The sequence below is a fragment of the Camellia sinensis genome, chromosome 6, assembly GCF_055761805.1.
Source record: "Camellia sinensis isolate YWXY chromosome 6, ASM5576180v1, whole genome shotgun sequence".
Classification (NCBI taxonomy): Eukaryota; Viridiplantae; Streptophyta; class Magnoliopsida; order Ericales; family Theaceae; genus Camellia; species Camellia sinensis.
Window position 1 is genome coordinate 202,297,786 of NC_138966.1, and position 57,626 is coordinate 202,355,411.

The 57,626-nt window shown below is 36.1% G+C and overlaps 3 protein-coding genes and 1 long non-coding RNA gene across 9 annotated transcripts; 1 reads left to right on the top strand and 3 right to left on the bottom strand.

Annotated features, from left to right (window-relative positions):
• Nucleotides 1-4,770: 4,770 nt before the first annotated feature.
• LOC114281959 (ferritin-like catalase Nec2) lies at nucleotides 4,771-6,690 on the bottom strand. The gene is made up of 3 exons (XM_028224555.2): nucleotides 6,349-6,690; nucleotides 6,013-6,238; nucleotides 4,771-5,347 (listed from the first exon to the last, which is right to left on the bottom strand). The coding sequence occupies exons 1-3, from the start codon at nucleotides 6,657-6,659 to the stop codon at nucleotides 4,964-4,966; spliced, it is 921 nt and encodes a 306-aa protein (XP_028080356.2). The 5' UTR covers nucleotides 6,660-6,690; the 3' UTR covers nucleotides 4,771-4,963.
• Nucleotides 6,691-12,605: 5,915 nt separating this feature from the next.
• LOC114281965 (Pentatricopeptide repeat (PPR) superfamily protein) lies at nucleotides 12,606-16,127 on the top strand. 5 transcript variants are annotated; one of them, XM_028224570.2, is made up of 4 exons: nucleotides 12,606-12,798; nucleotides 13,209-15,381; nucleotides 15,599-15,678; nucleotides 15,781-16,127. In XM_028224570.2, the coding sequence occupies exon 2, from the start codon at nucleotides 13,226-13,228 to the stop codon at nucleotides 15,212-15,214; it is 1,989 nt and encodes a 662-aa protein (XP_028080371.2). In that variant the 5' UTR covers nucleotides 12,606-12,798; nucleotides 13,209-13,225; the 3' UTR covers nucleotides 15,215-15,381; nucleotides 15,599-15,678; nucleotides 15,781-16,127. The 5 variants fall into 5 exon arrangements, 4 of the variants coding, with proteins under 4 accessions (XP_028080371.2, XP_028080388.2, XP_028080392.2 ...); XM_028224587.2 differs by having other exon boundaries at nucleotides 12,655-12,798; nucleotides 15,785-16,127; XM_028224591.2 differs by having other exon boundaries at nucleotides 12,655-12,798; nucleotides 15,812-16,127.
• Nucleotides 16,128-16,935: 808 nt separating this feature from the next.
• LOC114281985 (uncharacterized) lies at nucleotides 16,936-23,552 on the bottom strand. Of its 2 annotated transcripts, XM_028224605.2 has the most exons (10): nucleotides 23,345-23,552; nucleotides 21,228-22,047; nucleotides 20,901-21,030; nucleotides 20,359-20,807; nucleotides 20,083-20,163; nucleotides 19,882-19,980; nucleotides 18,527-18,685; nucleotides 18,269-18,355; nucleotides 18,086-18,154; nucleotides 16,936-17,551 (listed from the first exon to the last, which is right to left on the bottom strand). In XM_028224605.2, exons 2-10 carry the CDS (start codon nucleotides 21,936-21,938, stop codon nucleotides 17,255-17,257), a joined length of 2,082 nt encoding a protein of 693 aa, XP_028080406.2. In that variant the 5' UTR covers nucleotides 21,939-22,047; nucleotides 23,345-23,552; the 3' UTR covers nucleotides 16,936-17,254. The 2 variants fall into 2 exon arrangements, with proteins under 2 accessions (XP_028080406.2, XP_082732001.1); XM_082875875.1 differs by lacking the exon at nucleotides 23,345-23,552 and having other exon boundaries at nucleotides 21,228-22,074.
• Nucleotides 23,553-31,053: 7,501 nt separating this feature from the next.
• Nucleotides 31,054-41,805, bottom strand: LOC145793163 (uncharacterized). Its single transcript, XR_014333819.1, has 3 exons — nucleotides 41,403-41,805; nucleotides 41,170-41,251; nucleotides 31,054-31,350 (listed from the first exon to the last, which is right to left on the bottom strand). It is a non-coding gene; the product is annotated as an uncharacterized LOC145793163 (long non-coding RNA).
• Between the last annotated feature and the right edge of the window lie 15,821 nt (nucleotides 41,806-57,626).

A 57,626-nucleotide genomic window follows, 5' to 3' on the forward strand; every position in this document is an offset into this window, starting at 1 on the left:
GCCCAATTTACCCCCAATGATGATCATGTTCAACGATGTACATAGGAAATTTTTTTTTTTTTTTTAAACTATTGGTTTTTGTGTTATTATTAATGTTGGTATATTTTTTGGAGTTGGCTTTACAGAATTGAGGACAAAACAATATGTAAGACAAAAGAAATTAAGAGTAATCCTAATATGACAGATTTACTAACAATTTGTAAAATCAAAACATCAAAACAAAGAGATTTAGTAACAGTTTAAAAAATCATAATATCAAAACAAAGAGAAAGGGTATGAAGATAGCTTTTGAAGAGATGCGTACATCTTGAGAACGAGAATATTGAGAATGGTGAAATCCACAATGCACAACTGTTGCAAACAAGATCTGAAGTCTTTGTTTTCAGTGTTTTGATGACGAAAAATAGGAGAGGGGGAGTCTATTTATAGAGGACTTCATGAGTATTATAAACTGTTCACTACTTGTATTTAAATCCAAAACCTTTTAGATTTTATAATCCTTGAAAAAGTAGGAGAAGGAGTCTATTTATATAGGGCTTCATGAGTATTATAAATGGTTTAGTATTTGTGTTTAAATCTAAAGCTTTTTAGGTTTTATAATCCTTTAAAAAATTGGAATTCCACTAATGTATGTAAACTCAATTATTATTACTTAAAAGCCTCCATCACCAAACAGGAAGAGGATACGTCTTGGGTCACACATACCTGTGTGATTTGAAATTGTAATTGGAAAAATAGATTTTTAAAATATTAAGTTAGAATAAGAATAATAATAACAACAAATTATATTATGTTCTACTTATAAGTATTTAAATATGAATGAAATTTCTATAATACAAGTTTAACAGCTAAAATAATTTTATAAATTTTAAAGGTAGAATAAAAATAATAATGAACAGAAAATTATATTATATTGCGTCCACACCTAATTGGTGGTGCCTGTTGTAAACTTTTTCTTTTTCTTTTTTTAATTTTGATTAACGAAAGTAAACAAATGATTTAAATTGAAAATACATTAAAAGATTATAATTTAAATCAACAAAATTTTTATAATTACTCCAAATATTTATATGCTTATTATACATTAATGAAGAAAACTTGAAAATTTAGAGAGGTCTGTTAACTATGTAAGAGCTCATGGGAATAGAATTTCATAACTAGTTGAAGAGAACAAGAAGATCATTGCATGAGTGTAACATTCTGCTCTCATGTAGTGAAAAAGGAATGACGAAATGGCAAAAGAGCCTTCTTTGAGTGCTTTGAGGAAAACATTTGCCACCTCAGCTGTTCGCTTGATCTCCTTCTTCCGCTCTTCTATTGACCTCATGGCAAGTTTATCACAGCCAACGCTACAACACCTTTCCGACCACTCTTTCTGAGCCTCATTCCTGGAACGTGTTATAGTTTGTTCATGAAATAGATGGACTAGGCACACAGGGTGTGACCAATGATAAAGACAGAATGTGCAAAGCAGAAAGCATAATGCATGGACAGCTATAAAAGCAGAAAGCATAAGAAGCAAACAAAAATTAAAAGTACAGTGCGTACCTCCCAGGCTCTCCAATAACCTCCAACCTTGTTTCCCTTGATGCGGGAACTAGAGCTCTCTATCAACACGTATGGATTTTGGGCACAACTAAAGAGTATACCTAACACCACAGATTCGGTGTTCTACTCATGGTTGCATTCAGGATGGACCTTGTGAGTCACCGTAATACCAGTGTAAAGTTTGTGTTGTAACTCGAAATAAATGTCTTAGAAATTGAATTGATTTAACTTTTAACTTGAAAGCCATGTATGGTTTAGGTGTTTATCTAATTGTGTTGAGTCTTACTTACCAAAATCTTATCCAACACACTTCCTCCCTCTCTTGCATTACACATACACTATCCATACATTTCCTACACCAAAAACTCACTACAACAAAAAACACAAACGGCGACTAAAAAAAAAAATTCGTCGCTGAAAGTGCATCAAATGGCGACTAAAATGAAATTAGTCGCCGAAAAGCAAGGTTTTAGCGACTAAAAGAGTATAGTCGCCGAAAAGCAGGATTTTAGCGACTAAAATGAAGTTTAGTCGCCGAATATATGGTTTTTAGCGACTAAACTTTGTTTCGTAGCCAAAAGTCACGGTTTTTAGCGACTAAAATAATTTAGTAGCGAAAAGGTAGGGTTTTGGCGACTAAAAACAGGTTTAGTCGCTGATTATAGCAGTTTTGCCGACTAAAAGCAATTTAGTCGCTGAAAGTGGGGGTTTTGCCGACGAAAATCCATTTTAGTCGCCCAAAGTAGTGGTTTTGGCGACGAAATTTCTGTTTAGTCGCCAAAAGTGCTGATTTTTAATTGAGAACTTGTTTTTTTAGCGACAAATAAATAATTAGTAGCCCAAAATAATACAATTAGCGACTAAAAAATGGTTTTAGTCGCCCAAAATAATACAATTTTTTTTTATTAAATAATTTATTTTTTGACAAAAATTATATTGAATTAAAAAATTTATATTTATAAATATTATTTTGTATTAATTGCGCTTAATATAGTATATAAATAATATATATTGCATATATGATCATGTGGTGATGTACTGGCATAGTGGAGGGAGTGTTGTGCAAAGGGTTTGGCATGTGCAAAGGGACGTCGCAAGTTCGAAACCTGTTGGGAGCAGCGGAGACGAAATTTTTTTTTTTCTGAAAATACTTTCAGCGACTAAAGTGAATGGTCGCCAAAGGTATTAATAATAAAATAAAAATGAACTATTGGCAACTAAAAGTTTAGTCGGCAAAGGTATAATTTCCAATGCAGAAATTGACTATTGGCGACGAAATATTTAGTCGCTGAAGACATATATATTGGCGACTAACAGTGTTTTAGTCGCCAAAGGCATTCGCGACCGTTTATTGGTGACAACACGGGCGACTAAACTTTTTTGTCGGGAAAAGTGAAATTTTGACATTTGGCGACTAAAATCGGACCTTTGGCGACTAAAAATTTAGTCGCCAAAGGTGTTTTTTCTTGTAGTGACTTGAGGCCTCTTGCTGAAATTTTTGACCCTAAATTTCAGCTCTTGAAAGTGTTTACCTTGTGATTTGCTTAACTAAGAGTATCTTCTCTTCAAGAGGTATAACATTTGCCATAATTAAAACAAAATCATAAATTCAGGATTAAAATAGAGCCAATTAAAATTACAAATATCAAAATGACACTAAGACCAAAATATAGAGACTACTGTCGCAATTTTTCAAAAAAAAAATGCGCATTTACATGTTGGTCTAGTTAAACAAAATTATTTACCCATAAGTTTTAGTTATCAATATTCTTAAAATATCATCTCTTCACATTCTTCATCCCCATTATTATTAATGGGATAATTTTACCCCTGCCCAACTATGACCTTCGTGTTAGGATTAGGCACACTCAGAAATCAATCACAAGCAATAACATATAAGATTTATATGGTTCAGTAATTGCCTACGTTCACAGAGATAGATTTTCACTATAGAATTCCCAAAGGAAGTTTACAATACTCACACCTCACTTCCTCTCTGTAGCCTCACTTACTCTCTTAAATTGCATACACTTTGTTATTGTTGTTATCTCATCCATTCCTCCTCGCCTCAATTTATACATTAAAAAAAAAAGGAAAATAAAGTCGAGAAATAGTGGCAACTACACCCCTTCTTTCGGTGGACATTTATAAGAAGAAAAAAATGAGCTAGTCTTTCAGCAGCCCTATTCTACTCCTTGACTTGGAGCCAACTTTTAGATTTATGTTGCCGACGAGATCAGTGTTTCGCACAGCGCGTTTAACGTGACAGCGCATCTTTTATTATGAATTACGGGTTGGTTTGGGAAGTGAGTTGGTTTTTAATTTTTTGACTTTTTTAGTTATTTTAGTTTAGGATTAAAAAGTTTGATTTGAAAAGAATTTTAGACTTTTTTGACTTTTTTATAAAAAAAAAAATATATAATGATTATGAATTAGATGTGATATTTTATTTTATTAAATTTTTACCTATTTTATTTTATTTTTTTACTAAAATAACTAAAAAAAACTCCAACTTTGACTTTCGAAACAAAACTTACAGGGCCACAAAAAACAATTCCCCGTGCTGTACTCCTTTCTCCTCCGCCATGTGTCCACATCCGGGCCCACTCATTTATTAAATAAAATTAATAAAAAATTGCAAATCAGGATTTTCATAAAATATTTACAAATTTATAAAATATATATATATTTTTTAATTATTATAATTGACAAAGTTTACCATCAATTTTTTTTTTTTTAATTTTTTACTGAATTGCAATTTCTCCTAAAATTAAAGGGTCCTTGATCATGAATTTAATTGTCACAAATTACTTCAAAAATAAAAATAATTAATTATAATTTAATTTAATTTAAATTAAATTAAGAGAATTAATATAATAAAAAGTATATCAACTCCCTAAAATAATCGAACAACTCCACATTTTCAAGCACTCATCATCAACAGCACCCTTGATATGGGGTTGATTTATTAAGTTCTTACTTTAACTGCTTAAATTTGCTTATTATTTTTGAAAAATAAGAAAGATAAATTGCAAGACTTGTCTTCATGTCTAATTCTGATCCAGATTTTCTACTTTTTTTTTTTTTTTTTTTTGGTTCAAGTCTACTACTAATGTTGGAACCAACCATTAAGGTAAGGTAACCATCGATGGTCAATATGAATCTTATATAATAAAGATATATTAAATAAAATATAGGTATAAACTGGAAAGAGACTTAAAATCTTGTAAGATGTTTCTTTATTTAATTTTTTTTGCACGTAAAGATGAAACAACCATGCATGCATATATGTATTTAAATTTGTGTAGACTAGCCATTATTAGCCAAGGTGAAAAGTAGTAAAAACACACCAAAGTAAGCTAGCTAGCTTATTCATGAACACCAATACTTGGCAATATTCATCAGTGAAATTAAATTAAGCACCATGGATTCGCAGATATGATTTGGCAATTCGACCATCAGCTCCTCTAGGGTAGAAGCCACCTGGGACACGCTCATCTCCGGTACCATACACGATCCGAAGTATCTCCTCGGGAGTTCTGGCGTAGGAAAGAGAGTTTTGGTCAGCGGAGAGGACGTTGCCGGAAATCTTTCCTTCAGCTCCGTCAGCTTGCGGAACTATGAGCCCTTCGTCTTTCAGGCCGTCGCGTGCTAGCCTATCCCTCAGCTTTGAGATGCGATCGGTGAATTCAGCGACAGTGATCCCATACGGGTACACCTTCTCCTGCACCCGGCTGTAGAGTAGTGTTCGGATAACTGCATCTTGGCCTGCCTCCACCCCCAAAAGCCCTGCCACTAGCTGCATGCATAATACATAAACGTATTAGTATCAGTCATGGCCTAATAATGTCGTTGGGAGTGTGAAGGAATACGTATCGAGATTGAATGACCCCAACTCAACTCCTTTGTTATTAATTTGTACAGTTTTTTTTTTTTTTATTATTGGAATATAAATTATTGGCATGAGTAAGCATAATTATAAGACGAAAAATCATAATCATACAAAATAATCACTATATAAAATCTTTGACAACAATAATGGTGATGATTTTTTTAAAAAAATACGAGTCACCTTTGATAAATATTTTGCTTTAAAATGATAAAATCAAAATTTGTCGTATTATCATTCTTTATTAATTTTATGTACACTTAATATTGGATTATAGTCTAATAAGTAACTGTTTGAACCAATTATTAACTTATTTTATAGAATACTACCCAACTTAACTTTAGAAGATTTGAATTTATCAAGGATTGGATGTCGGGATTGTGAATTTTTTAAAATTATCTACCTCGTTGAGCTAGTTGTGAACCGATTATATCTGTTGTGAATTAGCTAAGGAGTCAATCGATACACATGTGATTTTCATTTTAACAGATACACGAGGATGTATCCATATTAAAAGGACAAAAATCAATATATATCGACCGATATTTGGATTAATATGAAATTGGCACATATACCCTTTTGGCAGTGGCACTTTGTAGGTTTGGATTAGCTCCAACATATCCAGTGAGTCCAACATAAGGAATAACATAGGAGGCAATTAGGAAGTTGAGCCCATTATCATAAGGATTGAAAGGTGGCACCAAGCGTCTTCCAAATACAGTGTTCATCGTTTCTGCAAATACCCCTGCACTTATATTCAGTAGTGGTCTCGGAAATCCCTTCACAATGCTCTTAATTGCCCTGCAAATATATTCAAAAGTGGATCATCAGCACCCTTTGTAAAATTTTCCAGGAAAACTACTTGGGAAAAAATAAAATAAAATAAAATCGAAAGAAAGAAAATCATGAACCTCAAGTGCCCAACTTCCTGCAACCCAAATTGAAGGATGACATCCTTCAAGAAAGGTTCTAGTTTGGCCTGTCTGCCGCCAATGGGCCGTGGACCGCCAGCGGCTAGGCTCGGAGCGATGCTATCCAAGCCACGTCCCAAGGCACCATTTAAGAAGAACTCTGTTTCCAAGTACTCTAAATTTAGTGCGAGCTCAATAGCATCTCGGTCAGAGTCAGGGATGAATTCAGAACAGTAAGAGGTAGGAAGGATGAGGAGAAGGATCACTGATACGACAGCGACAGTGGTGGTGGTAGAAAGAGGCAATGCCATGTCTTATGTTTGTTTTTGTGAGGATGTTTGTTTCATGTTGTTCCATTATATATATCAACACTTCTACGACGGACCATGAAAACATGCCGAATAATTTTTAATTTAGTGGGGCTCAACTTCACTTAAAAAGTATAAAAAATTAAAAAAAGTTTGGTGACGGTAAATTCGTTGTGACAAATTTTTTCATATATATTTAAAAGGATTGAATTTTTTTTTTTTTTTTGAAGTCTATAATTCGGACAAATTTAAGTGAGATTTTTTATATTAAATTTTTATATTATAGTTTTTGTTTAAAATTTGATTTTTATTTTTTTACAATACATAAAATTATTAATTAAATTTTTATATTTATATTTTGTTAATGTATGTACATATATGATTGATTTTAGCACCTCACTCTTTTAATTTTGTTACATACATATATATTTTTTATAAATTTTTAAAAGTACGTCATTTCTATTAAAAAATTAAGGCCATGTGTGCTTTGAGGATTATTTAACTCATTTTTTTGTAGATTGGTATCAAATTAACAAAATTAAAATATAACTGATATTTTAAAAAAAATTAATGTAATTAATCTAAAAAATACTTGAAGAAAGAAAAAATTAGTTAGCCGTGATACTTAACTTTATGTTGTAGTCCATGTGTGATGGACCAACTAAATCCATGGACCATGATATAAATTAATAAGGTTATAATTGACTACCCAGCCTAAAACCTACATAGCTGCATATGGTATTTACTACCTAGCCCCCTTTTTTGGGTGTTAAAATAATTAAGAAATTAAAAAATTATTAAAAAAATAAACATTTAAGTAATTTAAGATTTTCGACACAACTAAAAAAAATTATTTCCAAATACACATGTATACTAATGACTTTTATACTTTTTTTTCAATTATTATTTGATTGACTAGAGTGAAATAAAATAAAATAATTATTCTTTAGTTTTTCAATACAATGACAAATGATAATTTTATTTATAATATATATTTTTCATCATTTTTCAGTTAACCAAAAATAAGTACAATTATTACGATAGAATGCCCGTTCAATTACATTTTATTCAAGTAAACCAGATAATGCGTTAATCTATTATGATAGGGTAAATTATATCTATTGGTCTTTCGTATTTGAGCAAGACTTACTTTAGTTATTATAGTTTCAATTTGACCCTTCTAATTTTACACATTATAAATACTAATGACAAGTATAGCAATTCCGGTATTCCCTTTACTGTTCTATTGCATTCCGGATTCAGTTCCGTGGAGTTAGTAGTTGTGTCTATCTTGTTGTCGTCCTTTAATTCCATTTGTTTGAGTTTTAGGATGTGTTGGGCTTGGTTGTTACAGGTTGGTAGAGCTTTGGCTCCCATTGCTGTTGTCCAGTTTTTGAGTGGTCCGCTCAAGCGGGTCATTTTACGCTCGAGCGGGGTTTACACCCTTCCAGCATTTCGAGTCCCTGCAAAACTTCTGCAGGTGTGTTTTCTACGCTCGAGCGGGTTTCTTGCGCTCGAGCGGGTTGCGCTCGAGCGGGCTTGTTGGCGCTCGAGCGGGTAGTACCTCGTTGATGAAAGTTCTGGGAGATGAAAATCTATGCTCGAGCGAACTGGTTTTCGTGCTCGAGCGGATATACTTTATCCTTGTGTCTTGGCGCTCGAGCGGGCATTCTTGCGCTCGAGCGGACCTAGTTTTTTGTTCTTGACGCTCGAGTGTTGTGTTTTTCGCTCGAGCGGGAATGTCGTATAACAGAGGGCAGCTGGGCATTTTTGAATCATTTTCTACACTTCCACTCTCTCTCTTACTTTCCCAAAAACGTTTTTGAGAGCCTCTCTCTCTAGAAACTCCCTTCTCTCTAGGGTTTGATCTAGTTAAAGTGCTTCCCTCCCCTTTGGCCTTTGTAAAAGTTGTGTTGATCGTCGAGGGCTACATTTTGATCCGAGAAACTTGTGATTTGGAGCAACTTCGTTTTCGTCATCTTCTTCTTTGGGTGTCATCGTTTAAGGTAGGGATTCCTACTCACTCTTATGGTCTTTGACATAGATTTTTGGTGGTTTTGATAAAGTGTTGAAGTTGGGTAATTTTGGGACTTAGGGTTTCAAAATGTTAAAAGAGGGTTTTGTTATTTTGATTCTAAAATGTGTATTGTGGGTTTCAAAATAATGATATTGTTGTTGGTTGTTGATATATAGACCTTTGGGTCAATATTGGGAAATGGGGTAGAAAACCCTAATTAGTTGTATAAATTAATTGGTATGATTAATTTGGAAAAATTGTGGTTATATGGAATTGAGCTGGAAATAATGAAATTGGCTCATTATATAGTAAAATAGTGGAGTTGGATTTATTAATCGCTCACTTTTGAAAACATTGATATTTTATCTGTTGGAGCTTTTATTATCTGTTTAGAAATAATTGCTTGGGCTACCGGTGAAGGGTAGTTTTGATTGTTGTAGACAATGCATGATGATTAGGCAAACTAAAACTAATCAATTGGATATGTCATAGAGTATGACGGTTGATAGAATACATTAACATTATGTATTGATTGATTGTGTAAATGACCTATGTGTATATACGTTGTGTGTGTGGGAGGAGATAGGGGATGTACTCCACGGTTTAGGGGAAGATAAGGGATGGACCTCTAAACCGGATGTTGTTTGGGAAGAGATAGGGGATGGACTCCACTAATACAGCTCATATGCTTGTTAGTTAACGTGTTGATACAGCTTGTATGTTTATCTATGGAAGTGTTGATACAGCTCATATGCTTATCTTTGAAAGTCTTGATATAGCTAATATGCATATCTGTTGAAATGTGGATACAGCTTGTATGCTTATCTATTGAGATGTTGATACAACTAGTATGTTTATCTATTGTAAAATGGGAAACGTTTAATATGAGTCACTGTCTCATATAAGTGGTTGGCCAGGTTCTGAGCCGTTGATGTAGATTGTGAAATTGATAAGGAATGGAAACTGAAATGAAACATGAACATAGTGGTCATGAAATGGAAATGGGTTATGAATTGATTTATGAAAATTGAACATTTATCAATTGCTAATGTCTTAGTTATTGCTCATACTGTGTTTAGCATATCTCTACTGGGCGTTGGCTCACCCTTTATGGGACATTATTTTCAGGTACAGGTAGTATGCCACCTCCAAGGACATAGCTTGGATGATGATGAGGGTTGAAGACTCTTTTTGTTCATTTTGTTTGTATTACATGTATATCAAGCCAAGGGCTTATTTTGTATAGAGTTAGCACTCTTCTTTTGTGTAACCAGGTGTTGACTTGGAAAGCTGTAAGCCCATAGGACATTTGCTTTTGTTGTTAACATGTAATACAGTTGTAAGAATTACTCTGATGAATAGAAATGGTTGGTTTCTTTTATATCAATGCATGTCTATAGTGATAGATTTTATGTATTTTTTTGAGGGCGTTACAACAAGTAACAAAGAAAACATATAAAAATTCAATAAAATGGTAAAATTGAAACTACAACCCCGCACAATATAATTAACTTTGATATAAGTAACTCAGGCTGACTATGTACTTTATTCACTTAATTTTAACCAAACTTTGCCAAACTAATTAAAAGATACTTCCGCCAAACTAATTAAAAGATACTTCCACTGTCCCATATTATTTGTCCATCTCTCTTTTTTTGGATGGCTCAAAATACTTGTCCATTTTAAAAAGTCCAAACATAAAACTCTAGAGAATTCTAAAATTACCCTTTAAAAATAATTATAAATATACTTAACAGTGAAAATAAAACGGGGAGCATGATAAGTTAATATATTTTAATTTGATTTTAAAGCAATAATTACATACCTTACTAAAAAGTTAAAATTTCAAAAGAGACTATTATTGTGAAACGGAAGGCGTACCATTTTGTTCATAAATTTTATATAAAATAATATCATCTTTTTGTGAAATCAGTACTCTATTGTGACTCATTATTTAAAAATAACACTTCATTCTAGATGAAATTTATTCATAGAAAGTTTGTTTGTGTATATTTATCTTACAAGAGAGGATACAAAATGAAGCACAGCAAGTACTGTGTGCAAGTTCTTCTAAATAAAAAAAATAAAAAAATTACAAGTATTCATCTCTAAAATTATCGATAATTATAAAATTTTAAATTATTTTTTCATAAGTTGTAAAGAAAAGATACTTAAAAAGAAAGTAATTTTTTATTAAAAAGAAAAGAAACAAAAAGTCACAAAAAGCAATTACAATAAATTATAGGATAATCTACCAGTCAGTCTTGCTTTTTTGAGTTATTAGCTATTAGGGACTGTCTTATATTTTTATGCACCATTAAGTCCTATTATAATTTTCTTTGTCATGACCCAACTCCTGGATGCTTAGGGCTGAAATCGCAACTTATTAATTCTAATTGCACAAATTAAGTGGCGCAAAGTAAGAAAATAATTAAAATGATAATTAACTTCATTAACTATTCTACTATTTAAATGCATGATTAGTTGTGGTATTAATTAAATATTTAGAGTGTCACATTCTCTCATTTTTTCCCTTTTTTTTTTCTTTTCTAGTTTCCCATTTTGTTTTTGAACTCCAAATTGCGAACCATGATTTGGCCACCAACCACCACTTTCGATAGCCAGCGACCACCTCTGACCTTCTGCAACCATTACTGACCTCCGACAACTACCTCCGACAATATTTTTTTTTTGGCCATTTTTCATCTCCAACACGTTACTAACACAACCACCTACTCAGATCTGGTGGCGATGAGAGAAAAGAGGGGGGGGGGAAATGAAGAGAATAAAGGAGAAAAATGAGAAGCTATTACTAGAGAATAATTCTCATCATTTTATGCTATTACAAATCAAGACAAAGAATCAGAAGTCAAATTCAGTGATAAATTTATCCTGCAACAAATCTCAACCAGAGTTGCAGTGATAAATTTATCATTGTTGAATTTGTTAAAAAATTTACAAATAGCAAACTTAATTTGAGAGAGAGGGGCATCACAACATTATATTATGAAGCATTGATAAATTTATTTATGTTGTATGTACTCTGTCATTCCATTGATAAATTACCAACACTTACACCTATAAATTTATAATCTGATAAATTTATCATTTATAAATTACTGAGTGATAAATTTATCACTGAATTAAGCAACAATTTTATAAGATTAGTTACACGTCTGTAGAAGATCAACAACACTTTTTAATGCACTAATTAAAATACTTTGCATCCTAAACCGATGATGGAGAAATATGGTGGCAACGACGATGTCAAAGATGGTAGATTAATAATAGAGGATTACGATGTTAAAGCCAACAGATGAATGATAGGGGATGAGCAGCGGTGATGGCAACGAAAGAGAACGACGGTAGTGTTAGGCGAGAAAGGAGGGGAACGAGGCGTTGGTTGAGGCGAGTGTTGTTGACAATGATAGACGTAGATAGTGGTTGAGCCGAGCGACATATATGGTGATGAAGGAGGAGGAGATGGTGTGCTAGTGACAGAAATATGAATGTGAGAGAGAGAGAGAGAAAGAGAGAGAGAGATGTATTTGGATTTAAGATAAAATCACTCAACTAAATGTAAGGAGTAAAAATAGAAGATGAGCTAAATTATTTTGAATTAAGACTTCTGGAAAATTAAGTCTAGTCCAAAAGACCGGCCCGTAACTTCTCCTAAATTATATTACGAGGCCCAGCCCAATCATGACTCACGAGTTTTAGAAGGTTGGATTAGGAGCTCAAGGCCAATCATGTCTATACCTTTTCGGATGAGAAGATTCTATAAATAATTAGACTTTAAAATCTCAAAAAAAAATGTTATAAATTTTAAATTTACTACTAAATAAATGATTAAATATTTCACATGAGCGTAGTGGGGACCTCACACCCACGTGAGATATTACTCAAGCCCAAAACCTTATGGGCTGACGATTAGACGGCGGGCCGATTTTACGGGCCGTTCAAAATTGATCAATCGAGTCTTACACTTTCGCGCACGCTGCACCCTCACACACCCGATTTCTCTCTCCCTCTCTCTCTCTCTCTCATTCTCCGCCTTCCGCCGCCGCCGCCGCCTTCTGTGACCGCCTCCCAGCTCCGCTACTCCTCCTCCACCGTCACCGCCAGGTACCCCTTACCTCCCACTTCTGTGGGTTTTTTTAAATTTGCTTAATTTGTTCAAAGATATTGGATTAATTTGGAATATCTGGTGTATATATGAATGGTTGATTAGTGTCAAATGGTTTTTTAAATTATATGTTTTTCTCTAGTTTTGCTCAATTAATTTCCTGATGTATATGTATGGCTTATTGAACTATGGATATTTGATGTATATGAGTGGCTTTTTCATGTTACCGAATCTCTGAGTTTTATATATGGGTATGTATGCTGTTCTTAAGGACAGATTGACCGAACCAATTTGAACTCTAGTAATTCTATTTGGTTTGTATGATCATTTCCCATTTTGGGTTTTTTAAAATTTATGGAATTCAATGGGTTAAGGAATTAGGCTTGATCAAAGAATTTTTGAATTTCAGTTAAGCCTGTTTGGACAATGCATTTGAAGGAAGGATGTTCCTTGCTGCTAAAAGTACATAGACCTTCAATTCCTTTTGTGCTCAATACAAACCCCATTCTCAATCCTATCCTTGATAATGAGGTGAATTCTAATCCAACCAGTGTTAAAGAATATGATGTTTTAAAGAGGTTGAGGCACGAACGTGACCTCACGCTAGCATTAGAGTACTTTAAGTCTCTGGCAAATTCAAGATCTTTCAAACATACTCCTCTGACATACCAAACTATGATTGAAAAGCTTGGGTGCAGAGGTGAGATGGAAATTGTTCAGTATCTTTTGCAGCAAATGAAGTTGGAAAGCATTAGTTGCTCGGAAGACTTGTTTATTAGCGTGATAAATTCTTGTCGGCGAGCTGGGGCTGCCGAGCAAGCACTGAAAACATTTTATAGGATGCAAGATTTTGGGTGTTCCCCAACAGTCAAAATTTATAATCACCTTTTGGATGCGTTGCTTAATGAGAATAGGTTTCATATGATCAACCCTATATATAGTCACATGAAGAAAGATGGGTTGGAACCCAATGTGTATACATATAATATTCTTTTGAAGGCGTTGTGCAAGAATAATCGGGTGGATGGTGCTCATAAGTTGCTTGTAGAAATGTCAAATAAAGGATGCTCTGCTGATGCAGTGAGCTACACAACGGTTTTATCTTCTATGTGTAAGCTTGGTAAGGTGAAGGAAGCAAGGGAGATTGCTGCAAGGTTCGCCCCTATTGTACCTGTTTATAATGTTTTGATCCATGGGTTGTGTAGAGAATCCAATATTGAGGAGGCATTTGAGTTGTTGAATGAGATGGTGGATAAGGGAATAGATCCTAATGTGATCACGTACACAACGATCGTCAATGCTCTTTCTGATGCAGGGAATGTTCATCTGTCTCTTGCAGTTTTGTCACACATGTTTAAGATAGGATGTAGTCCCAATATTCATACCTTTAGTTCCTTGGTAAAGGGTTTTTTCTTAAAAGGGAGATCTTATGAAGCTCTTGACGTGTGGGACCAAATGATTCGAGAGGGAATCAGGCCCAATGTTGTTGCATACAACACACTGATACATGGTCTATGCTCTGTTGGTAATGTGGGCAAAGCTGTAGCTGTTACTAATCAAATGGACATTAATGACTGCTCTCCTGATGTAACAACCTACAGCATTCTTATTGATGGCTTTGCAAAAGCTGGGAACTTGGTTGGTGCATCCGAGACGTGGAACAAGATGATTACCCATGGTTGCCATCCAAATGTTGTGGCATATACAAGCATGGTTGATGTCCTTTGTAGGAATCTCATGTTTGACCAAGCCCATTGTCTTATAGAGAATATGGTGATGGAAAATTGTCCACCTAATGCCGTTACATTTAATACGTTTATTAAAAGTTTATGTTGCAGTGGTAGAGTAGATTGGGCAATAAAGTTGCTTTATCTAATGGAAGAATATGGATGCTTGCCAAATATCACGACGTATAATGAAATATTGGGTGGTCTTTTCAAAGAAAACAATTTTGAAGTAGCATTTGAACTGGTTAAGGAGATGGAAGAAAGGGGGTTCGAGCTTAATTTGGTGACGTACAACACTATTATCCATGGCTTTTGTTATGCTTGTATGCTTGAGGAGGCTCTGAAGCTTGTTGGAAAGATGGTGGTCAGGGGAATAAAGCCTGATCCTTACACTTTTAACATAATAATCAACGCCTATTGTAAGCGTGGTAAGATTGAGTTTGCAATTAAACTGCTAAATTCGATGAGAGCAGTAGGCTGGCATCCAGACTTAGTTTCGTACACAAGTATTATGCGTGGGATTTGTGACTTTATTGGTTTGGAAGAAGCCAATGTTTATCTTCACAGGATGGTAAATGAAGGAATTTTCCCTAACACTGCCACATGGAACGTTTTGGTGCGGTTTTTGCTTAGTAAGGTAGGTTTTTCAGGGGCAACGGGTTTTCTAGACAGTATCTTGGATGGGTAGATATCATACAAGAGCACAAAATGGCTTCTGGACAATTGAAGTAGCAGCCGAGTATGTAAATTTTGGATGATATTTCCTTGTTGAGAAGACTGCACTGTCCAATGACCGTGCATGAGCCCAGAACTCAGGAAGTGGAGGGGATGACTTTGCTTAGGCTCATTCACAGGGTAAGTATGCTTTCCTCTCAGTGATCTTCATTCCTCTATATCATGTTACTCCTGTTAATTTCACGGTATTTTGCATTGGATAACTTGAGTGGTTTTTATCTTAGTGACCACCGACCAGCATATAGAATATGTATTTTTTTGTTCTGTTAGCCAAAGCATTTCCTAGGAACTGGAAGCTTCATTCGCTAAAAGTTTTGAACCATTTTTTTGGATGCAGATTTTCAGCTCTAATTGCCGGAGCTCGTATAGTAAACTCTGGCAGATAACTCCACAATAGCATCCCTCTTCTTGATGATGGTATGCAATGCTCGTCTCACTTTCAATGAAGAATATTGTTTCCTTTTCTTTTTCAAATTTTTTTTTTTTAAAATTTATTTATTTTCTTGTTTTCCTGGTCAGATAGCTTTTGATTTTGGATTTCTGGAATCAGTTTGCTCAGGTGGTCTTCCCTTATGTTCCCTAACATTCAAAGTTGTTCTGGTTTGAGAAAGAAGCACTGGCTGAGCGCCCTGAATGAATAAGAAATGTATGGCAAAGGGAATCAATGATTATTATTCAACTGAGTTGAAGCTAGCAACATTTTGCTCATGCATAGTGGTTAACTTGGTGGATCAAAATTCTCTCACACTCTTTCTAAATTGTAACAACAAAAAAGGAAAAGAAAAAATAGAACTAAAATGAATGCTTACATGGAGAACTGGAATTACAAATTTGTCAAAAGAGGTTATCTACTAGTTTTATCTGAATTTGTTGGGATTTTCCTTTGTTTTGGCTTTATAAATCTCATTTGAAATTTGTGGCGATTTTTTTATCATTAAAATGTACAAAAAGAGGTATCGAAGTAGTTGATTGACTGTTTTCTGGGGATTTTCGATTTATTTCATTGGAAATTACCTTATTTCACCAAAGAAATCCCTTTAATTTGACATTTATCTGATAATGGACAGATCTGTTAGTGTGTTCTACAACCAACCAAGAGTGTATCATTTACTTTTTCCCCATCAATTATGCAAAATGGTTAGATTTGCAGATGAGTCGCTCTCTTCCCAAATTTGACATACATAATGTAATTTCCCCTATTTCTCTAATATATACATGTAGTTGCATCATGATAAAAATGCATTTCCTCCAAAGAAAAAATGATATCCTTACAGAATTTAAAACTAATAACCCTGTTTGATTTTCAGTTTTAAAAGTAGTTTTTTGAATTTTCAATTAGTATTTTTATATTTTTAATGAGTTTTTTATATATATTTTAATTAATTTTTTAAAAAAATTTAGATTTACTTAATATTAATATACTCAAAAAGTAAAAAATTGTACAATAATTTTTTAAAAAAAAAAAATCATTAAATACAATTTTTGTATTTTTTTATATTTTTTATATTTGATGATTTTTTTTTAAAAAAAAAATTCACAAATATTATATTTTTTAAAAGTATTTAAATTAGGTACATCTAAAAAATATTTAAAAAAAATTGCATAAAATATTTAAAAAATTCATTAAAAATAAAAAATAAATAAACAAATAATTCAATTTTCTGAAGCCAAACATGGAGAATATACTTTTGATATATGTAAACTTCAAACTAATACAATGTGTCCTGTATGTTTTTATAGGAGATGAAGAGGGCAGAAAAGCTATACATACAAACTCTCTATAATGTGGGCTCAATGGGAACAAGGAATTGAGTCCATACCACTGGTGTACAATTAGCCAAGTTAAATATCCCTCCGGGCCTTCATTATGAAAAAACAAAAAAAGACTATAGGGAGCCTAAATACGAGTCTCTGCGCCCTATTTATCAGGATCGCAAATGTTTTACCCTACTATTGTGACAAGGTTGTGAGCCAACTTGCCAAGTGCTCACCATTAATGCTTCTTCCCTTTCTTCTTCCGCTTGCCAGAACTGCTGCCGCCGCCATTCTTGGAGAAATTCTGATCTCCAGCAGCTGGACTCTCACTTGAAGTGCTGCGAGCAAAATTTTCAAAAATGCCTGTTTGCGCTGCATTCTGTAACCACTCAAAGAACTCTGCTGGTATGCTTTCTTCAAGATTAGGTGATGCACCTCCTCTTTGCCCTGCGCTACCGCTGTTGTTATGCTTTGACGCTAAACTTGTGTTCACATGGAAGCTTGGCTTGTGAGTATTGACCAGACATCTCATCCCCTGCAACAACAAAGGCACTTTCAACATGATATATGCAACACAGGTGTGTAGTCATATGCACAGTGGTATACGCATTGTGTAATATAGAACCCAACTTAAGTCATAACAAATACCTAATCTGCCATTTATTTATTTATTTTTTAAAAAAGAAAAACAGGAAGAAAAAAAGAAAGAATGATCTCATTTCAAAACCTGTAAAACCACTCATTTGACTTCCATGGTACATCCCGAGACCCCAATGGAGTACTGCTCCTCCATATAGAGAATACTTCATTTTTTATTGCTAATTGCTTGGTGTATTAATTATTCATCTGAAACTTGCACTTATTCGCTTTCATTTACTTCAGTCCTGACATGAAAGCACAATACATTTTTCTGGCAGTTCAAACAAACCTAAATGCAGTCTAATTGGTTAGAGTTTATACAATAGGTTTTCTAATTTCCTTGATTCAAATCCCACTTTGAGTAAATACATGATGAGTGCTAGAAATCCCAGAAGACATCAATTCAGCCAATCAGAAGGAAAATCTTCACCTGACAAATATACCATTCAGTTGCATTATATATCTTGCTATCAGCACAAACATATGCACAAGCATCTACCTGCACATTATTAATACATGAGTAGTAGTGCATCAAAAGAAAGAAAAAGAAAGACAAACTTCAATACAGCAAATACTTAAACACATAGTTTGTCTGTCTTCCATGGATTTGTACCTTCTGCAATATTCCGAAAAAGAATGGTTGGGAAGATTGTTCAACCCATCCATCTCCATCTTTAGCTTGATGAAAATCTTTGCAATCCTACAGAATGGGAACCAAATTTAGTCAGAAAAATCTCTTTTCTTGCCAACAGAATATGCTGTAACTAGAAACCTGGTGCAGGTCTTCCAACATGCTAATACAGTCAGTGCCAACTTTCATAGATGCACAATAATCGAAAGCCATGCAGATAGTCAGAATGAAAGGAAAAACCTGGCACCATCTTGCGGTAGATTTAGATTTTTTGGTGTGAATCCAAACATGAAAATCTCCACACTTTCTACAGGCAATCTGCCTAGACTCTCCAAGAGGGTCCTCACCATCAGCATCTGTATCCGCAAATCCAGAGGCAAAGAATCTATTCCTTCCATTCTGAGCAATCAATTGCTGAAAGCTTAGGCAAAATGAAGACAGATATACAAACTAAAGAATAAATGGTGATATAGACAGTGCCTACTGGAAGGTTCTCTGGAGATTCATGATGTCAAAACTAACAAGAAAGCTTACATCTTACAGTTCTCAACTGTTCCGAATAGACATCATATGTTGGACATTTATGAAATCACAAAAAGAGACATTAGATTCCTTGGAGAAATTGGAGACTCCACATATCCACATACATTAATGGAAAGAAAAACTCACCCAAAGTATACAAGTTGCCAATTTACAGGGTATTTCTAAACCATAATTATTTGGAGGCACTGCATGCATTGATTATTGGCAGCAAAACAAACCAGTTGCAAATGGGAATTATATCCTTGACAAGAGGATTTCAAGGACTTTAATAGGAAGATCATTCCCTATTGCACTTCATAATTATATCGTTAACAAGAGGATTTCAAACATAGATGCCAAAGGTAATTTGTATAGATAAATCCAAATGGTCTTCACGCAACAAGTAAATCAGACAATCCTCAATTGCAAACATCATAGATAAAGAAAAACAATAATGAATTTAACTTGTCAGAGATGGGGGGAGGCAAGGATTTAAATATTGGCCTATACGTAACGGATTTTGGACTTCTGATATAATTATTCACTGATATATCAGTCAATACTATCCAATATTGGCTGACATATAACCATGATAGGATGATTCCTGGAATTCTTTCTATTGCCACAGCCAGTAGGGGTGGCAAACTGAAAGGAAAATTTCAAGTTCCAAATCAATCTACACTGGTTTCAGACTAGCTAACAATTGAATGCAGACAGTGAAGGACAATAGAAAGAATCCCAGGAGTCATCCTATGAGATATAGAAAATCTCATTTGATACCTTGAAGAAACCACTCCTTATAGAAACTTAACCTCACACAAGAACTACGCTTTAAGAAAATGTAATCCAAGGGTTAAGTATGATTCTCCATATAAAAATTCGAAGTAAAAGGTCACCACGGCAATTAAGACACATGCTTAAAATTCTACATTGGCTTAACAACAAACATTATGACATGAAAAGTTACTTGACAGTTGACACAAAAACTGCCACTGCCACTGCCAGAAAGAGAGAGTTCAAGAAGTTAATTGCAGTGAATCCTGAAAAAAAATGAAGACGATAGATATTCAAACCTTTTGAGAAGCATTTTGAAACCTACGGAAGCAGTTCAGGAGCTCCTCCCTCCTTAATTCATCATCATATGTTTTTCGCTTAAAAGAATCAAGTAAAACCTAAAGAAAAGAATCCCATCATACAGTCAGGAAAGGAAAACAGGAGAGGAAATTAAAAATAATTCAAAAAATGAAGAGAAAAATGGAACCAACAACATGTACCTCATAAGCATTCTGGAGTTTTTTAAAAGCTTCCGCAGCCTTTTCATTGCCCATATTTTTATCAGGATGGACCAACATCGCCTGAGAACCAAAGCGAAAAAGCTTAATTAAGAAGCTATCTATATACAATGAATTTATCTAATTTCACCCCATGGAGCATACAACAATCGACTGGCAAACCTATTAAAATTTCCTAGAGAATAGCATAAGTGAACTACAGTGAGGTGGAAGTACATCACAATAATTCCATTTCTGCAAGCAAAATATTAAACTAACCTTTTTCCTATATTCCTGCTTGAGTATAGAGACATCTACATTTTCATAACGGAACAGGCCCAACACTGAATAATGATCTGTACAGTTCAACAACCTAACAACTTCCTCTTCAGATGTTATCTCAGAATCAGTCCCTCTGGTGGAAGGTACTCCAGAGCTACGATCAGCTGATGGACCAGAACCAGTTTCAGGGGATGAAGGCTCTGGCCCACTACGGAAGAAGCCTGGTTGACCTTGCATTCCAGCCGTTTGTTCAGGGGACTGATGGGGCCTCCTATGCTCATTTATGTTGTCCTTCAGGAAGAATATTAGAGCATCACTTGAGATGAAAGACAAGTTCAAAGCCAAAATTAAACCAAGCCACCCAACACATGTCCACGCACAGTATACAGAATACAAAGTTGTTATTAACAACGCAAGCCGTTCATGGCTCAACATGAATGTCAACCCTACAATTTAAAGAAGCACCACCTTAGTTCCAGAACTGAACATAAATAGAGAGAAGATGGCAGTCAAGCTCACAGAAAGGCCAAAACGATCACCTCCAGAGCAGATAACAAGTGCTGTTGTCCAAAAACTTCCACAAAACCACAAGAAAATGATTCCAGAAATGGCAATTAACAGAATCGCAATGGTGAATCCAATAAGAAGTCCTGTTAAAGCCGTTATTACCTGAATAATTATGAGCATTTTCTCAATAAGTTAAGGACCAAAATCAACAGAAGAAAAACCAAACCAGAAAGGAAGGGCCCATGCACAAATAAATTTAAAAATCAATTTTACCTTATAAAAGAGAAATAAAATATATATATATTTTGTTTTAGATAGTAGAAATAAAATAGTTAAGTCAGGGTGTAACTAGGGCTTACCAGGACCACGACAAACTTGAACATTCCAATCATTTCAATTATCGACAGAACACTACACCATATAACTGAGAAGAAGGATGTTGTACCCATGCGTAGAAAGGAGTTAATGCCTCTGATGGTACAGTCCAACCAAACCATTGGCAAAAGAAGCATTATGTTCCCAAAATACATGAGCCATCTCAAGACAATTGGATATGCATGATCAATCTTCTTCCACACATAACAAGCAGCATTTGATACATTGTTTGTGACAGTGATAAACAACGGTTTCTGCCTCTCTAGGCATTCAGTAGCTGCCTTCAAAATGGATAAAGCTGAAGCCCTCAAGTCCCTGAAAACGAGAGCATCTGACGATTCTAAATTACCCATTGTATCATCTGTGTGCAATCCATTTGGCGGGACACCATGATTACCGTTAGAATACTTTGGTCTCCCATTTTCTTCCCTCGAACCAGAAGCTTCCATTCTAAAAACATTTTCTATGCAATCTCCTGAATTACTGTCACAAGGCAGCGGTTGCTCTACTCCCTGTGTTGCACCTATACCTTGCTTCTCTTTCCTCGGAAATTTCTTGGACTTTTGCTTGTTTTTGTTCTCGTCTCCTATATGATCAGTTTTGTTCACACTCTCAGAAATAGGTACAGTCGGCTGGTTACCATTTGGGAGTTTGCGATCCAACCCATTCTTTTGTAGGTTTCCCTTCCGAGCCATGAAATATAATTTATAAGCTATTATCCAAAGGGTATGCCAATTTAATCCATTTCTGGTTACATTAATAGATCCATTCTCCGAAAATTAGAATCCATGGTAAATGTTAAACCTACCACCATAAAATTTGGACAATTAGTCTATATAATTAGTAGGCATGATTAATGCAGCAAAAAGCAACAGCAGCATATGGAGAAACGTCAACACTCTCTTGATAATTACAAACTAAGAAGTTTATGTTATGACATTGGTAGCATGGGGTATGCACATCCATCAATCACACAAATAAATGAAACTACCAATTTATCATTCCCCAGCACAACTTTAATGCTATAGCATAATGTTTGGCCCTTGTAAGTAAAATAAACCATTTCCCCTTTTGTTTATGCAAAAAATTATCCTCAATGTAAAACCAAATAATTTTAAAACTGAAGGGGATAGCAGGGTAACTCAAAGAAATAAAGAAAAATCACCCAATGCCCCCAGGAAAATGCTCAAAATAATTTCCACACTGGAAATCCCATGACTACCTGAAGCAACCAACAAATTGCTCACTTTGGGAAGGAAAAACCACATACTTCCAAGCAAAACAATGAAGGCAAAGAAAGAAATATCAAAAATGCCTTACAACTATCCTGTATCTAAATGACACACAAGCATGCATACAGATAGGGAGAGTTCAATAAATGCCTCGGGTAATCCCCGCACAATCTAATAACTTTCTTGTCATTGGTACATAATTTGGAAATAAGTAGAGAACAAGCTCAGCTTTATAAGAAATATCCATTCTCTAAAGATCTCTACTTTGCACGCACTTCATTTTAAGCCAAGATTGTATCTTGCAAGGGGTGTTCCATTCTACGGAATGCATTTTCCTAAGGAAAACAAATATACCGACACATTTCATCACCGGAAATTATTGTACAACTGAAAGGGATGCCAAACACTTCAAGAAAGACAATTCAGCAATGGGAATAGATTATAAAATGCACATAATCCATACATAACAACATAATACAACGATCCCATCATTCAGAATGCATTGCAATACAAAAAACTCGAACACCAAAGCTAATTCACAAGCAAAAATGCACAAAGCCCCAAGAGTAATCCACTTAGTTATATCACCAAAACCTACAAATTACAATATAGACAATTCAAAAAAAGCAGCATTTAGTAAAATACACAATAGAGGGTAAGGTAAGTCGGAGTAGAGAATACAAAGAAAAAAGGAATAAGTATTGTGCATATATATATATATATATATCAAAGGAAATGAAGATTGAAGAATCCTCCTTGTGTTTTAAACCCAACATAATCATTTCATGGTTCTTGAAACTAGGTCGGACCCTCCTCGTGCTCCAAACCCTAGAATACCTGTTTCTGCTTATGTATATACGTATGCTTACCAGAAAGAGGAGGTGATGGTGAGAAGTGATCGAAGAGAAGAGAGTCCGCGCAACCCACAGAGAGAGAGAGAGAGAGAGAGAGAGAGGGCAGTCTCTGTTTCAGTTTCTCCTCTTGTTCGGGTTTTTCAGGGAGGGGTCAGGGAGGGTAGTGCCACGCGGCCCACACTGTGCTGTTCAACGTTCAAATACTGTAATTTTTTTATTTCATATCTATATAATACGGAATGATGTTTTTTGAAAATGTCTTAAAATGTATGTGAGATATATTTTGATTCAATGATTTAAATTGTCTCATTTCAATTTCAATGGTTGAGATGTCTTTAGTTCCTCTCTCTCCATCAATGGTTGATGAGGAAGAGACTTTATTTTCCTCTTTGAGCATCAACGGCTTTATTTCCCTCTAATGGTCAGAAAATATCTCTCTCTCCTCTCCATCACAGATACTCATCTCCTCTCTCTCTCTCTCTACCTGCATCGGAGCCCATCCCGTGCGACGCCGACGAACATCGATCACCAACGTCGACGACCACCGACACCACCGACCACCTCCTCTCCTCTCACCCTTCTCTTTCGTCTCTCTCCCCTTACAAGATAAACTAGAACTTCCAACTTGAATTCATGATATTTTTTGCTTGAATCTGAATGTTTTGTGGGTTTGGTTGTAAAGTTGAATCTGAATGTTTTGTGGGTTTGCTTGAATCTGAATGTTTTGTAAAGTTGGATATTTTTTTGCTTGAATTTGAATTTTTTGTGGGTTTGTAAAGTTGAATCTGGATATTTTTGATATGTGGGTGTTTGGTTGTGTTGATTTTGAAATGAGTTTTGAAACTGGATATTTTCATAGATTTTGAAACTGGATATTTTCATTTTTAAAAAGTTTTGGGTCTGAAATGGGTTTCACTTGAGCAGCCTGATATGGGTATGTTTTTATTGTTTTTGTTTTTATAAAACATGTTTCTGTATACATTTTGGATACATACTTTGATGGTTGTCATGATTAGTATAGAAAATCAATTTCATAATTTTTATTTTTATTTATATTTTTTTTAATTTTATTGACAGGTTCACAAGGAGAGGATAAGAGGGTTCTTTTTTATAACAATGACTTGGTTTTGCATGAAGGATTTCCAGTTCCAAAATCTGTGCAAGATACTGGGTTTGATGCCCCAGAGATCAATTCATTTGGCCACTCATTTAGGTCAGTTTTATTTTGTTTTTTTTCCTTTTTTTTCCCTTTTTTTTTATATTTATAATCGGTATGAGCAAAAATGGAAGTTGCATCATGTAGCAATTAGGGCTATAAATCAATCAAGTTTGAGCCCAATTAACGAGATGAATTCTATCATGAAAAAACTTGACAGGGACTATGATGCAAAGAGTGAGAGACAACAAACTGTTGAGGAATTCTATCGAGTGAACCACATTAACCAAACATATGGGGCTTGTTTGGTTTGTATTTGAGAAACATGTTTTGAGATAAAAAGTACAAAAATTTGTTTGGTTTGGTTTTTTTTCAAAAGATGTTTTGAAAAATTATTTTGAGAGAGAATTTGAGAAAAAGTGATTGATTTGATGTGTATGAAAGAGAGATTTGTTTGGAAAACTTGTAAACTAAACAAGTTTTGAAAAAAAAAATTAGAAAAATTTGTTTGGTTTGATTACTTTTGAAAACTTATTTGTAGAGAATTTTTTCCAAAATTTTTTGAGAAACACAAACCAAACAAAGCCATGATTTTGTAAGTTTACTATAGTTCGATATTGTTTTCAATTTTTTTTTTCATTATTGTTTTTGTTTTTATATGGGTTTTTGAAAACAATGACAAAATCATAAACACACATCTTTTCCATTTTGGTGTGAAAACATTCTTGAAAAATTCAAAAAAAAAAAAAAGTTTAGAAATGTTTCTTAAGAACAATATTTTCAAAAATAGTTTGTCACACAATTTTTTTTCATTTTTCATAGATTTTGAATATATTTTCATAGACTTTGAATATATAAACCCAGTTTATACACTCTATATTTTCATAGATTTTGAAATAGATTTTGAATCTGGATATTTTCATTTTTAAAAAGTTTTGGGTCTGAAATGGGTTTCACTTGATATATATACATGTATAATCCAATTGATGAAGGGTTGGAGATGTTCTTAGTAAAATGTTTAAGACCCTAAAATATTTTCTCTAAATTTACTACATAGCAGGGGTTGGGTCTTGGAGATGTTCTTGGTCTTGGTTGATTCCAAAACTAATCAACTTCCAACTTGAATTCATGATATAATAAGTCGACCTACACTAAATTGTGTCCATTTCAACTCTGAACCAAATGACAATTATATGCAATTCTATGAGAGAATGAGGGCTGTAATTAGGCATAAATGACAAATATACACTAAACAGTATCAATTTCAACTCTTAACCAACCAAATAATGATACATTACATGCAATTATATGCAATTCTATGAGATAACAAAGGTTCAAATCAGGACATAAATGCCAAATAACTATACTCCCTATGAGAATAATATAAACTGGACTATAACTATACTCCCTATGCCAAATAACAAAGGTTCAAATCAGGACATAAATGCCAAATAACATAAATGCCAATTATATGCAATTCTATGAGAATAATGCAATATTTTACACAGAAACCAATCACAATAACTATACTCCCTAAGCTTCCAATGGCTGAAAGCAGGCAGCTTCATCATGAGAAGAAGTTTCAGACTTAAATTTGAGAAGTCGTAAACTCTGGCAATCCATTTCCCTCAGCTTCAGAAGCAAAAGCAACACAATGCCACACCCAAATCCCAAAGCAGCACTAGAACCAGTGAGTGACACAGTAGCACATACCAACATCACAAAAGACTCTTCATTTGTATTCATATCTCTTGAAGCCATAGCCAACTCAATCCCAGTAAAAAGAAAAAGCACCCCAAGCATCCCGATTGGAAACTGACCCAAAATTCTCCCAAACGAGTTCCCAAAAACAAGCCCAATCACAAGCTTCGCAATCCCCAAAAACACCACTGACGCCCCGCTCCGTTCGCTGAACCGGTACTGTCCTGCTAACCCCCTAACACCGTGGCAAACCGGCATTGCCCCGAACCAACACCCAACTAAATTCATCACTCCAACACTCAAATTAAAGGGAAAATTTCCAATAAGTCTTACTTTCCCATGAAATGTTCATTAGGTCTTATTAACACTTGGATCAACTTTCTCAACATAATGCTAATATGATTGAAGAGGAAATTCTACGGGGAAAATAGGATTTAACTGGTCAAAATAAAACTGTTTTGATGTATGTTTTTTCGTTCTTAATTATCAGGTTATCCTTTATGTTTACTTAACTTTCATTAGTTGTTAATGGATGCAGTTATATTGAATTTATTAATAGTATATTCTGTGTCATTTAGCAGTTATATTGTTTTCATTTAGCAGAAAATGAAAACCTCAACATCATTTTGATGGGTAAGAAAACCAACCATTTTGATAGCAATTTGTTAAAAACCTTTTTTTATTCTTCAAGTCACTGCCTCACTTCTTAGGGGTTTGTTTGGTTGCTCACTTCTAATTCTGTATAATCTGAACTGTTAACCCCAAATCTTGGCAAAACTTTACCTTTATGAAACATTCATATATGTGGATGTATGCTTAAGTATTATTTGGTTGTAATATTTGTTTAAAAAAATAGTATAGCTAATTTTATTTAATGAACCTTGGGTTTAATTTTAGTTAGATTTTCCCATTAACATTGATTTCAAAGAAGTAATTAGAACCTGTTTTTGAGTTTTGAGATCCTTGGGTTTCATTACTTTGGTTCTTCTATGTTGTGTGCTTTTGGATGATTCACGTAACATTTTTTTAATTAAGATAGTATTGTGTTATATATAGTTCATAAGTTGAGGCTCAATTTTACCATCAATTGGTCAACTGCCTTGACAAGATCAGATGAAAAAAAAACTCACCCGCTTCTAATCGAATTATGATTTGCAACCCGTTTCGGATTTATGGTTTGAATGAGAGTGAAAAAAAATTGAGTCGACTCGGCCCTTTAGCTCTTTGAGGTGGGTGTGTGTGAATGAACTCTTTGGGGGTGGGTGTGTAAAAAAAAAAAAATTAAAGTCTGTTTCGAAATTATAATTTTTAATTAAAAATTAAAAAATCACTATAAAATATTTTATCATTTTTTTTAAGATTTTTTTTTTTGGGGTCAAAAATTAGAAAATTAACTAAGTTAGCAATTTTCAAATGGAGCCAAAATATAGTTGAGAAGAGTTTAATTGGGACATTTCAATGGTTGAGATCAGTTTTATTCAGTTGGGTTAGGTTAGGTTTTTTATGGAAGAGGGTGTGAGAATCAAGGAGTTCTATTTGGGTTTTCTATTTGTGTAAAATGTGATATGATTTGTGTAAATGTGAGGGTGTGAGAATCTATCATTTTTATTTGGGTTTTGATACGATAATCTATGTGTAAATGTGATATAGTCAGGATTTGAAACTCCAAATGAAGCCCCTCCTCCGCAACAAAGCACATAGCCTTACAAAGAAACCCAGGTAATATTTTATTTTTTTCTTATCAGCCCAAAAACTTTTCTTGCTGCAAAAACTTTTCATCCCATAAACTTTTCTTCCTGGTCTTCTCTCTATTATAGATGGGCTACTAACCAATGATGAGCTTCCTCTAATTTACAGCAATTTTAGTATAATAGAAAAGAATTAGTTTCAACCAAACTATTAACATACAAGATAACAAAATTCATCCACTCTTTATCCACTTTTCATGAGATAACATACAAGATAACAAAATTCTAAGAAATTGTTAAGTAATTGAAGCACACAAAAAAGGAACTCATATCCTATCGCGTTTCCATTATAGAAATGGTCAAATTATTTAGTGAACAATATTTCGACGTGCCCTCATTTGCAGTCATCGTGAATATTCAAGCAATGTATTCACTGTGTGTATATATAGATACTAGGATTCTATGCACACACAAAAAATGTATAATAATCTTGCATGGGTGATTTAAGGATAGTTCAAACCCCAAAAGGCAATCAATTACATGTTTAAATTACAAGATTATTACGCTAGAAATTATTATAGAGAATGATAAGATTGGTGGTTGGCATTTGAAGGGGTAAGATGAAAATAGCAAAGATACACAGAAGAGGAGATTGAGATATTACAAAGATTACAGTTGAAATGTTTGTATAGAAGAAGGCAAAGGGTGAGGTGAGAGATGGACACACATAGATGGACATGAGTGATGACCCATCACTACTGATTGGCCTATATATAATGCAAAGGACTCCCAGATTGGGGACACACTAATAGACCTTCTTGAGGCTCTTTTAGCTTTATTATTCTATGTTAATAACTTAAATTTTTTTTAATGTTTTTTAATTTCCCAACAGTGGCTTCAAGACCCATCGTTCAACACCAAAATAGAGGTATTTTACATTGTCTCTTGAATTTCCCTTTCTATGCTCTTGATCGCTGTTGTTGGTTAATTATGTTGTTTGAATTCTGAATCCTAAAGGATTTGTTATTTGGATTTGTTGGTTGATAATATTTTGTATTACTTCTAAGATTTCATGTACAGCACACAGTGTTTCCCTTTCTATTTGACATGTAACTTTATAGAGTTATGTCCAATTTTGGAGTTAATAATAATGTATTTTGGAGTTAAGCCCATCTCAATCTCAATTAAACAGTGGACGTTTTATTTCTAGGTTTTTAAGTCAGTAGAAAATTTGCCAAAAATTTACCAAATAGGTTTTTGTTTTCAAGCTTCTTTTTTTCTCCTTCCTTGAAAGTTCAAACATTGAGTTTGCATTTGCTTTGATTGTTGAAATACTTTGTTCTTTACCTGCTCGCAAAACTTTTTACTTTATTATTGACTGTAAATGAAATAACATAACAACAACTTAAAGATTGCATAAACACGTAATTAAACTAAAACAAAACTATTTGGGCATTAATTGAATTTCATTTGAAAACTCACATATGTTCTTATAAAGTTTAATTTCAAATCCCTTCATTTGATTGGAAACTCCCACAGCTTCTGTGAACTTAGATAGATGTTTTTGAGTTTGTTTTGTGGTGGGTCACCAAAGCTCAACAATGGTTGTTTGCCTATGCCATTTTCTTGGTATAGAAACAGGAATTTTCAGGTTGAAGGCATAATATCATTTCTGTAATTGATAATTTATTTTTAAGACAAGAAGGGTTGGGATTACAATTATATTAAATTAATAATTGATAATTTATTAAATAGTATTGGGATTACAATTATATTCTAATCCCAACATTATTTATACCGTGCCTTCAAGCACGGGTATACGCTAGCTTTATTAAAATACAAAAAAAAAATTAAAAAAATCGCTTCTTAAATCAATCCTTAAACTTGTTTGGGTAAAGAATTCACTGAGAGAAAAATAGAAGAGTCGACAAAACTGAATAAAATATAACTTAGGTTTTCTATTTTTTTTTAAATTTAAGTTTGGACAAAAAATAAAAATATGTTTTCTTTTCTATATTTGTTTGAATAAGTACTAAGACTACCTCCAACTGTGTATATCAAACTCATCATCAAATTTAAATTTGATGAAAAAAGTATTTTTTTTCAGCTTTAAAGGTTTCATCAAATCGGTATCCAATAGAAGATTTCACTTTTTCTTTTATCAAATTAAGGACTAACTTTTCTTTCATTAAATCACTATTCATTGTCATTGTCGAATGTCTCCCGAATGTCCTCCCGAATAACCACTTCAAGGTAAAAAAGAGTGAAAAAATTACACTAATCGGTCGACTGTCTCAACGCAAAAAAAAAAAAAAAAAAAAAAATTATACTGACCGGTTGACTGGTGCTTTGATGAAACTTTAAAATTCTCTATTAAAACACTTGATATCAAAGGAAACTTTTATTTAAATTCATTAAAAAATATTAATACACCATTAAAGATGCTCTAATAAAGAAAAAGATAGCATCAACCGTATAAGAGAGAGAGGGAAAAAAAATCTTATATATTTTGTCAAAATATCTGTTTTAATATATATATATGCTAGCGTATACCCGTGCCTAAAGGCACGATGTAAATAATGTTGGGATTAGAATATAATTGTAATCCCAATACTATTTAATAAATTATCAATTATTAATTTAATATAATTGTAATCCCAACCCTTCTTGTCTTAAAAATAAATTATCAATTACAGAAATGAAATTATGCCTTCAACCTGAAAATTCCTGTTTCTATACCAAGAAAATGGCATAGGCAAACAACCATTGTTGAGCTTTGGTGACCCACCACAAAACAAACTCAAAAACATCTATCTAAGTTCACAGAAGCTGTGGGAGTTTCCAATCAAATGAAGGGATTTGAAATTAAACTTTATAAGAACATATGTGAGTTTTCAAATGAAATTCAATTAATGCCCAAATAGTTTTATTTTAGTTTAATTACATGTTTATGCAATCTTTAAGTTGTTGTTATGTTATTTCATTTACAGTCGACAATAAAGTAAAAAGTTTTGCGAGCAGGTAAAGAACAAAATTTTTCAACAATCAAAGCAAATACAAACTCAATGTTTGAACTTTCAAGGAAGGAGAAAAAAAGAAGCTTGAAAACAAAAACCTATTTGGTAAATTTTTGGCAAATTTTCTACTGACTTAAAAACCTAGAAATAAAACGTCCACTGTTTAATTGAGATTGAGATGGGCTCAACTCCAAAATACATTATTATTAACTCCAAAATTGGACATATCTCTATAAAGTTACATGTCAAATAGAAAGGGAAGCACTATGTGCTGTACATGAAATCTTAGAAGTAATACAAAATATTATCAACCAACAAATCCAAACAACAAATCCTTTAGGATTCAGAATTCAAACAACATAATTAACCAACAACAGCGATCAAGAGCATAGAATGGGAAATTCAAGAGACAATGTAAAATACCTCTATTTTGGTGTTGAACGATGGGTCTTGAAGCCACTGTTGGGAAATTAAAAAACATTAAAAAAAATTTAAGTTATTGACATAGAATAATAAAGCTAAAAGAGCCTCAAGAAGGTCTATTAGTGTGTCCCCAATCTGGGAGTCCTTTGCATTATATATAGGCCAATCAGTAGTGATGGGTCATCACTCATGTCCATCTATGTGTGTCCATCTCTCACCTCACCCTTTGCCTTCTTCTATACAAACATTTCAACTGTAATCTTTGTAATCTCTCAATCTCCTCTTCTGTGTATCTTTGCTATTTTCATCTTACCCCTTCAAATGCCAACCACCAATCTTATCATTCTCTATAATAATTTCTAGCGTAATAATCTTGTAATTTAAACATGTAATTGATTGCCTTTTGGGGTTTGAACTATCCTTAAATCACCCATGCAAGATTATTATACATTTTTTGTGTGTGCATAGAATCCTAGTATCTATATATACACACAATGAATACATTGCTTGAATATTCACGATGACTGCAAATGAGGGCACGTCGAAATATTGTTCACTAAATAATTTGACCATTTCTATAATGGAAACGCGATAGGATATGAGTTCCTTTTTTGTGTGCTTCAATTACTTAACAATTTCTTAGAATTTTGTTATCTTGTATGTTATCTCATGAAAAGTGGATAAAGAGTGGATGAATTTTGTTATCTTGTATGTTAATAGTTTGGTTGAAACTAATTCTTTTCTATTATACTAAAATTGCTGTAAATTAGAGGAAGCTCATCATTGGTTAGTAGCCCATCTATAATAGAGAGAAGACCAGCAAGAAAAGTTTATGGGATGAAAAGTTTTTGCAGCAAGAAAAGTTTCTGGGCTGATAAGAAAAAAATAAAATATTACCTGGGTTTCTTTGTAAGGCTATGTGCTTTGTTGCGGAGGAGGGGCTTCATTTGGAGTTTCAAATCCTGACTGTATCACATTTACACATAGATTATCGTATCAAAACCCAAATAAAAATGATAGATTCTCACACCTTCACATTTACACAAATCATATCACATTTTACACAAATAGAAAACCCAAATAGAACTCCTTGATTCTCACACCCTCTTCCAAAGAAAACCTAACCTAACCCAACTGAATAAAACTGATCTCAACCATTGAAATGTCCCAATTAAACTCTTCTCAACTATATTTCGGCTCCATTTGAAAATTGCTAACTTAGTTAATTTTCTAATTTTTGACCCAAAAAAAAAATCTTTAAAAAAATGATAAAATATTTTATAGTGATTTTTTAATTTTTAATTAAAAATTATAATTTCGAAACAAACTTTAATTTTTTTTTTTTTTACACACCCACCCCCAAAGAGTTCATTCACACACACCCACCTCAAAGAGCTAAAGGGCCGAGTCGACTCAATTTTTTTTCACTCTCATTCAAACCATAAATCCGAAACGGGTTGCAAATCATAATTCGATTAGAAGCGGGTGAGTTTTTTTTTATCCGATCTTGTCAAGTCAGTTGACCAATTGATGGTAAAATTGAGCCTCAACTTGTGAACTATACATAACACAATACTATCTTAATTAAAAAAATGTTACGTGAATCATCCAAAAGCACACAACATAGAAGAACCAAAGTAATGAAACCCAAGGATCTCAAAACTCAAAAACAGGTTCTAATTGCTTCTTTAAAATCAATGTTAATGGGAAAATCTAACTAAAATTAAACCCGAGGTTCATTAAATAAAATTAGCTATACTATTTTTTTAAACAAAGATTACAGCCAAATAATACTTAAGCATACATCCACATATATGAATGTTTCATAAAGGTAAAGTTTTGCCAAGATTTGGGGTTAGCAGTTCAGATTATACAGAATTAGAAGTGAGCAACCAAACAAACCCCTAAGAAGTGAGGCAGTGACTTGAAGAATAAAAAAAGGTTTCTAACAAATTGCTATCAAAATGGTTAGTTTTCTTACCCATCAAAATGATGTTGAGGTTTTCATTTTCTGCTAAATGAAAACAATATAACTGCTAAATGACACAGAATATACTATCAATAAATTCAATAGAACTGCATCCATTAACAACTAATGAAAGTTAAGTAAACATAAAGGATAACCTGATAATCAAGAACGGAAAAACATACATCAAAACAGTTTAATTTTGACCAGTTAAATCCTATTTTCCCCGTAGAATTTCCTCTTCAATCATATTAGCATTATGTTGAGAGAGTTGATTCAAGTGTTAATAAGACCTAATGAACATTTCAAGGGAAAGTAAGACTTATTGGAAATTTTCCCTTTAATTTGACATTCTTTGGATTTAAATGCATCATACAACCTAAACAAATCATTTCTCCAATTACTTTGAACATCTCTACATACTTAGATCTGGTAAGTATTTCAAGAAGTGTCAGCCACGACCGTTTCAGTGAGTGTTGGAGTGATGAATTTAGTTGGGTGTTGGTTCGGGGCAATGCCGGTTTGCCACGGTGTTGGGGGGTTAGCAGGGTAGTACCGGTTCAGCGGACGGAGCGGGGCGTCAGTGGTGTTTTTGGGGATTGCGACGCTTGTGATTGGGCTTGTTTTTGGGAACTCGTTTGGGAGAATTTTGGGTCAGTTTCCAATCGGGATTCTTGGGGTGCTTTTTCTTGTTGCTGGGATTGAGTTGGCTATGGCTTCAAGAGATATGAATACAAAGGAAGAGTCTTTTGTGATGTTGGTATGTGCTACTGTGTCACTCACTGGTTCTAGTGCTGCTTTGGGATTTGGGTGTGGCATTGTGTTGTTTTTACTTCTGAAGCTGAGGGAAATGGATTGCCAGAGTTTACGGCTTCTCAAATATAAGTCTGAAACCTCTTCTCATGATGAAGCTGCCCGCTTTCAGCCATTGGAAGCTTAGGGAGTATAGTTATTGTGATTGGTTTATGTGTAAAATATTGCATTATTCTCATAGAATTGCATATAATTGGCATTTATGTTGTTTGGCATTTATGTCCTGATTTGAACCTTTGTTATTTGGCATAGGGAGTATAATTATAGTCCAGTTTATATTATTCTCATAGGAAGTGAGAGGGAGATTTATGATCTGGATTGGGCCGTGGAATTGGGCCGGACAGATTTGGGCCGGACAGAGTTGTGCCGGACAGATTTGGGCCGGACAGAGTTGTGCCAGACAGATTTGGGCCGAACAGGTGTTGGGCCAAGTTGTGTGGCCCAGCCTTGAAGGAAGCTGCTCGGTTAAGGCAGCGCGTGGATTGACCGAGCTGCAAGGATCCGTGGTTACGAAGCCGGTCAGGTGAAAGGTCCAGCGCCAGGAAAGGCAAGGTTGGACCGAGGTACCTTTTGCTCGGCAAATAGGTCGACCGTAGACAAGCGTGAGTTGTCCCGAGCTCGGCTTTGCCGAGATGCCGCTGAGTCCGGTCCTCATCTGAGCTTAGCTGTTGGAGTACTTGGACATGAAGCGCAGCATGGCAGACGATGGCCGAGATGGTACTGCCCGGCTGCCGAGCTCCTAGGAGAATGGGTAGGCAGTTGGGTTAGGTGGTGCTCAGCAAGGTTTATGCTGACAGATGGGATAGTAGTGCCACGTGTTGAGAGGACACTGGGAGTAGATTTGGGGCGCAGAAGGTATATAAACACGTCTGCGCCCCCCATACGCGGACAGATGAACATTTGGTGAGACATACACTAAACACTAAACACTCTCCCTTCTCTCTATCTATCCCCTGTGTGTGTTCTAACTTGATCGTCGGAGGGGTTTTCCGGCCACACACCGCCGGGTAGCTCACCGCTATTGTGCTCGCAGGTGATCGGACAAAAACGGAGCTTGGAAGAAAGGAGTACGGGCTTGCCGGAATATTTGCTTCCCGTACAATTGGCGCCGTCTGTGGGAAGCTTGACAGATAGAACCTTGTCTTCCAGGCTCATCTGATCGCCGTCCATGGTGAACAAAGACGAGATTCTGTTGTCCGCCATCGATGGAGCTACCCCGGAGTTCACCCGACGGAGAGAAGGACATCCTGTCATCCTTCCAATGGCGAACTTGGATACGTTCACTGGAGGAAAGTCAGGAGACGTGCGGGATAAGCGCGGAAGAAGTTATGGTCATTCACGAAGTCCAGACGGTCATCGGCGGCGGAAAGAATCACATGCCCGACGTCTGGAACACAAGTTGAGGGACCAAGACGCTGTCATCCGGCGAATGGCAGCGGAGATGGAGGAGTTGAAGCGGCATGTCAAGGGGAAGGGTGTAGATGGAGTGGTAGACCACAGAGAGTGCATCCCATCCCGCCGTTCAGAGAAGTCCAGCGCGCAAGATAGCACTTACCAGCCCTCACGTCCGGTGACGACGTCGAGATATTCCTATTCCGCTCGTTCAGAGGACCTGCGGGCAGTCTTGAAGGAACGGGCTCGCCGGCGGGAGGCTCAAAGGGTGCCGGCGTTCCAGCGGCTATCCTACAAGGTTCATGCCAGCGAGGAGGCCGGAATGCCCCCACCCCACCTAGCGGAGCCACTCCTTGTAGATACAAACTTGACGAGGCTGAGCGCCACCCCTTTCTCCCTGGAGATAGAAACAACACCGCTTCCCGCGGGCTTCCACCAGCCAAAGTTCACGCTTTATGACGGAAAGACCGATCCGTATATGCATGTAAGCCACTTTCGACAGGTCATGGCCGGACGTAGGCGAAATGACGCTCTTATGTGCCTGATCTTCCCGTCGAGTTTAGGCGAGCTGGGCTTGAAGTGGTTCGAGAGGTTGCCAGAAGGGAGTATACAACAATGGAATCAGTTGGCCGAAGCCTTTGTGACGCATTTCAAAACCAACACCAAAACGCCAAAGGAAGTTGACCACCTTCTCAGTGTCAGGATGGAACCGAGCGACACTCTCAAGGCGTACAACTCCAGGTACTGGGATACCTACAATAAGATCCTAGATTGCCCAGTCAACCTGGCAATCACCCAATATAAGCGCGGTCTCCCGCTCGAACATAGGCTAAGGGATTCGCTTACAATGAGCCAGCAGACATCCATGTGGCACCTAATGCAGCGCATCAATGAGCACATTCGAGTAGAGGATGATGCAGCGACGTCCACCGCGGAGACAACCTCGATGGCAACGGGCAAGTGGGCGACTGGGTTTTAAGGAAGGTCATGGGCAACGCACTAGTGCCGGGTGAAGGCAAGCTAGGGGCAAACTAGGAAAAGCCTTAAAAGATAACCGGGCAAGGGGGCATACCACTTAGAGGATTTGGATGGCAAAGGCGTACCCCGGCCATGGAATGCGGCCTTATGTAATTTTTTGAGGGACTTGTTTCCCCTACACTTCTGAATGCAAATACTCTTTTTGTCAATGTAATAGAAGTGAATTAATTTTGCTAAAGAGCTTTGTTGTGTCCGAAATAATAGTGGATGAGGGGCCTACTCTTCTGTTCCAACCGAGATGGTTTACTCCGGTTGGAAGAGTTGGTGTTTTGTCCAACTTCGGATTCCCAACCGAGATGGTTTATTCCGGTTGGAAGAGTTGGCGTTTTGTCCAACTTCGGATTCCCAACCGAGATGGTTTACTCTGGTTGGAAGAGTTGGTGTTTTGTCCAACTTCGAATTCCCACCGAGATGGTTTACTCCGGTTGGAAGAATTGGCGTCTTGTCCAACTTCGGATTCCCAACCGAGATGGTTTACTCCGGTTGGAAGAGTTGGCGTTTTGTCCAACTTCGGATTCCCAACCGAGATGGTTTATTCCGGTTGGAAGAGTTGGTGTTTTGTCCAACTTCGGATTCCCAACCGAGATGGTTTACTCCGGTTGGAAGAGTTGGCGTTTTGTCCAACTTCGAATTCCCAACCGAGATGGTTTACTCCGGTTGGAAGAGTTGGTGTTTTGTCCAACTTCGGATTCCCAACCGAGATGGTTTACTCCGGTTGGAAGAGTTGGCATTTTGTCCAACTTCGGATTCCCAACCGAGATGGTTTACTCCTGTTGGAAGAGTTGGCGTTTTGTCCAACTTCGAATTCCCAACCGAGATGGTTTACTCCTGTTGGAAGAGTTGGTGTTTTGTCCAACTTCGGATTCCCAACCGAGATGGTTCACTCCGGTTGGAAGAGTTGGCGTTTTGTCCAACTTCGAATTCCCAACCGAGATGGTTTACTCCGGTTGGAAGAGTTGGCGTTTTGTCCAACTTCGGATTCCCAACCGAGATGGTTTACTCCGGTTGGAAGAGTTGGCGTTTTGTCCAACTTCGGATTCCCAACCGAGATGGTTTACTCCGGTTGGAAGAGTTGGCGTTTTGTCCAACTTCGGATTCCCAACCGAGATGGTTTACTCCGGTTGGAAGAGTTGGTGTTTTGTCCAACTTCGCATTCCCACCGAGATGGTTTGCTCCGGTTGGAAGAGTTGGGGTCTTGTCCAACTTCGAATTCCCACCGAGATGGTTTACTCCGGTTGGAAGAGTTGGCGTTTTGTCCAACTTCGGATTCCTAACCGAGATGGTTTACTCCGGTTGGAAGAGTTGGCGTTTTGTCCAACTTCGGATTCCCAACCGAGATGGTTTATTCCGGTTGGAAGAGTTGGCGTTTTGTCCAACTTCGGATTCCCAACCGAGATGGTTTACTCCGGTTGGAAGAGTTGGCGTTTTGTCCAACTTCGAATTCCCAACCGAGATGGTTTACTCCGGTTGGAAGAGTTGGCGTTTTGTCCAACTTCGAATTCCCAACCGAGATGGTTTACTCCGGTTGGAAGAGTTGGCGTTTGGTCCAACTTCGGATTCCCAACCGAGATGGTTTACTCCGGTTGGAAGAGTTGGCGTTTTGTCTAACTTCGAATTCCCAACCGAGATGGTTTACTCCGGTTGGAAGAGTTGGCGTTTTGTCCAACTTCGGATTCCCAACCGAGATGGTTTACTCCGGTTGGAAGAGTTGGCGTTTTGTCCAACTTCGAATTCCCAACCGAGATGGTTTACTCCGGTTGGAAGAGTTGGGGTTTTGTCCAACTTCGGATTCCCAACCGAGATGGTTTACTCCGGTTGGAAGAGTTGGCGTTTTGTCCAACTTCGGATTCCCAACCGAGATGGTTTACTCCGGTTGGAAGAGTTGGTGTTTTGTCCAACTTCGGATTCCCAACCGAGATGGTTTACTCCGGTTGGAAGAGTTGGGGTTTTATCCAACTTCGGATTCCCAACCGAGATGGTTTACTCCGGTTGGAAGAGTTGGCGTTTTATCCAACTTAGGATTCCCAACCGAGATGGTTTATCCCGGTTGGAAGAGTTGATGATTTGCTCAACTACGAGGTTCCAGCCGAGATGTTTTACTCCGGCGAAAGAGTTGATGATTTGCTCAACTACGAGGTTCCAGCCGAGATGATTTACTCCGGCTGACGGGTTAATGATTTGCTCAACTCCGAGGTTCCAGCCAAGATGTTTTACTCCGGCTGAAGAGTTGATGATTTGTTCAACTGCGAGGTTCCAGCCGAGATGTTTTACTCTGGTTGGCTAGTTGATGATTTGTTTAAACTCCGAAGTTTCAGCCGAGCTAATGTTGCTCGCCAAGAAGGAAGTCGCGGAGCGGCTCCCCCTCTTTGGAGTTCCTTGGCCGAGCTGATCTTGTCCGCCAAGAAAGAAATGGCGGAGCGGACCTTGCTCCCCCTCTTTGGAGTTCCTTGGCCGAGCTGATCTTGTCCGCCAAGAAGGAAGTCGCGGAGCGGACCTTGCTCCCCTTCTTTAGAGTTCCTTGCCGAGCTGATGTTGCTCGCCGAGAAGGAAGTTGCGGAGCGGACCTTACTCGCCTTCCTTGGAGTTCCTTGCCGAGCTGATGTTGCTCGCCGAGAAGGAAGTCACGGAACTGATGTTGTTCGCCAAGAAGGAAGTCGCGGAGCGGACCTTGCTCGCCTTCCTTGGAGTTCCTTGACGAGCTGATGTTGCTTGCCAAGAAGGAAGTCGCGGAGCGGACCTCGCTCGCCGACCTTGGAAGTTCCTTGCCGAGCAGATGTTGCTTGCCGAGAAGGAAGTCGCGGAGCGGACCTTGCTCGCCTTCCTTGGAGTTTCGTGCCAAGCTGATGTTGCTCGCCAAGAAGGAAGTCGCAGAGCGGACCTTGCTCGCCTTCTTTGGAGTTCCTTGGCCGAGCTGATCTTGCTCACCAAGAAAGAAGTCGTGGAGCGAACCTTGCTCGCCTTCTTAGTGCGGTCACCGTCTTGCAGACTAAGAACCGAGGAAGAGTTACCCCGGTCAGATAGGTAATCCCAGTCACGCTTGAGCGGACGGAATTAAGGGGCAATTGAGAGGGAGATTTATGATCTGGATTGGGTCGTGGAATTGGGCCGGACAGATTTGGGCCGGACAGAGTTGTGCCGGACAGATTTGTGCCGGATAGAGTTGTGCCAGACAGATTTAGGCCGAACAGGTGTTGGGCCAAGTTGTGTGGCCCAGCCTTGAAGGAAGCTGCTCGGTTAAGGCAGCGTGTGGATTGACCGAGCTGTAAGGATCCGTGGTTACGAAGCCGGTCAGGTGAAAGGTCCAGCGTCAGGAAAGGCAAGGTTGGACCGAGGTACCTTTTTGCTCGGCAGATAGGTCGACCGTAGACAAGCGTGAGTTGTCCCGAGCTCGGCTTTGCCGAGATGCCGCCGAGTCCGGTCCTCATCTGAGCTTAGCTATTGGAGTACTTAGACATGAAGCGCAGCATGGCAGACGATGGCCGAGATGGTACTGCCCGGCTGCCGAGCTCCTAGGAGAATGGGTAGGCAGTTGGGTTAGGTGGTGCTCAGCAAGGTTTATGCTGGCAGATGGGATAGTAGTGCCACGTGTTGAGAGGACACTGGGAGTAGATTTGGGGCGCAGAAGGTATATAAACACGTCTGCGCCCCCAATACGCGAACAGATGAACATTTGGTGAGACATACACTAAACACTAAACACTCTCCCTTCTCTCTATCTATCCCCTGTGTGTGTTCTAACTTGATCGTCGGAGGGGTTTTCCGGCCACACACCGCCGGGTAGCTCACCGCTATTGTGCTCGCAGGTGATCGGACAGAAACGGAGCTTGAAAGAAAGGAGTACGGGCTTGCCGGAATATTTGTTTCCCGTACAGGAAGTATAGTTATTTGGCATTTATGTCCTGATTTGAACCTTTGTTATCTCATAGAATTGCATATAATTGCATGTAATGTATCATTATTTGGTTGGTTAAGAGTTGAAATTGATACTGTTTAGTGTATATTTGTCATTTATGCCTAATTATAGCCCTCATTCTCTCATAGAATTGCATATAATTGTCATTTGGTTCAGAGTTGAAATGGACACAATTTAGTGTAGGTCGACTTATTATATCATGAATTCAAGTTGGAAGTTGATTAGTTTTAGAATCAACCAAGACCAAGAACATCTCCAAGACCCAACCCCTGCTATGTAGTAAATTTAGAGAAAATATTTTAGGGTCTTAAACATTTTACTAAGAACATCTCCAACCCTTCATCAATTGGATTATACATGTATATATATCAAGTGAAACCCATTTCAGACCCAAAACTTTTTAAAAATGAAAATATCCAAATTCAAAATCTATTTCAAAATCTATGAAAATATAGAGTGTATAAACTGGGTTTATATATTCAAAGTCTATGAAAATATATTCAAAATCTATGAAAAATGAAAAAAAATTGTGTGACAAACTATTTTTGAAAATATTGTTCTTAAGAAACATTTCTAAACTTTTTTTTTTTTTGAATTTTTCAAGAATGTTTTCACACCAAAATGGAAAAGATGTGTGTTTATGATTTTGTCATTGTTTTCAAAAACCCATATAAAAACAAAAACAATAATGAAAAAAAAAATTGAAAACAATATCGAACTATAGTAAACTTACAAAATCATATGTTTGGTTAATGTGGTTCACTCGATAGAATTCCTCAACAGTTTGTTGTCTTTCACTCTTTGCATCATAGTCCCTGTCAAGTTTTTTCATGTTAGAATTCATCTCGCCAATTCGGCTCAAACTTGATTGATTTATAGCCCTAATTGCTACATGATGCAACTTCCATTTTTGCTCATACCGATTATAAATATAAAAAAAAGGAAAAAAAACAAAATAAAACTGACCTAAATGAGTGGCCAAATGAATTGATCTCTGGGGCATCAAACCCAGTATCTTGCACAGATTTTGGAACTGGAAATCCTTCATGCAAAACCAAGTCATTGTTATAAAAAAGAGCCCTCTTATCCTCCCCTTGTGAACCTGTCAATAAAATTAAAAAAAATATAAATAAAAATAAAAATTATGAAATTGATTTTCTATACTAATCATGACAACCATCAAAGTATGTATCCAAAATGTATACAGAAACATGTTTTATAAAAACAAAAACAATAAAAACATACCCATATCAGGCTGCTCAAGTGAAACCCATTTCAGACCCAAAACTTTTTAAAAATGAAAATATCCAGTTTCAAAATCTATGAAAATATCCAGTTTCAAAACTCATTTCAAAATCAACACAACCAAACATCCACATATAAAAAATATCCAGATTCAACTTTACAAACCCACAAAAAATTCAAATTCAAGCAAAAAAATATCCAACTTTACAAAACATTCAGATTCAAGCAAACCCACAAACACATTCAGATTCATCTTTACAACCAAACCCACAAAACATTCAGATTCAAGAAAAAAATATCATGAATTCAAGTTGGAAGTTTTAGTTTACCTTGCAAGGGGAGAGAGACGAAAGAGGAGGGTGAGAGGAGAGGAGGTGGTCGGTGGTTGTCGGCGTCGGTGGTCGTCGGCGTCGCACGGGATGGGCTCCAATGTAGGTAGAGAGAGAAAGAGAGAGAGGAGATGAGTACCTGTGATGGAGAGGAGAGAGAGAGAGATTTTCTGACCATTAGAGGGAAATAAAGCCGTTGATGCTCAAAGAGGGAAATAAAGCCTCTTCTTCATCAACCATTGATAGAGAGAGAGGGAAATAAAGACATCTCAACCATTGAAGTTGAGATGAGACAATTTAGACTATTGGATCAAAATGTATCTCACATACATTTTAAGACATTTTCAAAAAGCCTCTTGCCTTATTATATAGATATATATATATATATATATAATATTTAGATGAGTGGTTCAATACAATTAAAAATCAATATTATACGTTTTCTTTTCTTCAAATCGTTGCACATTTTAGACTTTTGTTACAACAGAAAATAACACATTTTGAGACATTTAAGGGTAACTTTTTTATTATTATCATTATTTCTTCTCATTTTGGCCTCGTTTAGGTAGAGGATTGAATTAAAATAATTTATTAAAAAATAAAATAAATTAAAATAGTCAATAAGATAAAATATTACATTCAATCTATAATTATTTTATTTTTCCTTCCACAACCAACAAATCAACTTCAAAAAAAAAAAATCAACAAACTTTCCAAACATAATTTTTTAGTCAAACTAAAATAACTAAAAAGTCAAATAAATAACTTCCCAAACAAGGTCATGTCATTTCTTTTCTCGTTAGTTACTCGAATATGTAATTAGAACATCCACATTAGCCTCACCGAATGTAGTTTGGTTAAATATAACTAGCAAATCACAAAATTCTTACTTCATTAGTCTCAATAAATTATTTTTAAATTAGTTTTTGGTTAATTTTGTTACAGTACCTTTACAAATTTGTTGAGATACTATTTATTAATTATTCAATAATTTATCATTTTTTTGATAAATTTGACCTCATTTTAAAAAATTCTTAAGTATTATTCATTGAAAAGATATTTAAAAATTATTTAAATACAAAAAATAAATATTTTAATAAAATAGAATTTTATAATAGAGAGTTAAAGGAGTGTGTATGTAAGAAAAGAGCTAACTAAAATATAACAGTGCTTTTTGAGTTATAATTTTATTCAAAATTTGTTGAGACTAATGTGAATGATGTTAGAAATAAAAATACATTTATCACTATTTATTTTCTTTCTTAATTTGTTAACATTTGTGATTATTTAATACTGTTTATAGTAATCTATGAAGAGAAAGATTTTAACTAAAATATGAAAGTGTTTTTTAAGTTATAATCAGTGTGTTTGGTTTGAGTTTTTTGAATTAAGTTTTTTGAAAATTGAGTTTTTTAATTTTCGTATTTTTTTGTTTTTAGTAAATATTTTTAAAATTTTAAATATTTTTTTTACTTTTTTAGATGCACCTTACTTACATGTATCTAAAAAATAAAAAATTTGTGAAAAAATATTTTTAAAAATTAATAAATACATAAAAATATAAAAAAATGTACTGAATTCTCGTATTTTTTTGTATTTTTGGTATTTAGTGAATTTTTAAAAGGTTTTTTTCAAAAAATTTTTACTTTTAGGTATATGTATGTTAGGTATGTTTAAAAATTAAAAAAATTCCTCAAAATATTAAAAAAAATCAGTAAAAACAAAAAAAACACGAAAAATAAAAAAGTAAAATTTTCTGAAAAGTATTTTTGAAAACTGATAACCAAGCATAGTGAATTTGATTCAAAATTTGTTAAGACTAATATAGATATTGTTAATGTACAGATATAGAAAAATACCGTATTTGATGATAAAGAAATTTAACCAATAAGATAATCAGCACCACCACATGATCGTTATCTGCAAGACAAAACACTTCCAACTACTGTTGAGGCCCTCTAACGCCCATGTCAGTCCTCCAATATTATCAAAATATTTAATTGACTAATTCATAGAGAGAAATCGCATAACTCAACCCATAAGGGTGTTGCCTATTTATAATATCCAATGACTTACTTCTCAAGTAATTTGAATGTTCCAGAAGTCCTATCCCAAACAATCTTCGGTTGTTCAGGACTTGTATATCGATAAGATTTCATATCCTGATAAGTTTTGCATAACATAAAACGCTAATGCAGTGTTTGATAAGAATTTAATAACTGTCATACACATGATAATTTATAATTACGTCACGTGGCACTGTCGAAACCCACATAATTCCTGTAGTTATTTTTATTCCCTCTCAATTGCCCCCAAGCTTTCATTCTCTTTGAACCTAGTGAAAGAGTAGAAACTTTCTGTTGTTCTGATAAAAATAGTCGTGTAATATTGTCTAGCTAGAACCATACATGGGTGCTAGGCTTTATTCCAAAATGCCTAGCCTTGTTGAAACTTATTCTTAGAATGCCTAATCTTGTTAGGAATTATTCCAAAAATGCCTAGCCATACTAGGACCTATTCCGAAAATGCCTAACCTCATTAAGACTTATTCCAAGAACGCCTGATCTCGTTGTGACTTATTCTGAAAATGTCTATCCTTACTAAGACTTATTCCAAGAACGCTTAATCTTGTTAGGAACTACCAAAATACTAACTTGCTTATTGGCAAGCAAAACCAGCTCGGCATGGAATCCCACTGTTGGACAAACAACTAACCTACTCTACAAAAATTTCAAAGTTGGTCAAACCTGCCAACCTACTTCGTTAAGTAAAACCCGCTCGACAAAGATTTTTTAAGTTTGTCAAACTTGCCAACCTACTTTACTCAACAAAGATTTTCAAAATTGGTCAAACTTGACAATCTACTTCACCAAGCAAAACCCACTCGATAGAGATTTTTCAAGTTGGTCAAACCTGCCAACCTACTTTGCTCGACAAAGATTTTCAAAATTGGTCAAATCTGCCAATCTACTTCACTAAGCAAAACCCGCTCGACAAAGATTTTTCAAGTTGGTCAAACCTGCCAACCTACTTTGCTCGACAAAGATTTTCAAAATTGGTCAAACTTGCCAATCTACTTTACCAATCAAAACCCGCTCGACAAAGATTTTTCAAGTTGGTCAAACATGCCAACCTACTTTGCTCGACAAAGATTCTCAAAATTGGTCAAACCTGCCAATCTACTTCACTAAGCAAAACTCGCTCGTCAAAGATTTTTCAAGTTAGTCAAACCTGCCAACCTACTTTGTTCGACAAAGATTTTCAAAATTAGTCAAACCTGCCAATCTACTTCACTAAGCAAACCTGCCCGATAAAAATTTTTCAAAATTTTTAACCAAAGGGCAGCGTAATTCATCTTGTCCCTGTGATCCATAAAACGCGGACTTCATCTCAGTTTAGTGACATATCTCGGCTGTGAAGTCACTGCCTTTTTGTAAGGACTTATAAGTCATGCTTCGATTTATTCGTTATTCAACCATATTCCGATTCATCTACTCTTCTGCCCCCTGACTTTAGTGTGATGTAATCACGGTAAAAGTTTTCATGACTTCGGCAATTTAACTTCTAAAGCTCGGTTGTTGCTTGTCTTCTTATAAGCATATAAAGTAATTTATTCCTTGTCAATTAGTCTGCTAGGGCAATCAGGTGACTCAATTGCCCAACCAGACCGAGATTGCTGGGTCTAGTTATTGAGAAGATATTTCTTGCTTGCTTATCGACCATGTAACAAGGAATTCGAGCATATTAATTCAAACTTTATTTGCCAATTACCTGGTTGGACCGAGCTAAATCAATTTTGGCTATATCACGCAATAACTGTCAATGGGATAATTCTAACCAACAAACTAGATTCTCGTGGAAATCTTGATACATACAATACTCATACAACATTATCAATCTTGTTTTGCCTATGAGGTCCCAGATTATATAATAGGCCAAAACCATTAATAAAACAAAATATTTTTTCAAAATAGAAAAGAGTGGAAGTAATTTGTCATCAAGCTAATTGTTGGAGTAATATAGTCAAATATCACGTTAACAGCAGCTTATCTACAGGAGCTTATCTTTTTCGTTGAATTCTATCGCTTCCCACAGACGACGTCAATTGTACGAAAATAAAAAAAAAAATACCGTATTTGATGATAAAGAAATCCAACAAAGAAAATGATTGTAGACGTCACCGAACGTCCCGGGAGGGAAATCCCGTTTTGTTCATTGGGCTTACTACAGTTCGGACTCGAATGTCACGGTCCTGTATCTAATCTCACAGAGTGCAATGCAAGACCGATGATTCATCAAAGAGTCCAAATCCGGCAAATCGTTTTGAAAAACTGATTTTTAGAAAGAAGTGCCAAACATGGACTGCTTTGTCAGATACAGAGTCGCCTGACTCGTGCCTAAGGCCACGTGTCCGTCATCACCAAAGTTGCCTCAGCTCGGGAACTTGGGTACGATTGGGGAAAGTCACTTCGTGAGCACCCTCGCTCGCCCGATCAAAGATCGGCCACTACTAACCATGATATCAAGTTTTGAAAACATTATGCATTCTTATTCCGGTTATTAGCCTAGATTTACTACGTGATACGCACAACATACAAGTATAGACTGGATTGCCTGAATTGGAACAACACATCTCATGTTTGTTTATTTTGAAAATGGTTTGATGGTGCTACCCGCAAGTAGGCTAAGACGTGGATTTGCCACCCTCGGGTGGGCTTAGAAAACGTGATGGTTTGCCACTCTTAAATGGGCTTAAAACTCACAGTCAATGCATTATTCCAATTCGGATAATCCAACCTTCACCCACAGGCATTCAGGCAGGTATATCACATAAGCACATAGCCTCACGGTAAGCATGCTATCATGGCGGTCACTCACACACATGCAAGGATGCTAAAGCATAAACACTTACCGAGTACTCCAATCTAAAACAGAAGCTATGTTAGAAATCTATGCATGATGCTAACTATGCTGAAATGCCTAATGCAACACATGTAGGAATGAAACTACAATAGGCTTGGCTATTCTAAAGATGGCATGTGAAATGCTACAACTAACAAGTATTCAACTCGGAATTGAAATACAATGCAGTTAGTATGATGCGCCGAGCCCGGTGCATGCAAGACAGATGAATGAATGCAAACGTGCTATCATAAGTATGCTAATTGAAACATGCCCTAAACTAGCCATCATAACCTGGTAAATAAAAGGGAGAAAGACGTGGGGTTGGAAGACATACATCACACACACGCACACTTATTACAATTGTGCCCTCGCTCGGAGGGTCCGAATAAATAATATAGTCTGAAATAAATAATTAATCATTCTAGCTAATTAAATATTACAAAACCCTAATTAATTAACAAATTAACTAGGAAAGCGAATAAACTAGCATGCAAGCCATAAAATGGACTGCCTCAGCTCTTGTTCCGAATGGTGAAAGATGCATGCATGCTCGCGTCACCTCGTCGGTAAATTCCATCGCGATGCCTCGCCTCACCCTTGTTTGCAATTGATCTCAGAAACTTGCACAAAGCTCCAGAAGGCTGAAACTCCACCTTGGGAAGGCCACTGACCAGTTGTTAGCATGGGAGACCACCTGCCGACCACCCTTTGTGGTGGAGACCAAAGAGGGTGGTCGGCCTGCCAAAAAATCTGGTCGGCCGACCAGTTTCCACCTCTGGTTTCTGGTTTTTCTACAACGAAGGCAAGAGAGAAAAAAGGCAATGTATTTTCAACAAATGTGTGCATGGCCACTCTCCCTATCATTGCACAAGCTCTAGAGAGTGTAGTCCTCGATCCTCGTGTCATCAATCACGCATCTCGATGCATAATGACCGAGGAGTCGAATTGCACGACTCAATGGGACATGAATGCACATATAAGCAACTAAAGCCAACGACTCTATCATAGATAGTCAAGAGTGTCGGCGACCGAGAATCGAGGCCCGATTCGTCACTTGGAGTACGAAACATCCCTCGTTTCCAGTGTTTGAACCAAACCCTACTCCAAACACAATGCGATATGCATGACATGCATAAATGCAACTCTAACATGCAACCTAGATGCAAATGCCACTGAATGACGCAAACATGCAAGGGATGACATGCAAACATGCTACTAGCATACACAATGCTATGAAATAATCAACGGCATACTCAATGCAAGATGATTCTATATGGCATACGCAATGCATATGAAAACTAACAAACACAATGAAACGAACAAGGCATACACAATGCAATGATCAAATCATGCAACAACGTGAACTAAATGGCATACACAATGCAAGATGGACTTAAACCAACATGAGTGGATCTCAGCCACACCCAAATCAGTGGCCATATGATGAAAATGAGACAACCGAAATACATGCAAGCATGCACAGATGCAAAGGGTCGATCCTAAGGCACAACATGCAACTCTAACAAAGCATGGCAAAGGATGAAATATGACATAGAATGGCACATGATCCAGCTCTGAAATATGATGCACAATGGTCCCGAATCATGCAAACACTTCACACGATGCATGCTAAATGGCCCGAATACCGAAACTAGTGAAGTGCGTTACACTAGAGCTATACAAAGCAATGCACAAATGGAAAAACCAACCCCAAATAGACCCTAGGCAGGTCCAAGACAGTGGGAAAATGGCCTAAAATGATGGCTTAAAGTGCATGGAAATGAAGCTCATTCAATGGTCCGAAAACGAGGTATTTATGCACAACTCTCAAACACATTGAAAGAGTAGAAAACATGACAATATGGCATGCATGTAAGCTCTGAAATATGATGTGCAATGGCCTCAAAACATGAAAATACCTCAGCATATGCATGTAATAGACCTTGAAACTCAAAGCTAAGCATGGATATTGAACTACAAACATGCAAAATAAGCATCATTCGACCATGAGACCCAAAAATAGAGCCAAGGCAGTCCAAAATATGCACAAAATTAGTTTAAGGCATAGCCAAAAAGTGCTAACATGAAGGGCCAAAACAACATGCAACATAGGCTAGTAAGCATGGTTTACACTACATGTATATGAAGCACATGAGGGGCCACCAAACCAGCCAAAAACAGAAACACGGCATGCCAAAATATGACCAAAAGTCCACTGAAACTCAGTCAACACATGTTAGAATGAAGTGTTCCTTTGAAAGGCCAATGAGAGGGTTGTTCTACACATGTATGATGGACACACAAAATGGCAAAACTACCTCTGGATAGAGGTTATGAGGGCCTTAAAACTCACTGAAAAAGGCCTGAAATGAGTCTAGGAAGCATGCAAGTAAAGGCCCCTTTGGAAGGCCTAGAAGAGGATTACTCTACACATGCATAATAGACATTCAACATGGCAAAAAGGGCTCTGGACAGAGCCTATGCAGGTCACAAAACTCACAAAAAGTGGCCTGAAACATGGCTCGAAAACATGCAAATAGGGGCTCCTTTGTAAAGCCAACAAAGCTAGTAAACAAAACAAGGGGTGAGAGGGTCACCCATCTCTGATTTTGAGGCTCAAAAACACATGTTAGCCACTAAAAATCCACTGGATTTCAGTGGCTAAAAGGCCAAACCAAGGTCAACACAAATGCTCTAATGCATAGCTCAAAACACGAGGAAATGAAGCATGCAATGGGGTAGATGACCCCCAACAGAAAAATAGCCTTAAACAAACATGTTTAGAAGCTTAAAATATGAATTTTTTTAGTTTATGACAAAGCCTAAATATGCTTTAAAACTAGGCTAAGATATGGATCAAAATAATGCTCAAAAGAGGAAAAAATGATTACTCTTGGAGACCAGCAAAAACCAGCAGCCTCTGGACCCAAAAACCCAACCTTGAACCTCTAAAAATATCCTGCAAGGGTCTTAGGCTGATGATGGAAGGGTTAGGCTATGGAGTTGTGTGCAAAGGGGCCAAGAATCAAGCAATTTAGAGCTCAAAAGAGAGAGATATAAAGAGAGATATATTGTTTAGCCCTAACAAAAATTTGAACCCTTGCAAATGGAGAAGGAGGGCTTCCTTTATATAGAGGAGAGGCAAAATCTTCTCCAAGAAGCTTCAAAGCTAGGTTAAACATGCAGCAAATGCCTTCCAGCTGGCACAGCTGGAACACACTCATTGAGACAAACAAGGAGAGAGCAGGCCGACCAGTTCAAGTGGTCGGCCGATCACTTGACCTGGTCGGCCGACCAGGTCAAAAGGGTTAAGGTGGTCAGCCACCCTCTATGATGAAGCCCCAGAAGTTAGTTTTCCAATGGCGTAAACCTTGCATTAAAATTCCATCTGTGCAAAAAGTTATGCTTATTTTGGTGAAGCCACGTAGATTCGGTCCAACCGGATTGATGCCCTACTTCAACCAACCATATCTCCCCCGTCCGGACTTGGATTTAGGAGATTCTTGAGTGCAAACTGAAGCCCCAGAAGTATTTTTTCCAATGGTGGTGGCCTCATAGCTTAAATCCAAGTGTATAGACAGATAAACCTGATTTAGCGAGAATCGCTCGACTCTCTCTTAGCGATTCATGCCCATCCTCTTCGTCAACTAGGTTTCTTCTCTCCACTCTTCTTTCCCTCAACTTCAAACCCCCGAACAAGGTGTTTTGAAAGATTTTTCAAAGATCTCATCTCTCTTTCATTCATTTCCACTTTGCCCTTGCTCGGTTTATCGAAAAGCGCGACATTTTACAAAATGCGAGCGTCGGAACATCGTAGAACTTTATTTTCAAAACGTTTTGAAAGAGAGGGTTTCAAGTCTAAAATCTTTTGATCAAGATTGTTTTGGTCCAAAAAAAGGGGTATGAAGTTGAGATTTGACTCTCTCCTTGCCGACAAAACTGAACCTTTGTCCTGCACACCTTTATCCATCAAGTAAATCATCAATAGTGCCCAAGTCTTAAGGGCGGTCAAAAATGGGGTGTCTACAATGATCAGCACCACCACGCGATCGTTATCTGCAAGGCAAAACACCCCCAGCTGTAGTCGGAGGCCCTTCAACGCCCAAGTCAGTCCTTCAATATTATCAAAATATGTAATAGACTAATTCATAGGAAAAATCGCATAACTCAACCCATAAGGATGTTGCCTATTTATAATATCCAGTGACTTACTTGTCAAGTAATTTGAATGTTCCAGAAGTCCTATCCCAAACAATCTTCGATTGTTAAAGACTTCTATAACGATAAGATTTCGTATCCTTATAAGTTTTACGTAACATAAAACGCTAATGCAGTGTTTGATAAGAATTTGATAACTGTCATACACATGATAATTTATAATTACGTCACGTTGCACTGTCGGGACTCACATAATTCCTGTAGTTATTTTTATTCCCTCTCAATTGCCCCCAAGCTTTCATTCTCTTTGAACCCAGTGAAAGAGTGGAAGCTTTCTGTTGTTCTGGTAAAAATAGTCGTGTAATATTGTCTAGCTAGAACCATACATGGGTGCTAGGACTTATTCCAAAATGCCTAACCTTGTTAGGACTTATTCCGAAAATGCCTAGCCTTGTTGAAACTTATTCCTAGAATGCCTAATCTTGTTAGGTGTAACGCCCTCAAAATAATACATATAAACCCACATTCTTGACATGCATAGACATACGAGAATGAAGCATATTTCCATTTATCAGAGTATTCATTACAAAAGTATTACATGTTGATAACAAAAGTAAATGCCTTAAGGGCTTATAACTTTCCAAGCCAACACTTGGTTACAAAAAGATAGTACTAACTCAAATACATATTAAGCCTTTGGCTTGAATTTACATGTAATACCAAAAGAGAATCAACAAAAAGAGCTATCAGCCTCAAAGCCTCCCAAGCTACGTCCTTGAAAGTGACATATCACCTGAACCTGAAAATGATGTCCCATATAGGGTGGGTCAAAGCCCAGTAGAGATATACTAAACCAAATATGAGAAATAACTAAAACGTTAGCATTCGAGAGATGATTAACACTTGTAAACCAACTTACAACATTTTCCAGTTCCAAGACAAATACGTTCATGTTTCATTACACATTCCTTTACTTCCAATTCAACTTTATAAACATGGCTCATTATCTAGCCAAATGAGTAAATGAGACTACAACTCATATCAAAACACTTCCAATACTTCAATTATCAATAGAGTCCATCTCCTATCTCCTCCCAAACAGGTTTGAGAGTACATCCCCTATCTTCTCTCAAACCATGGAGTACATCCCCTATCTTCTCCCAAACAATATACATATGCAATGTATTTAAACAGTTCATCATATACAATGATCAATCCAGACACATATTCAATGTGGCACTTCAACCGTCATATTCAATGACATAACACGTTTGATTAGTTTTAGTTTTCCCTAATCAACATACAGTGTCTACAACAGTCAAGACTATCCTCCACCGATAGCCCAAGGCAATTATCTCTAAACAGATAATAAATTTATCAAACAGATAAAATAACAACATTTTCATAGGTGAGTGATTAATTAATCCAATTACACCATTCAATCCCACAACTTCCCAATTTCATGACTTTCAACTCAATTTCACATTTTTCAAATTTAATTATTCAAATTAATTATTCAACATAATTAGAGCATTTTCTCCATTTTTCAAATATCAACCCTAAGGTTCAATTTCATCAATTTAACAACAATTCTTCCATTTTCCAAGGTCTCACATGCACATGGGTTTAACATTTGAAAGCCCCCTTTTTATAACCTCAAATCAAACCCTAACTTTCCCAAAATTACCAAACAACACCTCCTAATCAAAATGACTAAAATTTGTGTCAAAACTCATAAGATGGAGTAGGGTATCCCTACCTCGAAGTTAGAAGCCCAAAGGAGTAGATGAAGAAAACTCAGTGCTCCAAATCCACGATTTTTCAGATTAAAGTGAAGCCCACGCCACCCTCTATCTTTCTTACAAAGAGATAAGGGTAGAAACACTCTAGAAGTAGATGAAACATTAGAGAGAGAGAGTGTGTGTGTGTAGAGAGAGGAGCAGTCGAGGCTAGGGTTTGTGTAAAGAAGGTGATGAAAAAGTGAAATGTAACCCGCTGCTGCCAATTGATATACTCGAGACTCGCTCGAGCGAAGGAATGGTCGCTCGAGTGACCAGACACAAAGAAACCTCGCTCGAGCGTAGAAGGCCTCGCTCGAGCCAACAACACGAAGCTTCAAGTCTGTAACCCAGAAGCACGCTTGAGCGAAGGAAGGCTCTCGCTCGAGCGAAGAAATCCAAAACATGGTCCTCGCTCGCTCGAGCGAAGAAAAGCTCGCTCGAGCGAAGAAATGCAACCTTCAGGTCCAAAACCAAACGCAGACGCAAGCTCGAGCGCAAGACTTCTCGCTCGAGCCAGCAGACACACCACCCAACTCTCGCTCGAGCGAAGGAACCCTGGCTCGAGCGAAGGAACTAAAACACAGAGCTCACTCGAGCGACAAAAGCCTCGCTCGAGCGAAGACACCAAAAAATGGGCAGCAACCATTTGTTTCTAATCACAACCAACCTGTTACAAACCTGCCCAACACATTCTAAAACTCATATATAAGGAATTAAAGGACGGAAATGAAACATATGCAACAACTGACATCCACAGAACCAAGTCCGGAATACAACAACCAATGGAGGGAAAATCGGGATCGCTACTTATTCCAAAAATGCCTAGCCTTACTAGGACCTATTCTGAAAATGCCTAACCTCATTAAGACTTATTCCAAGAATGCCTAATCTCGTTAGGACTTATTCCGAAAATACCTATCCTTACCAAGACTTATTCCAAGAATGCCTAATCTTGTTAGGAACTACCAAAACACCAACTTGCTTATTGGCAAGCAAACCCCGCTCGGCAAGGAATCCCACTGTTGGATAAACCACCAACCTACTTTACAAAAAATTTCAAAGTTGGTCAAACCTGCCAACCTACTTTGTTGAGCCAAACCCGCTCTACAAAGATTTTCAAAGTTGGTCAAACTTGCTAACCTACTTCGCTAAGTAAAACCTGCTCGACAAAGATTTTTTAAGTTGGTCAAACCTGCCAACCTACTTTGCTCAACAAAGATTTTCAAAATTGGTCAAACTTGCCAATCTAATTCACCAAGCAAAACCCGCTCGATAAAGATTTTTCAAGTTGGTCAAACATGTCAACCTCCTTTGCTCGACAAAGATTTTCAAAATTGGTCAAACCTGCCAATCTACTTCACTAAGCAAAACCCGCTCAACAAAATTTTTTCAAGTTAGTCAAACCTGCCAACCTACTTTGTTCAACAAAGATTTTCAAAATTAGTCAAACCTGCCAATCTACTTCACCAAGCAAAACCCGCAAGATAAAGATTTTTCAAAATTTTTAACCAAAGGGCGGCGTAATTCATCTTGCCCCTGTGATCCATAAAATGCGGACTTCATCTCAGTTCAGTGACATATATCGGCTGTGAAGTCACTGCCTTTTTGTAAGGACTTATAAGTCATGCTTCGATTTATTCGTTATTCAGCCATATTCTGATTCATCTACTCTTCTGCCCCCTGACTTTATTGTGATGTAATCACGGTAAAAGTTTTCATGACTTTGGCAATTTAACTTCCAAAGCTCGGTTGTTGCTTGTCTTCTTATAAGCATATAAAGTAATTTATTCCCTGTTAATTAGTCTGCTCGGGCAATCAGGTGACTTAATTGCCCAACCGGACCGAGGTTCCTGGGTCTAGTTATTGAGAAGATATTTCTTGCTTTCTTATCGACCATGTAATAAGGAATTCGCGCATATTAATTCAAACTTTATTTTCCAATTGCCTGGTTGGACCGAGCTAAATCAATTTTGGCTATATCACGCAATAACTATCAATGGGATAATTCTAATCACAAAACTAGATTCTTGTGGAAATCTTGACACATATAGTACTTATACAACATCATTAATCTTGTTTTGCCTATGAGGTCCCAGATTATATAATAGGCCAAAAACATTAATAAAACAAAATATTCTTTCAAAATAGAAAAGAGTGGAAGTAATTTGTCATCAAGCTAATTGTTGGAGTATTATAGTCAAATATCACGTTAACAGCAGCTTATCTACACGAGCTTATCTTTTTTGTTGAATTTTATCGCCAATTGTACGGACATAAAAAAATACTGTATTTGATGATAAAGAAATCCAACAAAGAAGATGATTAGTACCACCACGTGATCGTTATTTGCAAGACAAAACACCCCTAGCTATAGCCGGGGACCCTCTGACGCCCAAATTAATCCTCCAATATTATCAAAATATTTAATGGACTAATTCATAGAGAGAAATCGCATAACTTAACCCATAAGGGTGTTGTCTATTTATAATATCCAGTAACTTTCTTCTCAAGTAATTTAAATGTTTCAGAAGTCCTATCCCAAACAATCTTCGGTTGTTCAGGATTTCTATATCGATAAGATTTTATATCCTGATAAGTTTTGCATAACATAAAATACTAATGCAGTGTTTGATAAGAATTTGATAACTGTCAAACATAATTTATAATTACATCACGTGGCACTGTCGGGATCCACATAATTCCTGTAGTTGTTTTTATTCCCTCTCTGTTAGAAATGAAAATACCTTTACCGTTATTTATTTTCTTTCTTAATTTGTTAACATTTATGATTATTTAATACTGTTTATAGTAATCTATGAAGAGATTTAAAAACTGAGTTTATATAGTAATCTATGAAGAGATTTAAAAATTGAGTTTATAAACAATTTTTTTTCTTTTTATTTCTCTTCAGTTTGTTTCATTTTATTTCTATTAAGCTACTCAAATAAGTGACTGGGGGAGAATAGAATTTTTTTTTTTCCCCCAAACCATTGAACTCATAAAAGACTGTAAAAGCGAATTAGGAAAAAAAAAAAAAGCTAAAGAAATAACTTCATTAGATTGTTTGGTTTGAGTTTTCTGAATTCACTTTTCAGAAAATTAAAAATTCTTATTTTCTGTATTTTTTTTGTTTTCACTAAATTTTTTTAACGTTTTAAGCATTTTTTAAAAATTTTTAGATATACCTAATGTAAATATACTTAAAAAGTATAATATTTGTGAATTTTTTTTAAAAAAAAATTCACAAAATACCAAAAAAAAAATAGTATATATTTTTTGTATTCTTATGTATTTATTATTTTTTAAAATATTTTTTTACAAATATTTGTTTTAGATACATCTAAGTAAGGTATATTTAAAACAGTAAAAAAATTACTTAAAATTTTAAAAATATTCACAAGAAACAAAAAAATACAAAAAATAAAAAACTCAATTTTTAAAAAATTAAATCGAAAAAATTAAAACCAAACACTATAACATGTTTTGTAATTGCTTTCTCCATATGCAAAAAATAAAAAAAAATAAAAAACAAATTGGCTACTTTGGGGCTTGCCTTTTAGAAAGGAGTCCCTCAAGAAAAATGATTTAGAGCACTAAAAAAGGTGTATTAAAAGAGCATTAATTTATCCTTTTTCTCTTTGTGTTTTGTCTTTTTCCTCTTTCTCTCTTTTTTTTTCTTTTTTTTTTTTAATGTGTGTGTGCATGTCAGCTCAATAGAGCTGCTTTTAGAGCCGCTCAACTAGTGGTCTGTATCACCATTGGTCCCCTCAAATGCATGGTGTTCATGTGCAATCAAAATAATTACGGTCTCGTTTGGGAGGAGTGTTTAGGCTAAAATAGTATATAAGACAAAATAGATTATTTTAGTTAAATAAGATAAAATGTCACATTTAACTGATAATTATTTCTTTTTTTTTCTTACAAAAGTCAAAAAAACTAAAAAGTTTATTTTGAACAACACTTTTTTAGTCCCAAACTAAAAAAACTAAAAAATCAATCCACATCCAAAACAAATCCTAAATTTTTTTTTTTCTCTTTGTTTTTTTGATTGGGTTAGAAAATTGATAAGAAAATTAATAGATATTAGTATTTTAAAAAAATCTATTTTTTTGTGTTTAATTACCTTTAAAAAAAAGTAATTTGTAATTTGTAATTTCAATATTTTCCTTACCATTAAAGTAACCAGCTTCTAGGATGGTAGTGGCTACAGCCTACATCTAACTCTGATTATGAAGATGGAGGCCGCTGCTACGTCCTCAGCCGAACTCGATTAGGCCAAAAAATTCAATTTGATTGAAAAGAAGAAAAGGGTCATGCGACAAGCTACACAAAAAAAAAAAAAAACTCACCTATCTTTGTTATATTTTTTTACATATTTTAATATATTTTTACATTTTAATCTAAAATCACATCGCCCTTATTGAAAACCAGTATCAAAATTCTAATGGATTAACATTTCCCTTCTCAGTCCAATATCCATTCAACAACTTTTGACATTATGCACAACCTTTTTCCTTGATAACATATTCTGAACAAATTTGGATGATTGGACCCAAGAATGATTTTTTGTATAGGTCTAAATTTTTGAAGAGTAATGCCCTATGCACTGAATTTGTGCTCATATAAATTGATCAAATTTGTGTATGTCGATTGACACACCGGTCATTTAAAAAGTCATCTAGTCGGTTATTTAGAAAAATGCCAGTCATCTGGACAGTCATATGAGAGATTGTTCAGCAGGTTGTCTGTCTTACATAATTCAAACAGACAAT

Coding starts and splice junctions, on each gene's coding strand:
- LOC114281959 (XM_028224555.2), bottom strand. CDS start 6,659: ATGGCATTGCCTCTTTCTACCACCACCACTGTCGCTGTCGTATCAGTG. Junction 6,239..6,348: donor CAGGAAGTTGGGCACTTGAG/GTTCATGATTTT, acceptor ATATATTTGCAG/GGCAATTAAGAGCATTGTGA. Junction 5,348..6,012: donor AAAGTGCCACTGCCAAAAGG/GTATATGTGCCA, acceptor TTATGCATGCAG/CTAGTGGCAGGGCTTTTGGG.
- LOC114281985 (XM_028224605.2), bottom strand. CDS start 21,938: ATGGCTCGGAAGGGAAACCTACAAAAGAATGGGTTGGATCGCAAACTC. Junction 21,031..21,227: donor TCAAGTTTGTCGTGGTCCTG/GTAAGCCCTAGT, acceptor ATAATTATTCAG/GTAATAACGGCTTTAACAGG. Junction 19,981..20,082: donor AACTCCAGAATGCTTATGAG/GTACATGTTGTT, acceptor TCTTTTCTTTAG/GTTTTACTTGATTCTTTTAA.
- LOC114281965 (XM_028224570.2), top strand. CDS start 13,226: ATGCATTTGAAGGAAGGATGTTCCTTGCTGCTAAAAGTACATAGACCT.